The 72,089-nt window shown below is 36.9% G+C and overlaps 2 protein-coding genes across 2 annotated transcripts; both read right to left on the bottom strand.

The window, feature by feature from the left end:
- Positions 1–22,960: 22,960 nt before the first annotated feature.
- Positions 22,961–27,777, bottom strand: LOC141821722 (uncharacterized). The gene is made up of 7 exons (XM_074709067.1): positions 26,541–27,777; positions 26,040–26,445; positions 25,024–25,562; positions 24,520–24,945; positions 24,252–24,276; positions 23,299–23,663; positions 22,961–23,241 (listed from the first exon to the last, which is right to left on the bottom strand). The coding sequence occupies exons 1-7, from the start codon at positions 27,775–27,777 to the stop codon at positions 22,961–22,963; spliced, it is 3,279 nt and encodes a 1,092-aa protein (XP_074565168.1).
- Positions 27,778–44,748: 16,971 nt separating this feature from the next.
- LOC141821721 (tRNA dimethylallyltransferase 2-like) lies at positions 44,749–70,486 on the bottom strand. Its single transcript, XM_074709066.1, has 11 exons — positions 70,082–70,486; positions 50,599–50,615; positions 50,402–50,516; positions 50,238–50,306; positions 50,068–50,140; positions 49,870–49,964; positions 47,241–47,315; positions 46,630–46,992; positions 46,439–46,514; positions 46,198–46,361; positions 44,749–45,009 (listed from the first exon to the last, which is right to left on the bottom strand). The coding sequence occupies exons 1-11, from the start codon at positions 70,484–70,486 to the stop codon at positions 44,749–44,751; spliced, it is 1,713 nt and encodes a 570-aa protein (XP_074565167.1).
- Between the last annotated feature and the right edge of the window lie 1,603 nt (positions 70,487–72,089).

Raw genomic sequence — 72,089 nt, 5'->3', positions numbered from 1 at the left:
CTAAAATTTTCTATAAATCGTAATTCACTCCCATCCATATGAAATCAAGTCTTAAAAATATCACCAAATACGCACAAGACACAATTTCATATAACAAAGTATAAGCATATCATAGAAGATAGCAAATACAAATCCATCGAATACAATCATCCGTTACATCTCAATTTCTCCTACATCCTAGAATCAAAGAGATCTACTCCATAATGGAGGGAATACAATTCAAGAAGGAAGAAGAAGAATTCATCATTATTCCAAAATCCAAGAAAGAAAAGGAAAAGGACTTATCAATATGTGCGGTCTTCCTTGAATTGTGATCTCCTCGTCGGTGGTGGATGGAAGCGACGGAGTAGCCTCGGGAAGATGGATGTGATGGCAAATTTTCCCTCGGAACGTGATTATGGCTCCTCCTTGTTGTCCTCTGACGGCTCCCCCCCCCCAAAAAGGTTCCAAAAAGTTATTTAAATAGGCTTCTGGCACGACATGACTATGTTTCATGAAACGACACAACCATGTTTCACAGAATGGCCAAAAAACTCAGCTCCAACTCCCTGCTGGCATGGCCATGCCAAGTAGGCACGGCTCGAAGAAGCTGTTGACCTAGAAGAGAGGCACGACCTCGCACAGCTGTGGCTCTGTTTCTGGGGCATGGTTGTGCCTTGTAGGCACGACCTGAAGATGTTGTTCTGTTTCTAAGGCACGGCCTGGAGAAGGAGCTCTTTTGAGAGCATGGCATGGTCGTGCCTTGTAGGCACGGCCTAGTCTTGGCTTGTGCTGTTCCTTCTTCATTCCTCCTTGTTTCACGTTGATTTCCATGTTGCAAGTGCAAAAGTACGAGAGCAGACCTCTGAACTAAAAAATAGATAAAATGTGCCTAGTGCATGAATAAATGATGCGATAAACATAGAGTATCAAAATGAAAATACATAAAGATATCCAATAAAAGCAGTAAAAATATATGCATACCCTACACACATCAGTAATCGATCAATGGAATCAATATTACCTGCAGGATAATCGCTATCCTGCCTGAGGTCAGTTGATATCAAATCTCTCTTATATCCCATTGATGGTCGTTGTGGTCATGATCGAGGTCGTGATAGGCATGTTCCTGTTGAGGAAGCCTCGCATTGTGATCGTAGCACCCAAGATGAGATTCTTAATCTACATAGAAAAGTCATGAAATTAACTCAACGTCTGGCGGTGTGAGATATTGAGGTCACAAGTTCCCTTATCCAAATTCTAATTCCACTTTTCAAAACCCCTATCATACTTGCAAAAGGCATAGTTGAGAGGAATGATACGAAGATATTGGATTTCTAGTTGATCTTCTTAAGGTTTTTGTATGTTTCAAGATGAAGGATTTGTTGATTGACATAACAAAGTGAAGAGAATTTTCTATTACGAGGAAGTGCCCAATCATGTGAAAGTCAAATTGGTCGCCATCAAACTCAAAGGTCCAGTATCAATGTAATGGGAGCAGTTGCGACGATCATGTTAAAGACAAGGCAAAGCCAAGATCTCTGATTGGGAGAAGATGAAAAAAAGATGAAAAAAAGATGAAGAATCACTTTCTTCACTTCAGCTATACTCAGTCTTCATTTCAATGGCTTCCTGTGTGGCGGCAGAGTGCAAGATTAGTTGATGATTTGATGTGAACCCATGAAAGAAAAATCTCAAGAACTCACAACTAATTGAAGAAAGAAAGAAGAAAAGTCTAAATCTATAAGAAGGATGAATAGAACATTGACCCAATACTTAAGAAAGCCAAACCTTGGTATAGAGGAAGAGGGAAGACGCAACAACCTTGGGATGGAAGTTGATAAGTCTTTGAACGCCACAAGGGGATGCCTTGATAAGTTCTAGTTCAATGAAGAACCAACAAGTGAGAGTCTCACCATCCTTTAGATTGAAACTGTGCCAAAAAAATACATGTGTGGCCGTCATCCCCTTTATTTATAGCTATAGGGTGACCTAAAACCCCTAAAAGGCCAAAAGAAAACCAATTTAGTAAAGGTTTATGTAGACTACTTAGTCATTATAAGCTTATAACATCATTACAACTCAAATAAAGTTAGAAATTGAGCCTACATATCCCTACTACATAAACATGAGACTTAGGTGGCTACTTAAGCCAATCCAAAGCTTGAATTAGGTTGACTAAACTGTATGACTTGCTCTTGGTCAAACCTACTTTAATTATAACTTTGCCCTTCACATCTTCAATTAGCACATTAAGTGCTTTCTTCATTTTCTTAGCCATAGCTTTTGTAATTGGGTCTCCATTGATGCATAATGGTCATCAACAACATCAAAAGTGGGTTGAGCATGATCCATATTAGCTTGTTGAGCAACTTATTCACTTGGTTTGACTCCATCATTCCTCCTCTCATCAAAAGGATTTGTCCTTTAATCTTGATCACCTACATTAGAGAGGGAAGATCAGAAACATTAAAAGTAGCAGTCACATTATACTCACCTAGTAAGTCAAGCTTATAGGTATTATCATTGATTCGAGCAATGACTTAAAATGGTCCATCGCATCTTGGATGCAATTTAGTAAGACGTTTAGCAGGAAATCTTTTCTTTCTCATATGAACCCAAACCCAATCTCCTAGTTCAAAGATCACTTTCTTTCGTCCCTTGTTGGCTTGCATAACATATTGTTCGGTCCTTTTTTCAATTTGTAACCTAACTTTCTCATGCATTTACCTCACAAACACAGCTTTTCTTGTACCATCTAAACTAGCATGCTTATAGATAAGCAAAGGTGACAAATCCAATGGAGTTAAGGGATTGAACCCATATACCACTTCAAAAGATGGAAATTAGTAGTAGAATGGACTGATCTATTATAAGCAAATTCAACATGTGGTAAACAATCTTCTCAGCCTTTTAAATTCTTTTGAATGATAGCTCATAATAAAGTATTCAAAGTTTGATTTACTACCTCAGTTTGCTCATCTGTTTGTGGATGACATGTTGTAGAAAACAAAAGCTTTGTTCCTCTAAGTAGTGGCAATCCATCAGGAACCTCATCAGAAAATACTCAAACTCCTACAAAAGAGCTTTAACAACATTAGGCAAAGACGAGTTAAGATTGTTAGTGTTGAAATAAGCTTCCTTGTACAAAAGCAAAATTATCGGCTGTTGAGAATAAAAAACTCACTTAATCGCTATTTCTTTTACATAAAAACTCACTTTTTTACTCTCTTGCTCTTGAATATTTTTTCTTTTTCATTCTTTTTTGCACTCCTCTCATCCACACTTTTTATTTTTGTCACACTCTTTTTCTTTTTCATTCATTCTTTTTTTACACTCTTTTCTTTTTTTCACTCTCTATTTTGAGCATGATCCATATTAGCCTGTTGGGCAATTTGTTCACTTGGTTTGACTCTATCACTTGCTTAGGAGTTAATGGTACAAGAGTTACAAGTTTAACATGCATAATAAAAGAATACTACAAGTTTAACATGCATAATAAAAGAATACTTATTTTTTAACATATTATGCATGACGTTATTATCAAATTGCCATGGTCTACCTTAATGCAATTGAATTGGATGCATTGACACTACATCACAAAGAACCTCATCATGATACCTACCAATGGATAATGAAATCAATACTTGCTTAGTGACCTTAACTTCCCCACAATAATTCAACCATTGTAGTTTATAAGGTCTAGGATGTTTAGTGGTAGGTAAGCATAATTTCTCAACCAAGTGATGTGAACCCGTGAGAGAAAAACCTCAAGAACCGATAACGAATTGAAGAAAGACAGAAGGAAAGACTAAATCGATAAGAAGGATGAATAAAACCTCGACCCGATACTTAAGAAAGTCGAACTTTGGTATAGAGGAAGAGAGACCTTGGGATAGAGGTTGATAAGTCTTTGAATGCCAAAAGGGGATGCCTTGATAAGTTTTAGTTCAATGAAAAACCAACAAGTGAGAGCCTCAGTATGCTTTAGATTGAAAATATGTCAAAGATATATGTGTAGCGGTTACCTCCTTTATTTATAGCTATTAGGTGACCTAAAAATCTTTAAAGGCCAAAAGAAAGCCCATTTAGTAAAGACCTATGTAGACTAAGCCATTTTAAGCTTATGACATCATTACAACTCAAATAAAGCTAGAAATTAAGCCTACATATCTCAATTGTAACTTTGACCTTCACATCTTCAATTAGCACATTAAGTGCTTCCTTCATCTTCTTAGCCACTTAGTCTCATGTTTATATAGTTGAGATATATAGGCTCAATTTCTAGCTTTATTTGGGTTGTAATGATGCCATAAGCTTAAAATGGCTAAGTAGTCTACATAGACCTTTACTAAATGGGCTTCATTTTGGCCTTTTAGGGTTTTTAGGTCACCCTATAGCTATAAATAAAGGGGGTGACGGCCACACATGTATCTTTTGACATATTTTCAATCTAAAGCATGGTGAGGTTCTCACTTGTTGGTTCTTCATTGAACTAGAACTTATCAAGGCATCCCCTTGTGGCGTTCAAAGACTTATCAACCTCTATCCCAAGGTTGTGGCATCTTCCCTCTTCATCCATACCAAGGTTCGACTTTCTTAAGTATCGGGTCGAGGTTCTATTCATCTTTCTTATCGATTTAGACTTTCCTTCTTTCTTTCTTCAATTCGTTATGGGTTCTTGAGATTTTTCTCTTTGGGTTCACATCAACGAGATACTCTTCTACATCACTTTCCAATATTGGTGGCATGACACTATCATCTTCAGACTCACTCTCAGTTTCAATTTCACCATTTTCTTTCAAAATCATAATTCTTTTGTTTGGATATTGTGATGCAATATATCATCTTCCCAAACACTTAAAGCATTTAATATCTCTGTTTCTTCACATCCAAATTTTAGGTCCTAAACTGATTAGACCTAGGTGTATTGTCAAACATCAAAACTTTGGGGACAAACTAGTGCTCCTTGCACCAATAATCTCCCGCTTTTGATGTTTGATAATTTCTTAAGTTAAATTTTGATCAGGGTTTACAATCTAAGAAAACTCTAGATTTTTAACTTAAGTTTGTCTTCTCCCCCTTTTCATACATCAACAAGTTTCATTCACCAATAATGTAGGTAATCTTATGGTCATAACTTAGTCTAGACATTCTTGAGAGACCATTGTAGATGTCAAAATGATTTTAAAATAATTTTTCAATGATTTTTTCAACACAAGTTTTGAAAGGATTTTCAAAATAGATTTTCAAAGAATTTTAAACCTAATTTTTCAAAGGATTTTCAAAAGATTTAAAGATGATTTTTAAAAAATTATGTATCATCCTTTCAATCAGGATCTCCCCCTAAATCTGACACATCCTTAGGGCTCTTTATTAACTACAAAGCAACCTCCCTATGTGTCTTAGGATTTGATCCAAATCAAAAAGAATAATTTAAGATAATTTTGAATATATTTTTAAAATGGGGTTTCCAAAGATTTTTTAAATATTTTATAAAAACTAATTTTGAATATATTTTTCTCTATTGATTTAGACCTCCCCCTCAATCTGACACTTCCTTTGGGTTTCTTGTTACCCACAAGGCAAGCTCCCTATATATCTAAGAGGATCATCCAAATCAACAAAATAAATAACTTATAATTTTTAAAATATTTTTCTAATATAAATTTTAATTAAACTTTCAATTTGAACTTCTTTCTAAATCTGATACTCCCTTAGGGTTCCTTGTTGACCACAAGACAATATTCTTATGTATCTTAGGGGTTGTTAAAAGTCAAATGATCAATTTTCAAAATATTTTCCAACATGTGAGTTTTCAAAAGATATTTTCAAAAAGTTTATCAAATAAGTTTTAAAAAATCTTTTGAAAATTAGGTCTTTCAACAATAACCTCCCCCTCAACTAGATAATCTTTTAGGACATCCTTGTTAACCAAAAGATTTTCTGTCTATGTGTTTTATGATTCTAGACCTAGTGTTAACCTAAAGATTTTGAAACCAATTAGACCAAGGTGTTATAATTAAGTTTGTTTGAATAGTTGATTTTTTTTATTGGCTTTGTCTAGACATGTGATTGTATAAAGTTTTGTGTCTCGCCACAACCTAAAAGATGATTTAAGAAACACTCATTTGACTAACCCAAAGTAAACCTTAATCTAACCTAGGGTCAAATTTGCATTTGTGAGTAGTGGTCAAACTCTAATTACAAATCTACAATAATTCTAATCAAGCCTACCTTGAACTAAATCATATTCCTAATCTTAACCAAGCCTAACCCAAACCTACCCAAACCGTGACTTATTAAATACAAACACTTGTTTGCAATTTTTATTATGCTACTTACCCAAGATTTGTAAAAATCTTGGAGAATTTTTCTATCTTATTAATTTTAACAGAAGGCTACAGCATAAATCACCCTCCCTCTTTCTGCTGCCAACAATTTTGCCCATTGAAAGGGAATAATGGAATACTACCTCATGAATGAAATAGATAATTGGATAATCATCAAAGTAGGTTTCAACCTACTATGAGACTCCAATGGCAAGTTAGTCGGCTTCGGTTTATGGATGAGTGACATCAAAAAGAAAGCCCAAGTCAATGCAAGGGCTACTATAATATTGCAATATGGTCTAACTCAGGAACAACTAAATAAGGTTGGACCATTTAGCAGTGAAAAAGAGCTTTAGGAGAACCTCATTGAACTCCATGAAGGTTTAATAGACTCAAGAACTACTAAGGACCTGTTGCTAGGTTAACTCCAGGTAGGACCAGTGCGTGTGTGCTAGAGGGGGTGAATAGTGCTCATTCGTTTGTTCATTTTGTCAAATACACTTGCAGCGGAATTAAAATGCAACACAAAAGACTTGGGGATTTTCTTAGTTCCTAACCCCCCATGTTAGTACGTCCAAGGCCAATGTATGGTAGGTGCTCACCCACTAAAGGTCTCCTTTCCAGAACTTTTTCGGAGGCGGAGAAACCTATCTTACAATTAAACAATAATAGAAAGATAAAGTACAAGATAATAATATTTAAAACTAGCAAACTCTTGTGTAAGCCATTCTGGAAGTCCTAAGAGCAGCTGATCACACTCATGGGAGAAAAATCTAAAGAACCCACAACGAATTGAAGAAAGAAAGAAGGAAACTCTAAATCGATAAGAAGGATGAATAGAACCTCAACCAAATACTTAGGAAAACCAAACCTTGGTATAAAGGAAGAGGGAAGATGCCACAACCTTGGGATAGAGGTTGATAAGTCCTTGAACACTACAAGGGGATGTTTTGATAAGTTCTAGTTCAATGAAGAACCAACAAATGAGAGCTTCACCATGCTTTAGATTGATAATATGCCAAAAGATACATGTGTGGTCATCATCCCCTTTATTTATAGCTATAGGGTGGCCTAAAAATCCTAAAAGGCCAAAAGAAAACCCATTTAGTAAAGGCCTATGTAGACTACCTATCCATTTTAAACTTATGACATCATTACAATTCAAATAAAGTTAGAAAGTGAACCTATATATCCCTACTACATAAATATAAGACTTAAGTGCTACTTAAGCCCATCCAAGGCTTGAATTGTTTTTCCAAGCCACCTCTTCTTTTTCTCCCTATTGCAACGATCATCACTGGAGGAGGAGAGAAAATCCCCAGTTAGCTTCTCCTTGAGACGCTTCTCCCATTGCCGATCGAGAGAAGAGGGGAAATACTAAACGACTTCTTCTCCTGGCTTCCTTCTTGGTGGTTGCTCTCCCGATAGTTGCCTCCTTAGGTTTTGGTCGGGTGGCAAACATGTGCGCCACTGACCTTCCACGCTTGATCGTGTTTTTCCGAGCCACCTCTTCTTCTTCTCCCTACTGTAGCGATCATCGCTGGAGGAGGATAGAAAATCCCTAGTTGGCTTCTCCCCTGAGCCGCTTCTCCCATTGCCAACTGAGAGAAGAGTGGAAATACTAGACGACTTCTTCTCCCTGACCAACTTCTCCCCAAGTTGCTTCTCCCTACATTAACAGCCTAGCTTTCCATGGACTGTAGCTGCCGGTGAAGTGTTCACCGTGTTCAACCACCGAAGAAGAAGACCTATCACTGATCGCCAACCGGAGCTCTTATGAAGGGCTATCCAGCTATTGAAGCTCTTGTGAAGAGCTGCTCAGCCACTGTCGATCAACCTCGATCATCCGACAACCTTCTGCCATTTCATCGAAAGATGGTGAAGCTGCTAGAGATCATCCATCTTTGCCGGAAATATGATCGTCAGCGATAGTTAGAAAGCCTCGAAAAATTTATCATAATGTGTGTTGGTACATGTTTTACGATATTAGGTTTTCTCTCTGATCAACCGTAGCCGATCGTCAGTTAGTACCGAGGACTGTAACGCGACTCATGACTTTAGAAGCCATCCAAACGAGAGCTTAACGTAGATCATTGATACAAGCAGAGCTTTGATAGATCCCCTCGATTAATGTCAATCTTGTTCCACATCATCCATCAAGTATACCTAGAATAAATGTTATTTCTAAAATTTTAATTTTCAGTTATGTCTTATATCTATTATATCCTGTATGCATGTGTTGCGAGTGTTGTAATAATTAGTTGTAATTTTTTATTTTTTTCGCTACGCATGTTTATGAATCATGTAAACACGTGGAATGCACCGGGCTCAACCTAACACAGGGAGCATGTGGCAACTACCACGACATGCAAACCACTCAGAGTCCAACACGATCTCGCTGTGCCATATGGCATGGATGTGATAGCCGCTGGTTGAACTGTAGCACCACTTTAGAGGCAGACACGATTGAGACCACTTTAGAGGCAGACACGATTGAGTCGTGCCAATCCACATGGCCGTGCCCCTCCCCTTACAAGCGCGATAAGGTCATTCTCTTTCCCTTTTTCCTCCGTAGTAGATTTATATATTTTCTTTCTCTTTTCATTGAGAACAATGCTTAATTTAATTCTAGGAGGATTTAATCATTTTTCTTTAGTTAGCATGCATCGTGACATTGTATTTCATTCCTTATTTCTATCATGCATCTTATTTCCCTTTTGCAATTTGAATTTTTAGCACTCATGCATTTTGCTTGTTTCTTATAGCTAACCATAGCATGTTGAAACTTAATGCCATTGTGATAGCATGCTCATATCTTTAGTGATTCATATTTTTCTATCTTGTAGTAAATGGACATGAGCAATGTTGAGTTTGAGAAATTTCATAGTAGGCCTACATGAGTATTTCCTTTCACTTACATAAAAAAACTTGATTTAGAAAGTTTAAGTATCCAAAACATGTTATGATTCATCTCATTGGACTAGTACCTTGTTATCCTTGTTAGTCAAGGATAAAAAAATCTTTTTCATGTTGATATGCAAAGAATAAATAATGATTAAGTGCTTATTCATTAACTTTAATATCGAGTGCTCCTTTGAGACCTTATGTGAACAATGCAAAGCATTGTTGGGGGTATGATCCTTACATGAGGTAAGTGTCTCTTGCGTGGTAACTTTGAGAATGCGATGGAATGATGAATTAACTTAGATTAGGAAATTGATACTTGAGGATCAAGTTACATTACATCACACATGAAGAACTTTCTAGTTTGGCCTCAATAAAACTATTTGCATGCCTTTGCTCATAACTGATACTACTCGATAGGACTAGATGAACCCGCTAGGGATGATGATCATAGGTTTTAACTATAGATTTTGCTTGAGGAAAGTAAAGGTTTAAGTGTGGGGGTATTTAATGTGTATGATTCATACCTATATTTTTAGGTTTGTTTTGCATCTATTTAGATACTTCATTAGCATTTGCATATACTGCTATCATTTTCATACATTTTTGTCATTATAGTTCAGGAGACTACTCTTATATTTATTATTGACAGGGCATAAAGATCTCATAGCTTTTGGAATGAAAAACCTCTATCTAGCATCTACCATGTCCATGCACTAACTTGGAGGCAAGATGTGCAAATGGAATGAAATTAGAGCGTCAAGGGTTGATGCAGGCAGGTTGTGCCACCCATCATGACCGTGCCGGCCACTAGCTTTTAGGAGTTAGGGTCACGAGCCAACATGACCAGGCCATGTTGTCCAACATAGATGTGGTGAGCTAACTCAATTTTGCCCTAAAAATTCATATTTCATTCCACGTCTACAGGTCTCGACGGGTTAGCAAGGACTAAACATTTAGTTAGAAGAACACTCTAGCATGTCAAGTGATTGGATGCTGAGCAGAGGAAGCTCAAATAGGCCTGTAGGACTAGATATTTGACAAATTGTAAGTTGAGTTAAGCTCCTACAGTGGGGTGGTTTTTCTAAAAAGAATAACAGGTAGGACGAGTCTTCGTTATGGGGACAACCTTAGGTGATGATTTACTAAGAGTTCAACTTAGATTCTGAAGTTGAGATCGGACAGCTAAGTAATTGTCAAACTTTATTTTGCTTAAATGTTAGTCTATGCTAATCATATTTTGTAGGGATCGATAGATAGATTGGGTTGATCAGTAGACCGAATTGTTCGATAGATCAAAAAACAAGGTTTTGTCGACCCTATGTTGAGGTGTCAATCGAGTCTATGTGCTAACGTGACATCCGAGGTTGCTGTGTGTGATTCATGCATATGTTTTCGGTGTTATTTTGCATACATTTACATCATTTCATTAGCATGTTTTGCATGTGTTTATTATTTTTGTACTACTTTTATCTTTTTCTTATTCAAAGATTTGCTCTTTGCACTTTTTGTTGATAAGACGCAAATTCGAAGCTTAATTGGAGTTTAAAAAGCCTTGGAATGAGAGTCCATAATAAGGACCACGAGTGGGTTGTATCCCATGACATGCATGTGTTCCTCTAGACAAAGTTAGACTCAAAATGGCATAGCTACGGAGTCCACCACAAGAGCTGATACAGGCTCGTCGTTCCCTTGGGCATGATCGTGTTTGACGACACAACCTCTGACACACTTGGGCCATGCCAATTGGCACGATCATTTTGCTTGCTACCCCATGATGGGCCATTATGCAAAACAACATAGTAAAATTATGAAGGCCATAATTTTGACTCAATAAACAATATATCAAATCGAAGATAATTTAGAGATCTACAAGATGGCTATAGAGTGGAGCCCATAACATCCCAGTTTCTAGTCCAAAGATGTGATTTTGTGACATGGTGGACAATTTAGAAAAGCTTCAATGAATTCATGGAGTAGTACTCTTAATTCTAGGATGATAGATATTTGCTTTGTTTATCGCATGATTTGATTAGGCTTTATTGTGCATACATGATTATGACACTAACTGTGCACCTTCATATCCCATGATATGTGGGGATGGACCAAAAAGTGAGCCCAACTCTCTTACCCATAAAGACCGAGACATGAGGAATTGTTTATGAAATTATTTCAAAACCCCATGAGTATACCTCAATTTGATGTCACAAAGTAGGAGGAGATATACCTAAAGGATAGTGGAGCATCGTGACAAGATCCTCCCTGAGAAAATGATCACTTTAGTAAGATTACCATGAAAGTAGGTGTCACATTTGGGTAGTGTGATGAGCGAAAATTATAAGTGCACAATTGTTGTCAAGTAATATCAATCTCATAGGGATTGTAAAATTAAGTACCAATCAGAATCGCGAAGCAGGTTATTAAACAAGAAAAATTATGAGAGTTGAGAAAGAATGAAATTGAATTGAGAAAATATGAGTCTTAAGAGAAAATCAAATTTGAGAAATGCCTCTAGGATTTCAATTTCATCATGATGACTATTGACACCCTAAATACATTTACTTTCTTACCAAATGTCTATCCTGAGATACCGATATACCTAAATGCAAGTGGTCTATCCCGAGATACCGATATAGAATTTTGGAATTATACTGGCGTGCTTAACCAAACGTGACACCTATTTTCAAGGTGACTTTACTAGAGCGATCACTTTCTAAGGGAGGCTACTGTCACAATACCCACAGTCCTCTAGGTGCCATCTCCTACTTCGTAACATTAAATTGGGGTTGACTATTAAGCTTTGTAATAGCCAATGGTGCCTTTGTGAGATTTTGGACTACTTTCATGAACAAACCCTTATGTCTCGATCTTTATGGGTCAAAGATTTGGGTTTACCTTTTGGTCCTTTTTTGCATCCCATGGGATATGAAGATGCATGGTTAGTGTCAAAAATATGAATGTACAATATAGTCGGATCATGGATAAACATATCATAGAATAAGAAAGATAAATGTTAACAACACATCAGATTACTTACTCATTCAAGAATCTAAAATACTACTCCATGGAGATGGAGTTACAACCAAAAGACAAAAAAGAAGACAGTTTAGTCATATTTGAATTAAAGTTAAAAAGAAGAGGAAGCATAGTCATGTTCTTGTTAGTGTTATACAGAAGAATCTCCAATCAATAAAAATGAAATAGGGAGGACGGGTAAAAATGCAATTGGTCTCAAGTGGTTATTTAAAATAAAATATCATGTTCTCCTATGAAATGACTCAAAAGGGTATTTACAATAAGGTATTGATTTTGAAGAAATTTCTTCTCTAGTTGCTAGATTTAAAACTGTGATAATTATCATAGCATTAGTTGCACAATTGCAATGGTATGTTTATCAATTTGATATTAGATTTGTATTTTTGAATGGAGACTTGCAAAAAGGAACGTATGCAGTTCAACCAAAAGGTTTTATAATTGAAGGTAAAGAGGCGAAGGTGTACAAGTTGAGAAATACACTCTATGAGTTAAAACAAACTCCAAGAGGATGGTATAACAAGATTGATGACTACTTTCAACAAAGTGATTTTATAAAAAGTGAAAATGAATTTACTCTTTATGTGAATAAACAAGATAGCAATGATTATATTATTATTTATTTTTATATTGATGACATAATATATATGAGGTCGTTTGATTCTCTTATGGTTGAATTTTAGTCTAATATGCTTAAGAAATTTGAAATGTTAGATATTAGATTATTGTATTATTTTCTTGATCTTAAAGTGAAGTAAGAAGTTGATGGGATTTTTTTTCACAAAGAAAATATATAATAAATCTTTTTAAAAAATTCAGCTTACTTAATTGCAATCCAGCTACTACACTTATGAATATAAATGAGAAGTTACAACTAAAAAATGGTTCAGAGAAAGCTAATGCAAAGTATTTCAGAAGCTTAGTTACAGGTTTAATTTATTTAACTCATATTAGACCAGATATTACTTTCTCTGTTGGTATAATTTTCTAATTCATGCAAAATCCTACAAAGCATCATGTTTGAGCAATTAAAAAGATTTTATATTATATTGCTGGAACCATGGATTATGAGATTTGGTATACTAAAGTTTCAAAAATATTTGATCTTTGCGGGTTCACAGATAGAGATTGGGCAAGTTCTATGGATGATTGAAAGAGCACCTTAACTAGTATTTTTAATCTTGGGTCAGGATTAATTTTATTAAGTTCAAAGAAGTAAGCTACTACAACACTATCTTTCAGAAGTAGAATATATTAAAGCAACTTCAATGGTGTGTCAAATAGTTTAAATTAGAAGAATGCTCGCTAATCTTCACTAACAATAAAAGGATGCAATTACTATTTTTTGTGATAATAAGATAGCAATTGTAATGATAAAAAATTCAACTTTCCATACAACAGATTATACAACATGAAGGTAACCTTCGAGATCCCTGAGGTTGTTCCATTCTCAGTTAATGCTATACTTGATATAGGAGCATCAACATGCTGCATAGATAAAAAAATCAATACCCGACAAGGCACTGGAAAAGAGTGCTAATACAGTGATGATCAGTGGGGTGAATTCTAAGCAATCAGCAAACTTAAAATTGAAAGGAGGTTACATGAAGATTGGTGAAAGTAAGTTCCGAATACCATTTACTTATTCATTTGATATGACCTTGGGTGAAGGTATACAAATGGTATTAGGATGTAATTTCATTAGAAGTGTAAAAGGAGGAGTCCGCATTGAGGGAAATAATGTTACCTTTTATAATAACATTACCTCAATAGTGACTAATCAAGCTGCAGCCTATTCCATTGAGGAACTCCAACTGAATGAATATGAGTACATGGAAATTCAAGAGCAGGTATGTTTTGTCTCTAATCCTTATAATTCAAAGGTGTTGCAGAGACATGGTAATTTGATAGAATGACTGAAGCAATAGGGATTCATTGGAGAAGACCCATTACGGCACTGGGCTAAGAATAAGGTTGTGTGCAAACTGGACTTGATCAATCCAGATATTACCATACAAGATAAGCCTCTTTCGCACGTAACTCCTGCATTGAAATATATTTTTGAAAAACATGTTAATCAGCTGTTAAAACTAAAGGTGATTAGACCCAGTAAAAGCAGGCACCGAACTATGGCTATGATTGTTCAATCGGGTACATCCATAGATCCTGAAACAGGCAAAGAAGTCAAAGGCAAGGAGAGAATGGTATTCAATTACAGGACACTCAATGATAATACCTACAAAGATCAGTACAGCCATCCAGGAATTAATACAATTATCAAGAAGGTCAGTAATTCCAGAATCTACTCTAAGTTGGATTTAAAATCGGGTTTTCATCAGATTGCAATGGACCCGGATTCTGTGGAATGGACAGCATTCATTTGCCCGCAAGGATTATATGAATGGTTGGTGATGCCCTTCGGATTAAAGAATGCACCTGCTATATTTCAGAGAAAGATGGATCATGTATTTAAAGGTACTGAGAAATTTATTGCTGTATATATTGATGATATACTAGTTTTCTCCAAAACTGAATCAGAGCACATTAAGCATTTAGAAACTATGCTTAGTTTATGTCAGGAGCATGGACTAGTATTATCCCCTACCAAGTGTAAGTTAGCAGTACCAAGGATTGAATTCCTAGGAGCCGAAATTGGGGAAGGAAAGCTTAGGCTTCAACCCCATATAATCAAAAAGATTACTGAGGTAAAAGATGATCAGTTCAAAGAAAAGAAGGGTCTCAGGTCATGGTTAGGAGTATTGAATTATGCCAGAACTTATATACCTAACCTGAGTTCTAAACTAGGTCCTCTTTATGAGAAAACCTCAGTGCATGGTGATAAAAGAATGAAGGCATCAGATTGGGAATTAATCAGACAGATTAAGGAGCAAGTAAAAAACCTGCCTGATCTGGAAATACCACCAGAGGGAGCATATATTATACTGGAAACAGACGGATCAATGACAGGTTGGGGAGGAATTTGTAAATGGAAGAAAAATAAGTGTGATCCCAGAAGTTCAGAAAAAATATGTGCATACACGCATGGAAAATTTCCAACAGTAAAATCAGTGATAGATGCTGAAATATTTGCAGCAATGGAAACAATGACAACCTTAAAAATTTATTTTCTTGACAAAGAGGAAATTACGCTCAGGACAGATTGTCAGACAATAATTTCCTTTCATAATAAAACTGCAAGAAATAAACCCTCAAGAGTTAGATGGCTAGCTTTTACTGATTTCATTATAGGAACTGGGGTAAAAGTACATTTTGAACATATAGATGGCAAATTAAATTTATTTGCAGATACTTTATCCAGGCTAGTGATGGAGCCTAAAGTTGTCGCAGTTCTTACTGAGGAAGGAGTCTCATCAATTGCCCAGCAAGAAGAAGCTTCGGCGTCTACTAAATATCTGCTACTAACAAGGTATGAAGATCTGATTTGTGAAACCTCTAAGCAGATATTGTACAAGGTGGACCGCGACAAACGAGATGAGATGGCAAGCACCTGGCCTACTCAATATTCTGACCAGTATGCATGAGATGGAGTTGATCCTCCAAATGAAGAAAGTGGATTTCAGACACCGAGCAAATGCTGAAGGAGGAAGGCGGGACCTATACCCTCAAAGTGTGCAAAGACCTCAACCCAGTGATCAAAACTACTGGAAGAAAAATTTACCAGGATTAAAGCAAAACAGACGAGATCTCTGGAATTTGGTCGAAAGGATGAAGAGGATAAGCTCGAAGATAAAGCAGATTCGCCCGTGAAGTGTGATGGAGCCCGTGGATGCTTGAGGAATAACATCTGACGAGGCAAGGAATCAAATCGTCCTCTGTTATCTTACTTTATGTGAATTATTGTACTTTATTCGATGTTTTATGAATTATTGTTTACTTTATTCGCTGGCACTAAGAGTTGAGCCCCGGGGAGCCGCTCAAAGTGTATACAGCTGTTATTCCTTAGGAGTGAAGGAATGTAATTGGCAGACAGAGAGTGACTAATATGAAAGATGATGGGGCCCAAAGAGCACCCGCTTCATACATATCACAATCTCTTCTAGCCTATGTAAGTGTGCTTGTATAATCAGTTTAGACACACTTGAGCACTACCAAGTGATCTATTCTGTGGTTTGAGTCTTTGAAAATGTGTTGCACAATTACTCTGGATAATGCACACATTAACGGATTATAACTTGAAGTATAAAAATGTTAAAGTTTTAATAGACAACATAAGTTCAATTAATTTAACTAAGAACCTGATGCACCACTCAAGAACAAAATATATAGAAGTGAAGCATCACTTTATACACGATCATGTAGCTAAGGGAGAGATTGTACTTGACTATGTTGAGTCAAAATCAAATTTAGCAGACATATTCACTAAACCACTACCAGAGTCCGAGTTTAGTACATTTAGAAAACAACTAGGACTATGTTTAGTAGACTAGGAAAAATGCAAGTTTTCAAAATTCACATGTTGTTTTTGAAATCTATTATAAAATAGCTTTTCAAATATTTCAAAAAGTTTATCTTTTATTTTGAAAAATCTATTTTCAAATTTTCCTTTTTGATTTCAAAAGTAAGAAAATAATGATTTAGTCTTTGACTAGAATCAATCCCCCAGAAAGCATGTACCTATAGATCTAGATGGAGCATCTCACAAAGCACACTAGTTACCTTGCTTGTGTTTGTAGAACATAGAATGGTGTGAGATGCATAAGATTCTTGCCCAAGTATCAGATGCTTATGTCATTGCATTGAACTTTACTTGGGCTTTAAAATACATTGAATCAAGTTAACTCAATGGAATGAGACACTTATATTTGGCTAACTGGGTCAAACTACTACTTTCTAGTAGTTAGCTAAAATCTAAGTTGGACACTCGCCCCTCGGATAAAATTTTTTTTCTATATATTTTATCAATTATTAACATGCTTACTCAAACTCTTTAGGTATTTTTTTGATTATGTCAAAGGGGGAGAGATTATGAGTTTCAAGTATTCAAAAAAAATTTTAAGGCTAAATTGTTTTTCAAGTATTCAAAAAACATTTTTAAGGCTAAATTGTTTTTCAAGTATTCAAAAAAAAATTTAAAGGCTAAATTGCTTTTCAAGTATTCAAAAAATATTTTTAAGGCTAAATTGTTTTTCAAGTATTACAAATTTTTTTAAGGCTAAATTGTTTTTCAAGTATTCAAAATTTAAATTTTTTTTAAGGCTTAAATTTTTTTAACATCTTTCAAGTTTTAAATTTGACTTAAAATTTTCAAAGGTTTGAATACATTTGAACTTAAGTTTTAAAATTCAATAATGTTTGAAGTAGTTCAAAAATTTTCAAAATTCTCAAAAACTTAAGGTTTTATTTTTAAAGAACTTGAATAATTTTTGCTTAAGTTTGATCAAAACTAAGCAATATCAAGTTCAGGGGGAGAGAACTAAAATATAGGCCTTTTCAAAATACTGCTTGTTTTAAACTAAGTACAAGTTCAAGAGGAACCCTGGAAACAAGGAGAGTTATGGTTAACATTTTTTTTTGCACATCATGCATGACATTTTTATAAACTCTATTTCTTTAAAAGTTAGTTTTTTTTCTTAACTTGAAACTCGAGTTGCCATAATAAAAAAGGGAGAGATTGTTGGTACAGGAAGCACCAGATGATTCAACTTGGTTTTGATAATAGCATGAGGTTCAAGTTAAGTGTGTTGTTGGGCTAACAAGTTGATCTAATGTGCAAGGAGCACAAGTAAAGTCCTAGTTGAGGCTAAGGCTAAAAGCAAAAGTCCTAGTTGTAGGTTAGGCAAGGACAAGTCCTGGTCTGGAGGATCAGGTAGAAGACTTGGCAGGTCAAGTGCACCAGGTGCAAGTCCATGCAGTGTCGGAGGACCGGGAGGCATGGCTAAATTCCAAGCAAGTACAGTCAGGAGGACTAGAGGTTTGGTGAAGTCTAGGCGGTCAGGAGGACTGGGGGATCCTAGCAGCAAATTCCTAGGAGCCAAGGACCAAAGCTGACCAGAAAGTCCAACAAGTCTGGAGGATTTGGTTGGCAAAGTAAGGTAAATTATTTCGAGAGGAGTGGGTCAGGGCGCATTCCCGAAGTGGAACTATAGGTGTCGATCTAATCCGAGATTTCATTGGAAATCTAAAGTTAAGACCAAGAAACAGTTCATAGAACTGATTCTTCAATCTGTTTATTTATGTTTTTAGAGCTAACTTGTATTGTAGAGTGGAGAAGTGAAGTCTTTAACTCCAGGTGACCTTATCCGAGGTTCGAGTCGACCGGACGGTCAAGTCGATTGGAGTGTGGATTTTAGGTGACTTGGGATCAAATAAATGCAATGGAAGTCTAAGTCTATCAAGACCCTCCACGTCAGCATGGAGTCGACCTGAAGGCCGAGTCAACCACAGAGATAGTGGATCGGCAGTCTACGTGGGATCGACTTGAACGAGGTTCCAGTCGACCGGAAGGTCTTATAAAAAGACTTCAAACAGAGGCTTCTCAATAACTCATTCAGTGCATTCACGATCAAGTTACGTCGAGCTGACGGTGCCCTGAGCAAACAGCAACATGTGTCCAGTCGTCGTAACATCGAAATCGCGCCAGAAAGACTATCTTCAAAGCTCCAGTGTTGGTAACGATTTATTTATATTATAATTATTAATATGATAAAGTTGTGGATTTATCGTTGGCTTTTGTAATCGTTATAACTTGTTTTCTCAAGGAAATAAGTTTCTTAGTGGATTGCTCGTATGTAAACGATCACAGATTGTGGGCCTTGGAGTAGCAGCCTTCGGCTGTGAACCAAGTAAAAACGAACGTGTCACTTGTGTTGTTGTTGTGTTGTTTTACTTTACTTTAATTCCTCTGCAATCTGATTTATGAGTTATTACGATCGAGATTTCGAAATCGTAGAAAAACTGCCTTAAGCGCTATTCACCCCCCTCTAGCGCTTATCTGATCCTACAGTACTCGTATGTATCGGGATCTGAAACGCTCGTATTGGTGGAACGACATGAAGAGGGATATCGCAAATTTTGTTGCAAGATGTTTAGTGTGTCAGCAGGTGAAGGCTGAGCATAGTGACCAGCCGGGTTACTTCAGGAGATATCGGTACCCAAGTAGAAGTGGGAATATATTACGATGGATTTCGTTACAGGCCTGCCCAGGACCCGAAAGGGGCATGATGCTATTTGGGTAATCATAGATCGGCTAACCAAATCTGCTCATTTTCTTCCGATATGTCGGACGAATTCGCTGGATTGTTTGGCAGATTTGTACTGTAGAGAGATCGTTAGATTTCATGGAGTACCTGTGAGTATCATTTCAGATAGAGATTCATATTTTACCTCACGATTCTAGCAGAGTTTGCAGCAAGCACTCGGTACATAGCTTCATTTTAGTACAACATTTCATCCATTGATAGACGATCAATCGGAGTGTACTATTCAGACTCTAGAAGATTTACTGAGAGCTTGTGTTATGGATTTCGGTGGCAGTTGAGAGGATCACTTGCATCTGGTTGAGTTCGCATATAACAACAGCTATCATTCTACTATTCAGATGGCTCCATATGAGACTTTGTATGGTAGATCTTGTCGATCTCCGGTGTTATAAGATGAGGTTGGTGAGAGACAACTGCAGGGTATTCAGCAGGATGCCGAGCTTGTACGCATTATCAGATGACGTATGTCAGAGACTCAGGATCGACAGAAGAGTTATGCAGATTAGAGACGGAGGCCTTTGGAGTTTTCTGTGGGCGACCATGTGTTCTTACGCGTATCACCCACGAAAGGGGTGAAGAGGTTCGTATTGAGGGGGAATTTGACTCTGCACTATATTGGACCATTTGAAATATTGGAGCGGATTGGTGAGGTGGCATACCGCCGACACTTGCTGGTGTTTATAACGTATTTCATGTCTCCATGCTGCGAAAATACGTGTTTCATCCTACTAATATTCTGAAGGAAGTACCTATTCCTCTTTAGCCGGATGTGTCTTATGAGGAAAATCTAGTGCGAATCTTTGACCATAAGGAGCAGCAGTTGCAGAACAAAACCATTTGACTTGTAAAAGTCAGGTGGTAGCACCATACAGATGAGAAGGATACTTGGGAGTTCAAGGATACTATCCGAACTCAATACCCACATCTATTTACTTAAGGTATGATTCTGATTACTTTGGTATTTCTGCACTATAGTATGAAGATAGTAAATTTGGGGATCAAAATTTTGTTTTACGAGGAATTTTTGGGGGTTAACTAAGGTATATAAACATTACCTCTAATAATCGCCATTAAGGGCTAAATCATTTATGGGTTTGGGTTCAAACTTGGGTTTAATGAAGCCAATTAAATCAGCCTCATTTAATCCAATTAATAGCCAATTAAACGAGCCCATTAACCTAAATAAAAAAGCCTAATAGATATAAGTTAATGGTTCAAGTCGGATTAAACCCATTAACCCGTTAGGGATTTCTTTTAAAAACCCGTGGTTCTCTCTTTACCCTAACTCACGATTCCTCCTCGTCTTCTTTTTCCCCTGATGGCGTGATCGCGCGAGCATTTTCTCGTCCATATCTGGTGTCGACGCCAAGGAAATCGCTGGCGATTAGGAGTTCGACCGTCGAACTTGTCTCTCATCAGGATAGCTGAGGAATCGGTCAGGTGCGGTGAGCAACACGACGCGATTGAGGGAGGATTCGCTCGGTGAGTTTGATTCATTCTTGAGTTCGTGTGGTTTTCTCATGAGGATTTCAATTTTTGTTTGAGTTTCTGAATCAGGTTGAACTCACAGATTGGTGGGATTTCTTGAGTTCGGCCGAGTGAAGGAGAATCAAAATCTGATCAGAGCTAAGTTGAATTCTAGGGCATGGATCTGAGATAAGTTTTCCTTGTTGATCCGGTTAGATTCCTGCATTATAGTTAGAGATCGATTTGGATGTCTAATTCTTGCAAGCCAATAGATTTCTTGGATTTCAATTTTGTTCTGTTTAGTGTGGATGGTTGGCGAATGTTTTCTCCTTTTTCTAATGTGTTTTTCTGTTGGGATTGATTGTAGCTAGGGTTATGTTTCTGTTAAAATTCGATGGAACCAAGGCTTGTTGAATTTGATCGATTTATGTTGGGATTGTTTGTTGTTCTGTTAGGGTTTCAATGGAATTGAATTGATCTATTGTGATTGATTAATTCCGGTGGAATTTCTGTTGAGATCAGATTAGTTTTATGTTGGATCTATTCTAGGGTTGTATTGGGTTCTAGCTGTACCAGTTGTTGAAGGATTCAAGGTTGATTAATTGTGGAATTAGATTGGGTTGTTGTTCCATGGGAGTTATTATTGTTTTGTTGATTAGGATTTTATTTCAGAAGGTTAGCTATGACATGTTTCAAACTATTGAAGGCCTCACCATTGATTCGATTTGGTCTTAATGTGGGATCCAGTGGAGTTAGAGTTAATTCGATTGGTTGAATTGGGTTTGGGTTAAATCCAGTTGAGGCTAGATGTGGAATTGTGTAGGGGATTTATTTGTTGTAAAATTAAATATAATATTATATTTAGTAGATGTTGTTATTATAATTGCAGGACCATCCTTGATTATTGATCCTGTTACATATGAGGATTTTATTTTCTGGGAGTTCTTGTATCGATATTCGTCATACTAGGTGGGTACTCCTGTACTTAGTCAGTATAGTTTCTAGTTGTAGTGCATAAATTATTATAACTCAGTTGTTCGACATCTTGACTTTGTTCTTATCATTACACTCGTTGCTTGATACTTGATTGATCTTTGATATGATCTTCTGGTTGCATCCATACTGTCTCATGTTATTGTTGATCTGTGAGCGATGACTTGTGCTAATTAATGTTGAATATGCCTGAGTAGATGTAGGCCTCACTTGTTGAATTGAGCATCATGACATATGCATGATAGAAGAAGGTGTGGTTGACTGTTGTTGTTGTTATTGACACTCACTTGACACTGTGTGATAGTGGTATAAGAGTGAAAGCAATTGTTGCATTATGTTGAGTGCAACCAGGACTAGCTAGATAGCTCTCTTGCGATATCCTGCGACTCCCCACTTGATTAGTAGTAGTTTGTTGTTGGAGCGTGTGTAATTGTCCTGTTTAGCATCCTAGTTCACTAGTTGGGTGTCTGGGGCTGGCGAGTGTAGACAATGACCATGCATAACACATGTACATGAATCTGTTGGTAGTTGTTTACTGCATTTATGGTTGTTTGATGTGAACCCAAAGAGAAAAATCTCAAGAACCCACAACTAATTGAAGAAAGAAAGAAGGAGAGTCTAAATCGATAAGAAAGATGAATAGAACCTTGACCCGATACTTAAGAAAGTCGAACCTTGGTATAGATGAAGAGGGAAGACGCCACAACCTTGGGATGGAGGTTGATAAGTCTTTGAACGCCACAAGGGGATGCCTTGATAAGTTCTAGTTCAATGAAGAACCAACAAGTGAGAGCCTCACCATGCTTTAGATTGAAAATATGCCAAAAGATACATGTGTGGCCGTCACCCACTTTATTTATAGCTATAGGGTGACCTAAAAACCCTAAAAGGCCAAAAGGAAGCCCATTTAGTAAAGGCCTATGTAGACTACTTAGCCATTTTAAGCTTATGGCATCATTACAACCCAAATAAAGCTAGAAATTGAGCCTAAATTGATACATATCTCTACTACATAAACATGAGACTAAGTGACTACTTAAGCCCATCCAAGGCTTGAATTAAGTTGACTAAGCCGCATGACTTGCTCTTGGTCAAACCTTCTTCAATTGTAACTTTGGCCTTCACATCTTCAATTAGCACATTAAGTGCTTCCTTCATCTTCTTAGCCTTAGCTCTTGTAATTGGGCCTCCATTGATGCATAATGGATCATCAACAACATCAAGAGTATGCTTGTTGTTGGCAACTTGTTCACTTGGGTTGACTCCATCATTCCCCCTCTCCTCAAAAGGATTCGTCCTCGAATCTTGATCACCTACATCAAAGGGAGAAAGATCAGAAACATTAAAAGTAGCACTCACATTATACTCACCTGGTAAGTCAAGCTTGTAGGCATTATCATTGATTCGAGCAATGACTTGAAATGGTCCATCGCCTCGTGGATGCAACTTAGAAAGACGTTTAGCAGGAAATCTTTCCTTTCTCATATGAACCCAAACCCAATCTCCTGGTTCAAAGATCACTTTCTTTCGTCCCTTGTTGGCTTGTGTAGCATATTGTTCGGTCCTCTTTTCAATTTGCAACCTCACTTTCTCATGCATTTGCTTCACAAACTCAGCTTTTCTTGTACCATCTAAACTAGCATGCTCAGAAATAGGCAAAGGTGACAAATCCAATGGAGTTAAGGGATTGAACCCATATACCACTTCAAAAGGTGAAAAATTAGTAGCAGAATGCACAGATCTATTATAAGCAAATTCAACATGTGGTAAACAATCTTCCCAACTTTTTAAATTCTTTTGAATGATAGCTCGTAATAAAGTAGACAAAGTTCGATTTACTACCTCAGTTTGTCCATCTGTTTGTGGATGACATGTTGTAGAAAACAAAAGCTTTGTTCCCAACTTTCCCCATAAAGTTTTCCAAAAGTAGCTTAGGAACTTTGTATCACGATCTGAAACTATGCTTCTCGACACTCCATGAAGTCGCACGATCTCCCTAAAGAATAGATCAGCAATATGGTTAGCATCATCTGTTTTCCTACAAGGAATAAAATGAGCCATTTTAGAAAATCTGTCCACAACAACAAAAATAGAATCCATACCTCGTTTTGATCTAGGTAAGCCTACAACAAAGTCCATGGAAATATCCACCCAAGGTTCACTAGGAATTGGTAAAGGTGTATACAATCCATGAGGTAAAGATCTAGATTTTGCTTGCCTACATGTGATACACTTCTCACAAAACTTGACTACATCTCGTTTCATGTGAGGCCAAAAGAAATGCTCAACCAAAACATCTAGAGTTTTTCTTACACCAAAATGTCCCATTAGTCCCCCACCATGAGCCTCTTGGATTAATAATTCCCTCAATGAACAATTAGGCACACACAACCTATTGACCCTGAAAAGAAACCCCTCATGCCTATAAAACTTCCCAAATGCAGCATGTTCACAAACTTCAAATACATTTCCAAAGTCAGGATCATTAGAATATAGATCTTTAATGTATTCAAAACCTAACAATTTAGTGTTCAAAGTAGAGATCAAGGTATACCTTCGAGACAAAGCATCTGCAACAATGTTTTCCATACCTCGTTTATACTTGATGACATAAGGAAATGACTCAATGAACTCCACCCATTTTGCATGACGTTTATTCAACTTACTTTGGCTCTTCAAATGCTTCAACGATTCATGATCAGTGTGAATGACAAACTCTTTGGGCCACAAGTAATGCTGCCAAGTCTCTAAAGCCCTCACCAATGCATACATCTCCTTGTCGTAAGTTGGATAGTTCAAAGTTGCTCCACTGAGTTTCTCACTAAAATAAGCAAGGGGCCGACCTTCTTGTATTAGCACAGCTCCAATACCTATTCCTGATGCATCACACTCAATTTCAAAAGTTTTAGCAAAGTTAGGTAATGCAAGTATTGGTGCAGAAGTTAGCTTCTCCTTAAGTAAGTTGAAAGCTGAATTTTGTTCACTATCCCAATGAAAACCAACATTCTTTTTAACAACTTCAGTCAAGGGTGCAGCTAAAGTACTGAAATTTTTAACAAACCTCCTATAGAAACTAGCCAACCCATGAAAGCTACGTACCTCAGTTATGGTTTTTGGTGTTGGCCATTCACGAATAGCCTTAACCTTCTCTTCATCCACTGCTATTCCCTTAGCACTAACAATATAACCAAGAAACTCAATCTGACTAGTGCAAAAAGAACATTTTTGAAGGTTAGCATACAACTTTTCATTTCGCAAAACAAGTAGAACTTTTTGTAAATGATTTAGATGCTCATCTAAATTTTTGCTATAAATCAAGATGTCATCAAAATATACTACAACAAAGTCCCCAATAAAAGCACGCAAAATATGGTTCATTAATCTCATGAAAGTACTAGGAGCATTAGTTAGCCCAAATGGCATGACTAACCATTCATATAAACCATACCTAGTCTTAAAAGCAGTTTTCCATTCATCTCCCTCACGCATTCGAATTTGATGATAGCCAGACTTCAAATCAATTTTAGAGAAAATGCAAGAACCATGTAGTTCATCTAACATATCATCTAATCTAGGAATGGGATGACGATACTTTACCGTAATCTTGTTGATAGCCCTGCAATCAACGCACATTCTCCAAGTTCCATCCTTCTTTGGCACAAGCAAAACAGGAACAGCACAAGGGCTCAAGCTTTCTCGGACGTACCCTTTCCTCATCAACTCTTCAACTTGCTTTTGCAGCTCCTTTATCTCCGCCGGATTACTCCTATAGGCCGGTCGATTAGGAATTGTTGCTCCTGGGATGAAATCAATTTGGTGCTCTATTCCCCTAAGTGGTGGCAATCCATCAGGAACCTCATCAGGAAATACATCATCAAACTCCTGCAAAAGAGATTTAACAACACTAGGCAAAGAAGAGTTAAGATTGTTAGTGTTGAAATAAGCCTCCTTGTACAAAAGTAAAATCATCGGCTGTTGAGAATAAAAAACTCTCTTAACCTCTCTTTCTTTTGCATAAAAGCTCACTTTTTTACTCTCTTGCTCTTGAAGTTTTTTTTCTTTTTCATTCTTTTTTTCACTCCTCTCATCCACACTTTTTATTTTCTCACACTCTTTTTCTTTTCCATTCTTTCTTTTCTCACACTCTTTTTCTTTTTCATTCTTTCTTTTCTCACACTCTTTTCTTTTTTCACTCTCATTTTTGATCCTCAATTGATCTTCATATACTTGCTTAGGAGTTAATGGTACAAGAGTTACAAGTTTACCATGCATCATAAAAGAATACTTATTTTTGAACCCATCATGCATGGCCTTCCTATCAAATTGCCATGGTCTACCTAAAAGCAAATGACTTGCATGCATTGGCACTACATCACAAAGAACCTCATCATGATACCTACCAATGGATAATGAAACCAATACTTGCTTAGTGACCTTAACTTCCCCGCAATCATTCAACCATTGTAGTTTATAAGGTCTAGGATGTTTAGTGGTAGGTAAGCATAATTTCTCAACAAAAGAGTACTAGCTACATTAGTGCAACTTCCCCCATCAATAATCATACTACATACCTTCTCTTTGATGTGGCAACGGGTATGAAATATGTTCTCTCGTTGTTCTTCATCTTCTTCCTTCATTTGCACATTTAAAGCACGCCTAGTGACGAGGGCTTCACCTTCAACGGGATACTCTTCTTCATCACTTTCCAATATTGGTGGCAAGGCACTATCATCTTCGGACTCACTCTCAGTTTCAATATCACCATTTTCTTTCAAAATCATAATTCTTTTGTTTGGACATTGTGATGCAATATGTCCCCTTCCCAAACACTTAAAGCATTTAATATCTCTGTTTCTTGAAGACTGGATAGGTTCTTTACCTTTGACCAATGGAGAACTAGCATCTTTATTCTTGGAAAACTCGGTCTTACTTTTTGATGCAACTTTATCATCTTTTTTATTCCAGCTAGATTTCCAAGTGGATGAATTATGACTTTGCCCATGCTTGATTGAACCCTTCCTTTTGAGTTGTCTTTCAACTTTCATGGACATATGCACCATATCTTCAAGCTCCACATAATGTTGCAACTCCACTACATTTGCAATTTCTGGATTCAAACCTTGTAAAAATCGTGCCATGGTTGCTTCTCGGTCCTCCTCCACATTGGCTCGAATCATGGCAATCTCCATCTCTTTGTGGTATTCCTCCACAGTCTTGGACCCTTGTGTTAGACTTTGTAATCTTTGGTACAAATCTCGATAGTAATGTGAGGGAATGAACCTCTTTCTCATTATAGATTTCATCTCCTCCCATGTGTCAATAGGTCTTTCTTTGTTTCTTCTCCTGCTTAGAATAATTTGATCCCACCAAATAATAGCATAATCAATAAACTCAACAGCAGCAAGTTTTACCTTCTTTTCTTCAGAGTAGTTGTGACAATCAAACACTAATTCCACTTTCTTTTCCCACTCTAAATATACATCTGGATCACTTTTGCCTTGAAATGAAGGAATCTTCATCTTGATATTGCCCAAGTTTCTATCAACATATTCATTTGCCCTTCCTCTTCTTCCACCAATTCTAACATGACCAGATCTGCCACTAGAAGCTCTATCATCAATGTCCTCAGAAATGTCATCATCATCATTGTCATCACGGTTATGCTGCCTTGCACTTCGTGTAGGAACTCTACCAATTTGAGTATTTTGTAGTCCAGTAATTAGAGCATCTTGCCTCTCTAGTCTGTCAAGGATTTGACTGAATCTGATTTCCATACGTTCCAAGTGTTGTCTCAAAGCACGTTGTTCAAGGGTTTCTCTAGCTCTTGCTTCATCTTCACTTGTCGCCATTAAAGTAAGCTGTTGTCACTCAATCACTCAACTCACTAATGTTAGCTCTTTAAAGAACTTAGAATTGAGGCAATTCCCTGTAAGCGTTCTTTGACTAATTGAAAAACTCCAAGGAAATTAGGATAAAAGATAGGAATTGAAGAAGAATGCAAATAGCAGAATTGAAAACTTGAATTAAGTGCCGAAAGGAAATTTGCCAGAATTGAATCTAGGCAAAACTTATTAGAATGCAGAATTGAAAGATAAAGATACTGGAAATAAAAGCTGAAAGGAAATTTGCCAGAACTTAATCTAGGCAAAACTTTGAAAGAAATGCAGAATTGAAAGATACTTGAAATAAGTGCTGAAAGAAAATTTGCCAGAACTTAATCTAGGCAAGTGCCAGAATTAAATCTAGGCAAAACTTGAAAGAAATGCGGAATTGAAAGATAAAGATAGCTGAAAAAATTTGGAAATTTGCCAGAACTTAATCTAGGCAAGTGCCAGAATTAAATCTAGGCAAAACTTGAAAGAAATGCGGAATTGAAAGATAAAGATGGTAAAAAAATGCAAGTATAGAAATAACAAGCTCTCTACACCCACTTTTTGTTGCTTCTTTTTTTTACCTTTTTTTTCTTTTTTTTTTTCAAATTTCAGCCTTCCTTTCTTTTTTGGCCGAAAATATTTTTTTTTCTTTTTTTGCCAAAATAAATTTTTTTCTTTTTTTTTTTGCCGAAAATAAATTTTTTTCTTCCTTTTTTTTATAGCAACAAGCAAATAAGACTTACAAAGATTGAAAGAAATGCAAATAATAAGTATCAAATGATGAACAAGATAGATAAAGTTTCAAGCACAAAAGAAAAGGATAACCAAATCGATTTAGAAAAACCTAAGCTCTGATACCAACTGATGTGAACCCAAAGAGAAATATCTCAAGAACCCACAACTAATTGAAGAAAGAAAGAAGGAGAGTCTAAATCGATAAGAAAGATGAATAAAACCTTGACCCGATACTTAAGAAAGTCGAACCTTGGTATAGAAGAAGAGGGAAGACGCCACAACCTTGGGATGGAGGTTGATAAGTCTTTGAACGCCACAAGGGGATGCCTTGATAAGTTCTAGTTCAATGAAGAACCAACAAGTGAGAGCCTCACCATGCTTTAGATTGAAAATATGCCAAAAGTTACATGTGTGGCCGTCACCCACTTTATTTATAGCTATAGGGTGACCTAAAAACCCTAAAAGGCCAAAAGGAAGCCCATTTAGTAAAGGCCTATGTAGACTACTTAGCCATTTTAAGCTTATGGCATCATTACAACCCAAATAAAGCTAGAAATTGAGCCTAAATTGAGCCTACATATCTCTACTACATAAACATGAGACTAAGTGACTACTTAAGCCCATCCAAGGCTTGAATTAAGTTGACTAAGCCGCATGACTTGCTCTTGGTCAAACCTTCTTCAATTGTAATTTTGGCCTTCACATCTTCAATTAGCATATTAAGTGCTTCCTTCATCTTCTTAGCCTTAGCTCTTGTAATTGGGCCTCCATTGATGCATAATGGATCATCAACAACATCAAGAGTAGCTTGTTGGGCAACTTGTTCACTTGGGTTGACTCCATCACCCGCTATTCTGTTTGGGCAAGTGTTGCTGACACTCTAAAGCTCTCCGAAAACCAACACCATACAATTCTACATCTTCATGTTGTAGATATTGTTACTATTGTTGCACTTTATTTAATATAGGCTTAGTAGAGTTGTTTCTATCCTCTTATTTGTAATGAGTTTTCCTCCTTGGAAAGTTTTTCAAAGAGGAGAGCATTAGTAAATTGCCTATCTAAAATGATCCACACGATCATAGGTCTGGGAGTAGCAATCGTTAGACTGTGAACCAAGTAACAGCTCTAGTGTTTTTCTTCTTTCTGTTGCATTTTAATTGAGCTTTTGAAAAAAAAAGAAAAGTTTTAAGCACGATATTCACCCCCTTTATCGCCATTTTGGTTCTATAATTATGTGGACGCTCTGAATTAGTTTTGCCACCTTCGAGCTTTCTCAAAATTTTATTCTTCTCTTTAAAATTATTTCTAATATTTTATTTCTATTGCATCACTTACCCAGTATCTTAGGTACATACCAATGTCATCAAAGTATCAATAAGGTATCTGCAGATAATAAACATCTAACATGGATCTCATGTAATGCAACATATGAATGACATGTCAAACATAGTGCAACAATCAAGAGTCAAACAGGTAGACAATCAAAATGCAGGATCAGTGCGGTCCAATACATATATATCATGCACATGATGCACATATGCATGATGCAACTGCCCCACTCACTACAGCACTCGTGCAAGCATCTGAGGCTGGGATGGCCGGCATCGGGGATCAGTACTCCGCGCCCTACAATCAAGTAGTCCGGTGATCCAAATCAGAGATCAGAGTCCCGCGTCCGGGTGATCTCGTAGCTATGATAAGCTACAAATCCTATGGCCGATATCTGTACTCTAGTACTCGTCACGGACTGCGTACTGCCATACAGTCTATGAGTACTCGGCTGCGTACTGCCATACAGCCGTTGAGGTAGATCATCGACTCGGCTGCGTACTGCCATACAGCCGTCGACTGCGTACTGCCATACAGTCGCCATCATCAAGATGGAAAATAGGGTATGATAACCACCTATGTAGATATACAACTAAGTCATCTACCATCACGATAAACCCACTCCAATGGGATTTACAATCGTTATCATGCATCATGATGAGATGCTCAATCATATCAATCAGCACCTACTATACTACTCAATATACGTAGGTATAAGTCATGATGATCTCAGGTATCATAAAGAAAGGATCATACCAATAATGATCACAAAGGTCATATCAAGAAAGGAAATAACAATCATGAATAATAATCCAGGGTCAATCGACATAAGGTCAAGCATGATATAACCAGAATAGTAATCAAAGTATCGAATCATCATGAGCATAAATGGAATCAATAAGCAGATCAACAGATACAGGAAACAAGGTACATGCACTGAAATAAGATACGAAACTGTATTGACCAAATACAGTAAAATCACCCACCTGATAAATCGCAGGTAAAACTAGAACCCCCAGAACCCTCGTATATATCAAACTCCAAGAATCACTCAGGGTCCTGCAAATACAATGACAATATCCTAAATACCAGAATGTATCAAATAAACCCTAAGTTATTATTTTAAGGGTTATCTTAACTCAATCTCGTTAACGTAACTTGGGTTAAATTAATCTAACCTTTAGATCTATATTAACAAAGGTTTAACTAATCAATCAATTAGTTGTATTAATCGAATCGATCAATACAACTAACCTCATATATAATCAAACCCATGCTAACCAACCAACCTTAGGTTAGACTAATTCAATCTTTAGGTTGATACTAATAGGGATTAACTACTTAATTAATTAATATCCTTAATCAATTAATATAATTAATCTCCATTTCATCAACCCTAGAATCCAGTTCAAATCAAGCTTCAGTTCAACCCTTTCTGCCTTCACAACTTACTGCCCAAAAACTCCCTAATCTCCGATCAGAATCAGTGAGCTGTAGATACAAAACAGATCCATCAAGATCTGAAACTCTCGGTCAATTCACCACAAAATTCCTATTGAATAGGAATAAACCAAAGGTAAGGTAAGCATCTTACCTCAGAATCTGAAGCCCTAGCCTTCCTTTGCAACCGAATCCCTAACCAAGGCTCGGTTCTTCCTTGGCTGCCGGATCTCCCTCAAACCCCGATTGGATCACATCACAATCTGTGGGAAAGAGGAAATCAAGCTAGATCTAAGAACCTTGAAGTCGTCCAAGATTCAACTCAAGAACCGTAGCTAAATTTCCTTACCTCTCGGCTTCGACTTCCTCTTCTTCTTCTTCAACAGCCGAAGCCAAAAACTGATCCCAACTCAAGATCCGAACTCGAAATACCTAAGAAATCCAGGATTAAGCTCACAAACCAAGTAATAACCTAAATCACGCTTCGATTCTTACCGATCGGCTTCCTAAACCTCGATCCGTTGCCGTAAGATCTGCCCCTTACGCCGCTGCCACCACCGATCCGAGCCTTCGTCGGCGAAAATCCATGCTCCAACGCCTCCAGCAGCTGACCGCCGACCTCCTCCTTCACTGTGGCACCGCTGACACCCGCGTCGAAGAGGATCAAAGCCAGCAGCGTCGCGATCGGGAGACGGTGAACCGAGAGGCGCGATCGGGATTTGACGCGATTTGTGATGCTACTGTAGCTTCCCAACCGGTTCTTATCTCCTCTCCTAACGGGTCAAGATCCAAACCCATTAACCCAATTACCCATTAAGAGTTGAGTTTAGACCGGTTTCGGTTCAGGCTATTACTGTAGCAAACCGGACTAACCTTGGTTTGCTTGGTTCGCTAACCAATCGAACCCCGATTTGACTCAAACCAATTTTGTTTGATCCGTCTCCACAAAACGAATCTTTTCATCCTTTTTATTTTATCAAAACCTCTTCTATTACGAACCAAATCAAATTGGTTTAATTTGGTTCAATCTTGGTTCATTTGGTTCACCAACCAAATGACCTCTGATTTGAATGAAACCACTTTCGTTCATTTTGTCTTCATAAGACGAATTCATTCCCTTCCACTAATAAAATTTCTAATCATACCCAATTAGGATTAAATCATTTACAATTTAACCCCTAAAAGTTTCGGTATTTTATACAATATCTCATATTGACTCATTTGAGTATGGTCATGCATTTCGTGATTCTACTCTATCAAGAGGTAGTAAATATCACTCCCGTTATATGGGAGGGATAGATCCCATCTATATCACTCACATCCCTCTGCATAATTTGTTACATACCTAGTGATTGCCTTTATAGTCCACTCTATTATGAGTAGCGTTTGACGATACCAAAGTATATACCTCCTTATGTAGAGAACCGTAGTGAGTCTAAGGACTATTCATACCAATAGTCACATGAGAAAGTTTATGACACTCATATAACGATCCATGAAACTTTTTCATGACTAGTTTATTCAGTATACATTCTCTAATGTATACCCTTGTATCAACTCGATATCCCATATCCATGACTTGTATGATCAAGTCATCCAGTTGACCTACATGATAATCTCAAAAATTAACATTGTTCTTGAATGTTAATGCTTGACTAGGAATAATTAACAGTAGTGTTCTCTATATCATTTCACTATCGATTCAAACAATCAATATGATATAGATTAGAACTAGCAACCCAAGGACACTATTGTACTTAGTTATTTGGCATAAATACAATGTAAGTATAATAACCAAAAACCATGTCTCTATTAAATGCCACTCTAGTGATCAATCCTCCCAAAATAATAGGGCTTGATAAATGTTGGTGTGGCATGTTTATCAAGTGATTTAAGAAATGATATCCAGTGTCAATATTATAATCTTCTAAACATGACCCACAAACAAAGAAGTTCATTCTGACACACTACTTTATTATTTTCTCCTCTTCCAAATATAGTGTGTTTCATTAACAAAAAATATATCTAAACACGGGATTAGCTATACAAGAAATTCTAGATGAAGAAGGATGGAACATGCTTATACCCCCCCCCCCCTAACTCACGGCATACATGATGTGGCTCAAAAGCGTTGGGTATTTCCCGAGTGCCACCACATGGTAAATCGAATGTAGCATTAAAATCATTGAAAGTTCATGTGTAGTTTTCATTAAACAACCTAAAGCTAATTTTTTCATCCCCATTTTTGCTTTCAATCACAATGGTACTAAGGAATTCCAACACTAATCTAGGGTATGTGGGGTAATCCATGTTCATGAAGTTCATCCATCCTACTCTTTCTAACAATAAATGAAGATCATTATCCTAAACCAAGTATTTTAAAGGTGTCCCAATTTAGGTATTTAGTGCAAGAGATTTAACGACAAACCAAAGCATTAAATCTTAGTTTATATTCTGATTCATCGAAAGTAATACCATATTGCGATTCAGTACCTTTGTGTGAAGTCTCCCCTTTTTTTATGGTGTTTCCTTCCTTGTTTCTTTCTTTTTTCCAATCTTTTTCAACATTTTTCAACTGCAAGGAGAACCCAAGTAACCTTTGTGAATGGGGGAGAAAGAAAAAGGGAATGGATTGGGAAGAGGTGAGGAAGAGAAGTTTGAAGGCAAAAAGGCACGGCCGTGTATTGTTAGGGCACGCCGTGTGAAGTTAGGGCACACCCGTGTGCATTTTATAACCCTCGTGGGACACGGCCATGTCTAAAGACACGACCTCAAGAAGTTGCTAATCTATAAATAGGGACATGACCGTGTCTGAGAGACACAGCTTCAAACAAGTGGTTTGTTGAGGAATAAGCATGCCCATGTGATTTTCATGGAGAATGAGGCACAATCGTGTCTAAAGACATGACTTGTAGATGGTGGTATTCTGTTGCGGAGACACGCCTGTGCCAAAGTGACACATCCTCAAGAAGTCGCGGCTATGTGAAAGGAACACAGTCGTGCCAAGAGGCACGACCATGACCTGGTGTTGTTCTGTGGAAAAGGCATGGCCTAACCTTATTTGAGGTGCGGCTCCAGAATTCCCTGTCAACAAAAGAAATTTTCATTACTATCTTACAGAAACAATCAAAAATATAGAAAAATAATAATAAAAACCCTTGAGTTGCTTCCCAAGAAGCGTTTGCTTAAGGTCTTTAGCTCGATCCCTTTTTGCACAAATCCGATGGCCTTGGCTTGGTTAGGAGATAATCCTCTTTTTCTTGGAAAGGCTGATAGGCTCCACAAGAGTACGGTTGTCGTTAAGTAATAAAAAGTTATCAAACCACAGAGACCATGGAATTATTCACTAGATTAGCACAAAAACAGTTGTGAATGAATGAGTTTTGGTGCTGGGATGAGAAAGAAGGAGAACTGAAGGACCTAATCCTCGAACGAAAGGGAATCAATTATATGGCAGGTATGGGAAACAATCCTAGGATTTCAGATTCCTTGAGATTATGGCTGATAGTATCATGAACGTTTTGCTATTCCTCAATGTTTATATCAATATAGGAATTTTAACCAAGCTACCTAATTAGACCTCGTCAGGCTTTATTGGGATTAAATCATGATCTTCTAATGTTATGATCACTAGTTCGAGATGATACCTGAATAGCCCGGTTCTATCGCTCTTCCGTTGTCACCAAGCACTCCAGTAATACTATTGGCATCCTACCCTCTATCACCGAGTACCCAATTAAAGATCTCTTCCTAGTAATCAATAACCGTTAGTTATCTCTCATGAAAATTTGTTACAGTTTAAGAATCTCCTCGGAAAATCCGATTAAAAAGGTTCACCTCCTGTCACAAGGCACCCCCCGGTCATACGATCCTAAGATTTCCTATAAATCATAATTCACTCCTATCCATATGAATCAAGCCTTTAAAATATCACCAAATATGCACGAGAGATGATTCCATATAACAAAGTATAACCATATCATAGAAGATAGCAAATAATAAATCCATCAAATATAATCATTCGTTACATCTCAATTCCATCTAAGAGATCTACTCCATGACGGAGAAAATACAATTCGAGAAGGAAGAGGAAGAATTCTTTGTTTCAAAATCCAAGAAAGAAATGGGAAAAGGACTTATCAATATATGTGGATCTTCCTTAAATTGTGATCTCCTCGTCGGCGGTGGATGGAAGCGACGGAGTAGCCTTGGGAAGATGGATGTGATGGCAAATTCTCCTCCGAAACGTGGTTACGGCGCCTCCATGTGATCCTCTCACCACCCCCCCGAAAAAGGGTTCCAAAAAGATGTTTAAATAGGCCTCCAAGTGCGACATGGATGTGCCTCGTGGCACGGTCGAAAAATTCAGCGCGATGTGGTCGTGCCTCATGGCACGACTGAAAAGCTCGGCCTGATCTTTCCGTTGGCACGACCGTGCTTGGTAGGCACGACCACAAGAAGGTGTTGACTTGGAAGAGAGGCACGATTGTGCCTGATAGGCACGACCTCCAGCAGCTATGGTTCTATTTCTGGGGCATGGTCAAGCCTTGTAGGCACAGACTGAGGCAGTTGTAGTTTTGTTTCTGGGGTATGGTCATGCCTTGTAGGCACGGCCCGGAGCTTGCTTGCTTTTGAGTTGAGAGCACAGCCGTGCTTGGTGGCATGTCCTAGAGCAGCTACTCTTCTGAGAGCATGGCACGGTCGTGCCTTGTAGGCATGACCCAGTCTTGGCTTTTGTTGTTCTTCCTTCATTTCACCTTGTTTCATACCGATTTCCATCCTGTAAATGCAAAAGTATGAGAGCATACCTCTAAACTAGAAAATAGAGAAAATATGCCTAATGCATGAATAAAGGATGCGATAAATATAGAGTATCAACAAGAAAATGCATAATGATGTGCAATCAAAGTAGTAAAAATATATGCATACCCTACACACATCGCACCCCCAGACTTAAACTTTTGCTTGTCCTCAAGTAAAACATACCTCTAGATTCAAGTAGAAATACATAGCAGCATTATAATTCTTAGCACATCAATCCAATCCTATCAAAACCTAACACTGATGAGCTTGATAATCGAAATCATTAAGATAATTCCTAAGAATAAATTATGCTCAGTGCAAAAAGTGGTCTTGGTCCATTTGATATCAAAACTTTACTTAAAGTCAAGTCATCATGCTATCGTCTTTCTAAATATTACCTGCCACAACCTAGGGTCATCCCTTCTATTGCAAAAGGTCTCAAAGCATTGCTTCAAAAGCCAGAGAAACATAGTCATTATTTCCCCAGTAACCTTTACCGGTCTCAAACGGGTAATTGATAAGTTTCCACTCATGACACTATTTTTAATCCCCTTTATTCTGCTTTTTTTTTTGGAGAAGCATCTGAATTTCAAGCTTTGCATGACTTGGGGTTTAAGATTTTTCCAAATGAGTTTACATAACTTGAGTTGGTCCAGTAACCAAAATGCAATGGAAGGTCACCTTGGAAACACTAGTACTAGTCCAGTGTCATGAATCATGACTAATTTCAAAATTAATCTACCTCCTAGATTAGCCATAAGTGTAAGAGATCCTTAGACTAGGTCATGTCTCAAGCCTTTCAAGATATGCTAGCTCACTTCTTGTTATGGTAGATAGGAAAAGACATAGCACTTGGAATACTAGCCACAAGCATCAAAACAATCATCTAGAAAAGATGTGCTAGCATTTTTATAAAAGGACAAACTTCTAAGATGTTGTTGGTGATTATTGACATGATAACTATCATGAACTACTAAAACAAATTTCAAAGTAAAATTCAAAGCAAATTTCAAAAATAATTACAAAAATTAAAATTCAAAGCAAAATGCTATTTATTTATGTACACTACCTACAATGTATGCTCCCCCAGACTTAGCTCGTTCATTGTCTTCCCCATTTTTCCGGTGGAGGAGGCATGTCTAAAGGTAATGGAGGGAATTCCCCGTTCAATTCAGGTGCCTCCTCCCACAATTTTAATTCTTTTGGGAACACAGAGGATAATGGAGGGAATTCCGAAAGATTAGGCAATTCTGGAAATGGGAAGTTATTAAATCATTCTCTAGTTTTCCTTAAATATGCATGAAATTGGTAAATGTTATCAATTTGCTCCCCAATCCCTCTCATCATGTCTCTAAAATCTTCTCTCCTTTCCCATTCCTCCTTTTGTTTTACCATGAATTCCTTGGCCATACTAAATAGTTTTTCATCCTTAATGAACAATTGCCTTAATTGTTCATTAATATCGCTAATATCGCTTTGTTGGTCTAAAAGATTTTTAATAGAAGTATGATCGGTATGTAAAGTGTCAAGGATTGAATGAAAAGTTGTAAAATCATATTGTGATTTGGTACCTTTGTGTGAAGTCTCCCTTCCTTGTTTCCTTCTTCTTTCCAATCTTTTTCAATATTTTTCAATTGCAAAGAGAACTGATGTGGACCAAGGAGGGGATACAAGCTTAGAAGACAAAAACCAAGGAGGAAGAGGCATTGAAGGGAATTGGAGGACCCATGACAAGATCCAAGACTAAGAGAATGAAGCAAGCTTTGGAAGGCTTAATAATAGAGCTCAAGGAAAAGGAGGATCAATGCACAATGGAGGCAACAACTAAATGGATCACATTCCTTCAACTTGAAAGTGAAATTGGGCCAACATACAGACAAAACTTGAAGGCCCAAATCTACATGATCCAAGATGCATTCAAGGGCTAAGTGTCTAATTTTCGTTGGTATTTTTGGGAGAATTTTCTGAAATAATTTTTGATATCTTTTGGTGGGGTTTTAATGCTTTTTGGGAGTTCCTAAGCTAGTATTATGGGAAATAAATGTCATGCATGCATGCATGCATGATAATGGTGCATAATTAGTGCCTAGTGGGTCTTAGTGGATATTAAAAGCTTAGTGGGAAGTTAATGTTTCAACCTCCACTAAGTCTATATATAGGAGAACTCTTGTATGGCTAAGGCATGTTGAGTTTGAATGAAATTAGAGTTTTCTCTATTGTGAGAGCTTCCTTTGGTTCTTAGGCAAAGAACTAATCTTGATCTTATCAAGGCAACTTGTGGCGATCAAAAACCCCCATGACTTATCACTCACCTTCTCATCTTTCTTGAGTGTGGCGTCAATATCCTTCCCTACATCTGAATATCAAGGCGATCTGTTCCAAGGTGCTTATCATTTGGTATCAGAGCCTTGGCTCCTTGATTTTCAGGTTTGCATTTTGTTCTTGTTCATTTTTCGTTCTTGTTTATCTTTGTTGATCTCTCATCCTTAGTATTCCATTAGTGTTTTCATTCTCCATCTCTATTTATCGGTTCTCTATTTGGGTCCTAAACTCACAAAAAAAAAAGGTGTTACTAGAGTCATTGTGTTTTGACAGAAAAAAAAAGAAGGAAAATTCGAAAAAAAGGAAAAAAAGGAAAATTTGAAAAAAAAATCTGGGCAGAATCAAAAACAAAAAAAGGATTTGTGAAGTAAAAGGACCCAATATTCCTCTCATTGCTTTTGATCGTTGCTAAATTTCTTGTTCTATCCATTTATTTCTCTTGTTATACTCATATTTTCTTGTTGGTTTCTTCCTCATTTGATTGTCTATTTGTTGTCTTGAGAAAAATCATTGATAAGGTTCTCTTCTTAAGAGCGTATAAAGGAAGCTGAGTGGATAAATTTGAGTGCAACCACGTGAGGTGAGTGGTGAGGTCTTTCTAACATTTCTTTTGTAGTTTTCCTTGTCATCTTTTTTGTTGCAAGCATGAATGAGGAAAATTCCTCTAGGCAAGATCCTAATAGGCTTCAAATGGAGGCACTTACTCAACACTTTGAGAGGATGCTTCAAAGACAACTTGAAGGCTTACACGAAAGGATGGACCAACTTGAAGAAGGAAGAGTTTCTAACCATGGGGGCAATTCTAATCATGGAGAATCTCATCAAGAAAGTGACCTATTCTATGGCTCTCCAAGAGAGAAGGAGGCGTGAAGGGGGAAGAAGACATGAAAGAGGAGGTAGAAACTATCGACATGAAGATGATCTAAGAGGTATGAAAGTCAAGGTACCTTCCTTCCAAGGGAGGAATGACCCCGACACATATCTTGAGTGGGAAATGAAAATAGAGCAAATCTTCTCATGCCACAACTACAATGATGCAAAAAAAGTGAAGGTGGCTGCCCTTGAGTTCACTGATTATGCTTTAATTTGGTGGGATCAAATGCAAAAGGAGAGAAGAAGGTATGGAGAGCATCCTATCAACACTTGGGATGAAATGAAGACTTTGATGAGAAGGAGATTTGTGCCTTCCCACTACCACAGGGAATTGAACAACAAATTGCAAAGACTCATCCAAGGGAGTAGGAGTGTGGATGAGTATTACAAGGAGATGGAGGTGGCTTTGATTAGAGCCAATATTGTGGAGGATAGGGAAGCAACCATGGCTCAATTTCTCCATGGCCTAAATCGAGATATTGGAGACATTGTGGAGTTACAACATTATGTGGAGCTTGAAGACTTAGTTCATCAAGCAATGAAAGTAGAGCAACAATTAAAGAGAAAGGGCATTATGAAGAAATCATCTTCTTCAAACTACTCTTCAAGTTGGAAGGACAAGCCAAAGAAGGAGGGTTCTTCTTCTAATTTAAAAGTGGTAACAAGCACTAAGAAGCCTTTTCATACTACTTCTTCTTCTACTTCTAAGAGCAGGGATATCAAGTGCTTTAAGTGTTTGGGAAAAGGACATATTGCATCCGAATGCCCGAATAAGAAGACTATGGTGGTTAGGGATAATGGGAGTATCTCTAGTAAAGAAATTTTTTCTCATTCCCCTTCCAAAATCAACTCTAGAAATAAAAAAAAACCCTAGATCTGAACCTAGAAACCAAACACAAACCGAGATCAAGCTTCGATTCTTACCTATTGACTTCCTCTTTTCTGATTCATTGCTGCCGATCCACCCGAACACCACGATTCAACCTCTTCCGACGAGATCCAGCCCCCCTTTCGATTCCCCTCCAATCGTCGGCACTTCCTCAGCTCCGATTTGGCCCCGGCGTCGAAGGTTCCAGGCTGCGGTTGCGTCGGAGACGAGCGAACAGGAGCTGATGCGCGTGATCGGGAGAAGGCAGAAAGAAGGAATCGCGAGAAGAGATGCTATTGTAGCATTCTTATAGGATGGCTTTGGTTAACGGGTTGAACCAAATAAGCCTGTATCCATTACCGATTTACCCATTTACTCATTTTAGGTATGGTATTTTACATTGTCTAAACATGCATCAAAATCAGACCCTTATATAGAGAAATCATCTATAAAAACCTCCATGATATTTTCAATGAAATCTGAAAATATTGCTATCATACACCTTTGAAATATTGTCGGGGCATTGCAAAGACCGAAAGACATCCTTCTATATGCAAAAGTTCCATAGAGACAAGTGAATGTCGTTTTCTCTTGGTCATTTGGATGAATGTAAATTTGGAAAAAACCTAAAAATCCATCCAGACAACAGAAGTATTTATGTTCTGCTAATCTCTTAAGCAACTGATCAATGAAAGGGAGGGGGTAATGATCTTTCTTTGTTTCTTTGTTAAGTTTCCTTTAGTCAATACACATCCTCCAATCTGTTGCAGTTCTAGTGGATATTATCTCACCATTTTCATTCTTTACCGCTGTTATACAGCTCTTCTTTGGAACAACATGAACTAGGCTCACCTATTTACTGTCGGAGACTGAATATATTATCCCTGCATTCAATAATTTGGTTATCTCTTTCAGTACCACCTCTGCCATGTTTGGATTTAGCTTTCTTTGATGCTCAATTGAACATTTGTGATTGTCTCCCAGGATAATTCTGTGCATAAATAGAGAGGGACTAATTACTTTCAAATCCTCAACTAAGTAACCTATTGCCTTCCTGTGTCTTCTCAATACTTCCAATAATTTTTGAGTAGAGATATCATCTAAATTAGCATTAACAATTACAGGAAACGTCGAGTGTGCCCCAAGAAATTCATACCTTAGGTTAGAAGGAAACGGTTTCAATTCAACTGTGAGTGGAATTTCTTTTTACTTTATTTCTTTCGTGTCGACCTTAAGGAGTTGATAGCATACTCTTTCATACAATGGATCTTTAAGTTCATGATCAAACTCATCATAAGTTTCTATCGGATCTTCCATTTCCTGCACTACTATATCATCTAGGAGGATGATGTCTTCTGAAGTAATATCACTGAGCACTACTGAATCCTTTTATTCTCTTTCCTTTTCGATATCAAAAGGTTTTGTTTCAAAAATATTTTCTGAAAATTTCTTCTTATCATCAAAAACCCAATCCAAAATATTCGACATAACTCGATCGATTATCTCATACACCTCTGATTCACTTCGATTCAATAGTGATTCACCAGCAGCTGAGTCTAGCGTGCTTTTATCTTCAAAAGAAAGTCCAATATAAAATGTGTACAATATCAACCACTCTTCTATTCCATGATGTGGACACTGCTGAAGCATGTTTCTATGTCTGTCCCAAGTATCACATAGAGACTCTCCTTTTATTTGCTAGAAATTTAGAATCTGATTTCTTAAAGTCATGACTTTCCTTAGTGGGAAGAACTTATTTATGAATTTTTATTCTAATTGATTCCATGACCTGATGCTTTGGGGAGGCAGGGAGTGCATCCAATCTTTAGTTGAGTTGCAGAGACTGAATGGAAACAATAATAACCAAATAAACTCAGCTTGAACTCCTTCGTATCTCACTGTATTGTAGTATCTATGGAAGTCTATGAGATGAGTGTAAGGATTTTCGACTTCAATTCTCTCAAATTGAATCTCTTGAATTTTTGCTCTAAGGCTCGGATTAATCTCGAAACTTGAAGCAAAAATCTATGGTAACACAATGGGATCTAGTGTCCTTCCTGAGATTGGCGAGGAGTAACTCTTTAGCGGTTTATAATCCATCCTAGCAATTTCCTACATAGAGTAAAGAAAAAATATTTAGGTCTCTCATTATGCAATTCCATATGAAGAGTAAAAAGAAATAAAAAGAATTCACATTTGATATGTAACACTAAATGCAAAAGTCCAATGAAAAATAGCCCACAGTCTCCGGCAACGACGTCGAAAAACTTGATAGGCTCCCGCAAGAGTACGGTTGCTGTCAAGTAATAAAAAATTATTGAACCACAGAGACCATGGAATTATTCACTAGACTAGCACAAAAAGAGTTGTGAATGAATGAGTTTTGGTGTTGGGCGAGAAAGAAGGAGAACTGAAGGACCTAATCCTCGAATGAAAAGGAATCAACTATATGGCAGGTACAGGAAACGATCCAAGGATTTCGGATTCCTTGAGATTATGGCCGATAGTATCATGGACGTTTTGCAATTCCTCAATGTTTATATCAATTAGGAATTCTTACCAAACTACCTAATTGGACCTCGTTAGACTTCATTGGGATTAAATCATGATCCTCTAATATTATGATCACTAGTTCAAGATCATACCTAGATAGTCCGGTTCTATAACTCTCCCGTTGTCACTGGGTACTCCAACAATACCACTAGCATCCTACCCTCTGTCACCGAGTACCCAATTAAGGATCTCTTCCTAGTAATCAATAACTGTTAGTTATCTATCATGAGAATTTGTTATAGTTTAAGAATCTCCTCAGAGAGTTCGATTAAAAAAGTACACCTCCTATCACAAGGCACCCTGGTCATACGATCCTAAGATTTCCTATAAACCGTAATTCACTCCCATCCATATGAAATCAACCCTTCAAAATATCACCAAATATGAATGAGATACAATTCCATATAACAAAGTATAAGCATGTCATAGAAGATAGCAAATAACAAATCCATCAAATACAATCATCCGTTACATTTCAATTCCTCCTAAATCCTAGAATCTAAGAGATCTACTTCTTGACAAAGGGAATACAATTCGAGAAGGAAGAGGAAGAATTCATCTTTGTTCCAAAATCTAAGAAAGAAAAGGAAAAAGGACTTATCAATATCTGCGGATCTTTCTTGAATTGTGATTTCCTTATCGACGGTGGATGAAAGTGGTGGAGTAGCCTCAAGAAGATGGATGTGATGACGAATTCTCCTTTGGAATGTGGTTACAGTGCCTCCTTGTCATCCTCTCACCACCCCCTCAAAAAGGGTTCCAAAAAGATGTTTAAATAGACCTCCAAATGCGACATGGCTGTGCCTCATGGCACGGCCAAAAAATTTGGCGCGACGTGGCTGTGCCTCATGTCACGGCCGATGTAACACCGGCAAAATCCTTTCAATATTTCCTTAATATTGAACATGTCTACATGAATGATAGCTTAAATTATGAAAATTTTAGTGTAAGTACTAATGGGCCTTACATGGGCTCTTAATGGTGAAAATCCTTAATGGATCACTAGTAGCGTTTTATCCTAAAACCTAATGGGCTCCATGTGATTAAAAAGAATAGCATAACTCTTGATGGGCTTTACCTTATGTGGGCTTTACCAAAAATAAAAGAAAAAGAGTAAAAAAAATGTTGGTGCCAAGGATTGAACCTTGGACCTTAGGTAGTGATAAGCTTTAGGAATTCATGAGGTAACCATGAGCCCTAGCAAGGGTGTGCTATTAGATGGATAAGGGAAATTGTAGATAATGTGTAGGGCACATGAAGAGGCACCAAGTGAAGAGACACATAACTCTTCATTTACTATATATAAGTAATGAAGCCATTTTCTCTTCTCCACCGAAACCTCCCTCCCCTTTCTCTTCTTTCCTCACTTCCCTTCCCTTTTCTCTCCATCAACAAGGTTCACAAGGAGATCTAGTGAAGGCTTAGGGATTCTAGGGGAAGCAAAGAGGAACAAAAGGGATTCTTAAGGCAAGAGGTTTCATCTTTTTCTTCTAGGGCACATAAGTATTTTGGGAACCTTAGCACAAGTGGTAAGACTCCCCTCACCTGCAACATAATGGCTCTAACTATTGTGTTTAAGAAATTTATGTTTACTTGTGTGATACTTGGTGATCGCTAGTATGCAATCCTGAAGCAACGAGCTTAGACTATAAAGGAGCCGATGATCGCAAGTATGCAAATCCTGGAGCAACGGGCTCAGACTATAAAGGAGTCGATGATCGCTAGTATGCAATCAGGTAGAGGTGGTGCATGATACTAATGCGTATAATAACTACCAGTCTATGCCCAGTAAGAAACAGTATATCAAGACAAAGAAATTACTACACATCTATTATAAGGCAAGTAAACAAGTAGCAAGTCAAAAGGACATACAGCCTGATATACACATGAAACAAGTATTAATTTACCAAGACATATATAAAAGCATACAATTATTACTAGTTAGAGCAATACTATACATATCAAATGACATATCTAAAGAGAAGAGTCGAGATACTCGCATATGAAGGGATTCTTCGAAGAACTCAGCTTCGAAGTTGGCCCACGTCATCCGATTTAAATGTCTTCAAGTGTTCTGCATGTTCTTCCTGAGTCCTAGAATAAATGAGGATATCGTCAATAAAGACGATCACAAACTTATCCAGATAGGCTTTGCACACTCTGTTCATCAGGTCCATGAAAGTGGCTGGAGAGTTCGTCACGTCGAAGGGCATGACTATGAACTCATAATGTCCGTATCTGGTCTTGAAAGCTGTCTTGGGGATGTCACCTTCCTTAACTTTCACCTGATGATATCCCGATCTCAAGTATATTTTTTAGAACACTGTTTCTCCCTTTTACTGATCGAACAAGTCGTCAATTCTTGGTAAGGGATACTTGTTCTTAATGGTGAGACTTGGTTTAAGGCTCAGTAATCTATACACAAGCGCATAAATCCGTCTTTCTTTTTCATAAACAACATGGGAGCTCCCCAAGGTGAGTGACTAAGGCGTATGAAGCCCTTATTGAGTAGCACCTGTGTTGTTCCTGAAGTTCTTTTAATTCTGCTGGAGCCATATGGTATGGTGCTTTTGAGATAGGGCTAGTACTTGGAATGAGGTCTATCTCAAACTCTATTTCCCTGTCTGGTGCTAAGCCTGGTAACTCGTCAGGGAAGACTGCTGAGTAGTCACAAACCACTCGGACCTCTTCTAACTTTTGGTCCTTCTCTAATTCGGTATTGACTACATGTGCTATTCCATTCTTCATAGATTTTGCAACATTTGCTTGCAAAATGAACAGAAATTCCAGGGTTGTGGTTCTTAAATGATCCTGGAACACCATTTTCCACATAATTTTTATTCCCTCTAGAACTTATCTATTCTTTATATCAAACTCATAAATACTTGGAGGAATCATTATTCTATAAACCTAACTAATACTAATTCCTATTATATTCTTGTTCTATTCAAATTCATGAGAATAAATACTCTTAAGCATCAATTGATTCACATCTAATCAAAAGGTACATAAAAGAAATCAAATAACAATCAAATGGCCAATTGCGAACTTCAATCGACTAACAAATGGTGAATCCTAACTATCTGAGATGGACTACACAGAACTTGTCTCATCATTAGATTCTTAATACATTATCACCAGTAATATGCAAACATTTAAACTAATCTAAATAATTTTAAGTATAGATGCATTGAGTTCACATTGTCACACCTGATTGATTGAATTGGTCTAATTATAAAATTTATTGACCATCATTGGGAACTCCAAATTAGTATCTTAAAATATATAATTAGCAATTAGAAAAAGCATTAACATTCTTTAGATAGTTTCAGGAAAATGAAATACTTCCTGAACCTAGAAATGGAGAAAGACCATAATAGAGCTCATATTGGCTCCTCAAGCAAGTCCACTAACACTTGACATCCTAGTATCAGAAAGATTAACCATATAATTGAAGAGCCAGGTAGACTGACCTCACATATATATTGGGTCCACAAGTCCCTTGAAACTGGATTCTTTTGCTGGAAATGACCTAGCTTTTTATCATTGGTCAAAGAACTTGGTTCCTCCAAAAAGTTTCTCACAATCTTTACACAAGGTTCAACTACTGTTGTCTGCCATAGATCACCTGAGTTGCCTGTAGGTGCACACATGTTACATATAAGCAAAGATGTTTGAGTTCATTAAATGAGCAAGTGGGATCACGGTGCAGACAGGTAAAAGCTTCTGTTGCATCAACATAGTGAAAGTTCCATCCAAAAACTGACTTCAATTGATTAAGCCGTCGTTTCTGAGATAAAAGAATTGCAGCTTAAGTATGTATGATGATCAATTTCTATGTTCTTTTTGAAAATATATAACCATGAGTTTCACCATTACGAGATGGTACAAGAAAACAAGTTTACTTGGCGGTGAACAAGTTTGCGTGTATTGGATTTTAGCTTCTCTATGGCTTCAGCTAACATGTTTTTCAGCCTGGCACCATTCGTATCCACAATCTCTGAGAAATATGGCCATTGGACCTCAGTTGACTCTTTAATGGAGAAGTAGCTCTTAAAAAACATCTCAAATTCACGGACACCAATAGCCTGATATAAGCCTTTGGTATAATCTGTGTTTTGATTGTAGATACCACAGACTTCATTCAGCAGTCCAGAATCAAGCATGGAGTCAACTCTTTGTTCCACATATCTATCCAGTATAGGCAGGGAAACATCCACCCATACAAAACAACAATTATATCTAAAATTATCAGAGCGTCCCCACTTCTGCAATGCCACAAGAAAAATTCAAAGTTCAACCATTAACGATCCACTGTTCCATTGCAACTTAGTTTATTTTCAAATATTTGCAATAATAAAGATGCTTTGCTAAAATTAATAAAAATAAAATAAAATTAATAGCAGAAGATGCAACCAGACACAGTACACTGCATATGCATCAAAGTGCAGAATGTCACAGAAGCAATGGAGCAAAAACAACAGTGGGAATTTGTGTTTCCCAATTTGTTGTATACCTCCGCATTCTCTCCCTGAAAAAGATTACTAGGTAGGACACCTAAGCTTTCATACAAGTCCAAATAACGTTTTATCTGCACAAATCATAAAAACATTAATAAGAGACAAATTTAGAAATTAAAACTAACATATAAATACATGAGAAAAACTAATAGTCATGAAAAATGGGTACTTTGATATTTTCACATCAAGGATGATTTATACAGACAAACACAAGGAAAATCATGCCCCATGCGCAAGATGGGCAATTTCAACACTCATTAAAGAACACATACAAGTTTTGTTCAACAAAAAATGGGGAAAAACACAAACATAGAAAGGAAGATAAACATCATAGTCGGTTATTTTTATTATATACAGAAAGAATAACATCTAGATGTTAATTAACACAAAACAGCAAAAAAAGGTTGAAGCCAACAAACAAAAACAGCATTACAGGATAACAATTAAGGATTTAAGATGCATGAGTGGACTGCATCTGATTAAATGTATTGCCAAACCATAAAGGGAAAGTAGTAGTTGTTCTATGAATTATTACTCAGTTTTCGAATGCAATCTGACATGAACTATGTTGACGGTTAGACAGTTTGTGGACAATCTACACCACACAGCTGCCCTACAATAAATGCAGCTACCCAATAGAGAAGCCCTTCAAGTCATAACAGTCCATACTGAATGTGCTCACATTCAGAAGCAAACGATATAATTATCTTATGTACAAAGGAAGAGATTTCCAATAAAACATAAGCATCTGTCTCAAACCTCTCTTGCAACATGGTAGTAGAACCATGATAAGCAATTCCTTGCAAGGGTCTGTCTGCTTCCTACACCAATTCTGCTACTTCTAATTGGTTCTAGCTCTGTTTATTTCAAGGGATGAAAAAAATGAAGGGATGGATAAGTATGGTTAGATGGATAAATAGATGGACAGATATTGTTCAATTTATTCTTTCACTTGTTTCCTCTAAGGATGTAAAATAGTGGGATGAATGATCATTTGGGCCGAATGGCATGTCTGAATTAGCTAACTTGGCCAGCATACCCGACCCAACCAATCACAAGACCTTGCTCTGCAGGACCAACCTGCCTAACCCATCTGGCATATCTAGCCCGCACAGTAAGTTTAACACGTATGAACAGTTCTACCCACTCAGGCTATCCAACCTACCTAGCCCGCCCCTAGCCTGCCCACCTACTCAACCCCTAGCTTGCCTAGCCTAATTAGACCGTTAAACAAATCAACCCACCTAGCCTATTGGGCATACTCATTCTATCAAAATTGTCTGGCCTGTTGAGTTTGTTCAAATTGTCTGACCCGCTCAATCCTCCTAAACTATCTAGCTCATTCAACCCACTCAAGTCGTTCAACCCACATGGTCTACCCAAACTGTCCAATCAACTTAGTCAATTCAAACCGTTTAGGTGACTTGAAACATATCACTTGTAAGTCTAGCATTTGCAAAGGCACTAGGGCTTCATAGTCATTGGAGATATTATTTTGTAATGAGTCATGGATGGGTGTTATTTGGTAAGGAGTCAAAGGCATGAGTATTTTGTTAAGTGATTTGGTTTTCACCAGATTTGGTCAAAACCAAATGGTGGATGAAAGGGATCCTCTCATACCTTTCTAAGGTTTCCGTGCGAATAAATAGAAACAAGGATAGAACATATTAAAAAGTTATCTTCTCTATTATCCATCCTCTTAGTTTTCCATCTGTGTAACCTAGCCCTAACACTGGCTACACCTCACTTCATCCACATAACATGCCTCTAGTTCACTCTATGAGATGCTTCAAAGCCCTACCAAATTCAACCTCTCTGGTCTAGTGCTTCAACTACGAGCCAAATGCAAACACAATAATTGCCTCAAATGCCCCCAACATGCACCAATTATTATCACTACAGCTCTAGGTGCAAGCTCTGATCCAAGCTTTGAATACTCGAGATAACCATTCCCATCACTTTGTAGGTGTTCCATAGCTCGAAGCAAATTAATGCTAAGTAACTTCCCAACTCAACTTCTTTTGATATAGCAACATAAGAGACTCACCTTCACCAACAAAAAGTTTCTTAGTTTTTTTCCTCCTCCCTCTACTTCTTGACCAATCCCATTACCAAAGAAGGCAACTAACTTTTCATCTTCAGCCTGAAGCCTTCCTTCGTTCTAAAGCCATCTTTTGCTTCCATCATTTAGGTTTTCTCTCTCTAAATGTGCCTTAGTCACAAAGGAGATACATTTTTTATCTGAAAGAGGCTTCTACATCATGTTGTTCCACCGTGCCACAATCCGTTGTCACTTCCACAGAATCCACATTGAGCTGCTGAACTAAAAATTTCACAAGTTGCTAAGTAGTGAGAAATTTTCTCTCAGCATTTTCAGCGAGTCCTCTCTCAATTTTTCTGGATAAGATTTGGAAGTTTATAATATTTTTGGTTCTAATAAATTTTTCTTTAAAATTTGTTATATTGCAAGTATCTCAGAAAACACCAAAGGCGTAAATGATCATCAACATTGTTTTCAAGTATATGTATCTGAATGAACTATCAAACGATCAACATGGGAAAGCAATACTTAGAAAAAAAAGTGAATGGAGGCGAAAAAAAGAAAATTGCTAATCAGGGATTTACTTTTCTGATGTCATTTGGATGGATCCGGTTTGCAGCAACTGGATCAACCTCCTTCAGCCGCTCAAAGCTAGCAATTTCATCAACTCCACAGTTTTCTGAACCGCAAAAGTTAAAACAGCAAAAAAGGGCAGTAAACATGGCAAATACGGCTTCTAAAAGGATTCGCAACACAGAACAAATGAAGCTATCTCATAGCACCTCGAAGTTCATCCAGTGAGCATGCAGCCACATCTTCCACTAGATCATCCACAAGGAATGGACTCACAAGAGCCTATCAAACAGAAACAATATTTAGAAGAAACTAGACTTAGAATATTTTGTATCCCCAATCGAATGCTAAGATGAACAATTTTCTAAAATTAACGTACCTGGATGTAGTAATTCGTACCCCCAACGACAACCGGGAGGCCCTCACGTGACAGAACGTCATCTATTATCTTTGTACCAAAAAACAAGCTAATAAAAGACAAGAATCTACGTAATATGTTGCATAAAGCGCATATAAAAAGACTATAAATATCTCAGGACTTACTGGAATCGCGAGATCACGGAAATCTCTGGAAGTGAACCCAACAGATGGATCAATACAATTAGTGCTAAGGGAATAGCAGTGGATAAAGAGAAGGTTAAGGCTATTCGTGGATGGCCTACACCAAAAACCATAACAGAGGTACGTAGCTTTCATGGGTTGGCTAGTTTCTATAGGAGGTTTGTTAAAAATTTCAGTACTTTAGCTGCACCCTTGACTAAAATTGTTAAAAAGAATGTTGGTGTTTCTAAGTTGCATCCACGAGGCGATGGTCCATTTCAAGTCATAAACTCATTTACTGAATGTCCACAATACGATTTATAGCATGAGAGAATTTGTGATTCGATCATAACTAGTGAGCATCTCTATATGTACAATTATGAATATATTGAAATTATCCCTAGTCTAGGAATTGATGAGCACAGACGCCATTGATTCTGTTGAGACTAGCACGTTTTGAACTCCTTGGTTAACCAAACAGCTGATCTCGTTGGTTGGAGACATTAAAGGTAACCAATTCATTGGAGTGACCTGCCTTACGACTCATATGATTTTAAATATATGTCAATGAAGATGTCAGTGTAGCTTAAGTGCGAGTTTCCTTTGACTTACAGTATTCATGTCACCTTGGTCATGGAGGATTATACTTTGATATCTTGAGCAAACATCTCCGAGAAGGTGTGGACCCAGATGATTGAGTATAAGTCGAAGTGCCCAAAAGTATTTGAATAGTCCACATAGGATTTATCGTTCCTTAAAAATGAGACATATAACCCTATGACCACTTGTTAGGATTATTACTGAAAGTCTTTGGCTAAAGCATTACATATCAAGAGTATGACACTCTTGGACACATGTACAAGTAATTTCAATCCACAGAACAAGAAAGCTAGCTTGGGCTAGGTGTGACGTACTCAGCCTAGTGAGAACTAACACACATAGACCATGTCCTGAACCAAGTCGGTATAAGATGGTGAAAGGAATGAGGCACGTCTCATTGTAGCTACTGAAGGTAGGAATATTCTGGAACCAATCATTGATTTTTCGATCAATTGAGGATTATGATGTACTACTAGGTGCCACTTATGATCATTCTGTAATTAATGGTTAATTATGGACGATCAACATAACCGAGAACCTATTGGGTCACACACACTACAAGTTCTCCGAATGATTTAAAATGAATTTGAGAATTGGATTCTCAAAATGAGAAATAAAGTCTAGTTGGACTGGACAAAGGAGAAAATGATGAAATTCATCTCATGAAGATAAAATGAATGAAACCGATTTCGTTCAAATTGAAGGTCGTTTGGTTATTGAATCAAATAATTTAGTTTTGAACTAAATTGAACCAACTTAGTTTGATGATGGAAGATATCTTGGCAAAATGAAAGAGATGAGGAGTTTCGTTTTGTGAAGATAAAATGAACAAAACTAATTTGGATCAAATTAGAGGTCATTTGGTTAGTGAACCAAACTTAGAGTCTCTAAAAAGCTCACAAGAAGGAACCAATCTCAATACTGAAGAAATTGAGGAGAGTCTAGAACAAGGGGGAGAAAATGAACTTCCGTCTCAATTAACCAACAATAGTGGATCAAGAGAAACTGAACATCTACCCTCCTCTTCTGTACCACTAAGGAGGTCAACAAAAATAAGGTATCCTCCATCTGAATGGATTAATCGTAGAACATACTATCATTCTAGCATGTTATGTCATCCTATCTCTGATTATTATACCACTAATAATATCTTGTCAAGTCACCAAGCATTCTTGAGTGGCATAGATAAAGCACAGGAATCTAGAACATATGAGAAAACAAAAGAACAGCAATCTTGGAAAAAGGAAATGGAAGAAGAAATCAATGCCTTAGAAAAGAATGACACCTGGGAGATCACCAATTTACCTAAAGGGAAGAAACCTGTAGGGTGCAAATGGGTATACAAGATCAAACACAAAAGTGATGGTACCATTGAACGACACAAAGCGAGACTAGTAGCCAAAGGATACACTCAAACCTATGGAATTGATTATAAAGAGACATTTGCACCCGTAGCCAAGATGAACACCATCCAAGTCTTACTTGCCCTTGCAATAAATATGGATTGGCCACTTTATCAAATGGATGTTGCTAATGCTTTTCTGCAGGGATAACTAGAAGAAGAAGTCTATATGGAAATTTCATAAGGAATTCAAAAAAGATATGAAGGGAAGGTATGCAAACTGAACAAGGCCATATATGGCCTCAAACAATCTCCAAGGGCATTGGTATGCTAAACTTAGCTCAGCTCTTTTAAGCTATAAGTTCAAAAAATGCAGTAGTAATTCCTCATTATTTGTTAAAATAGAAAATGATAAAATTGTCATCATTCTTATTTATGTAGATGATCTCATTATTATAGGAAATGATATAAATCTAATAAATGAAGTTAAATCATTTCTCAATTCTAAATTCGAGATCAAGGGATTTAGGAAAACTAAAGTACTTCCTAGGTATAGAACTAGCCTACTCTCCTAATGGGCTAGTTCTATCCCAACGAAAGTATACACTTGACCTCTTACAGGAAATTGAAAAACTTGGAGCAAAACCAGTAGATAGCCCCTACTTCACATCTAAGAAAGAAAATGATAATGACAATCCTTGGAAGAACATTCAGCAATACCAAAGGTTAGTAGGTAAATTGATTTACCTAACCATTACTCGTCCAGATATTTCATTTGCAGTAAAACAACTTAGCCAAAACATGCACGCACCAAAGAAAAGTCATTGGAAAGTAGCAGAATGAATCCTTCACTATCTGAAAAGGACACTAGGAAAAGGAATCTGGATGAGAAATAACCATAATATAGAAATTATAGGATAGTGCGATGCAGATTGGGTAGGAGATCATCAAGATAGAAGATCAACAACTGGATATTGTATGTTCGTAGGTGGAAATTTGGTATCTTGGAAAACCAAAAAATAATCTATTGTGTCAAGATCCAGTGCTGAGGTAGAATACAGAGCAATGGCAGCAGCCACAAGTGAACTCATATGGCTGAAGGCCTTAGTTGAAGAATTGGGTTTTCCAGTTAATTCCCCAATCGGCTTATATTGTGACAATCAGTCAGCCATTCATATTGCAACAAATCCAGTGTTCCATGAAAGGACTAAGCACATTGAAGTAGATTGTCACTTCATCAGAGAAAAAATTGAAGAAAAGATCATCATAGCTCATCTTATCAATGGACAAGATTAACTAGCTGATATCTTTACCAAAGTAACCACTGCTCAACATATGAAGGACATCCTTAACAAGCTATGATGTGGACCAAGGAGGGGATACAAGCTTACAAGACAAAGCCAAGGAGGAAGAGGCATTGAAGGGAATGGGAGGACCCATGACAAGATCCAAGACTAAGAGAATGAAGCAAGCTTTGGAAGGCTTAATAATGGAGCTCAAGGAAAAGGAGGATCAATGCACAATGGAGGCAACAATTAAATGGATCACATTCCTTCAACTTAAAAGTGAAATTGAGCCAACATGAAGACAAAACTTGAAGGCCCAAATCTACATGATCCAAGATGCATTCAAGGGCTACAAGTGTCCAATTTTCGTAGATATTTTTGGGAGAATTTTATGAAGTGACTTTTGATGTCTTTTGGTGGATTTTTAATGCTTTTTGGGAGTTCCTAAGCTAGTATTAGGGAATTGTGGGAAATAAATGTCATGCATGCATGCATGATAATGATGCTTAATTAGTGCCTAGTGGGTCTTACTGGATATTAAAAGCTTAGTCGGAAGTGTGGTAGAGGTTAATGTTTCAACCTCCACTAAGTCTATATATAGGAGAACTCTTGTATGACTAAGGCATGTTGAGTTTGAATGAAATCAGAGTTTTCTCTATTGTGAGAGCTTCCTTTGGTTCTTAGGCAAATAACTAATCTTGATCTTATCAAGGCAACTTGTGGCGATCAAAACCCCCATGACTTATCACTCACCTTCTCATCTTTCTTGAGTGTGGCGTCAATGCCCCCACGGGCGGGGTTAGCTGGTCAGGGCATGGGTGCTTGCAGCATGAGGTGGGCGGTTCGAGGGCTCATGGTTGCATTTGCGATAACATCAATCTGTGCCATGTTTCCAAATCCCTCGGCCACCACGCCCTGGTCAGTCCCGCATTCACCGTGATTTACCTCTCCACAGATGGTCGGGGGGCCGATCATGTGGGGCCGCTAGGTTGGCGGATTCCAACCTTTTGCAGCTTGAGTGTTGCGTCAATATCCTTCCCTACATCTGAATATCAAGGCGATCCATTCCAAGGTGCTTATCAAGCTAGGTGCCATTGACATGTATGCACCTAACTTGAGGGGGAGTGTTAAAGTTCAAGGTGTCAAATAATTAAATATGAAGTCAAATCTAGTTTATCATGCAAGAAGATAAAGCAATAAGGAGGATCCTTTAATTCATCATGAAGTGCATTAAATGCATTAAATGCTAGAATATTCAAAAAGATTAAATGCATTAATGTATTAATGCATTAAATGCTCCAAACCATGAACGTTGGAGCCACAACATTCAAGAGGCTCATGTAACACATTATAAAATCACTTTGTATATTTACTTTCAAAATAATGAAAAAAGGCTTCATGTTTTCTCCTCTTTCTTGCAACAAGCTTTTTATAGGTTCTCCTCCATTTTGTAATAAGCTTTGAAGTTAATACCAAAGCTAAATTTCAACACTTTGAACCGGGAGATTGAGTTTGGGTTCATATGAGAAAGGAAAAATTTTCTGCTAAACATCTTTCTAAGTTGCATCCACGAGGCGATGGACCATTTGAAGTCATTGCTCAAATCAATGATAATGCCTACAAGATTGACTTACCAGGTGACTATAATGTGAGTACTACTTTTAATGTTTCTGATCTTTCTCCCTTTGATGTAGGTGATCAAGATTTGTGGATGAATCCTTTTGAGGAGAGGGGGAATGATGGAGTCAAACCAAGTGAACAAGTTGTCCAACAAGCTAATATGAATCATATTTAACTCACTCTAGATGTTGTTGATGATCATGATCCATTATACATCAATGGAGGCCCAATTACAAGAGCTAAGGCTAAGAAGATGAAGGAAGCACTTAATGTGCTAATTAAAGATGCGAAAGCCAAAGTTACAATTGAAGAAGGTTTGACCAAGAGCAAGTCATGTGGCTTAGTCAACTTAATTCAAGCCTTGGATGGGCTTAAGTAGTCACTTAGTCTCATATTTATATAGTAGAGATATGTAGGCTCAATTTCTTGCTTTATTTGGATTGTAATGATGCCATAAGCTTAAAATGGCTAAGTAGTCTACATAGGCCTTTACTAAATAGGCTTTCTTTTGGCCTTTTAGGATTTTTAGGTTACCCTATAGCTATAAATAAAGGGGGTGACGACCACACATGTATCTTTGGCATATTTTCAATCTAAAGCATGGTGAGGCTCTCACTTGTTGGTTCTTCATTGAACTAGAACTTATCAAGGCATTTCCTCGTGGCGTTCAAAGACTTATCAACATCCATCTCAAGGTTGTGGCGTCTTTCATCTTCCTCTATATCAAGGTTGACTGTCTTAAGTATCGGGTCGAGGTTCTATTCATCTTTCTTATCGATTTAGACTTTCCTTCTTTCTTTCTTCAATTCATTGTGGGTTCTTGAGATTTTTCTCTTTGGATTCACATCAGTCACACATGTATCGTTTGGCATATTTTCAATCTAAAGCATGGTGAAGCTCTCACTTGTTGGTTCTTTATTGAACTAGACCTTATCAAGGCATCCTTTTATGACATTCAAAGACTTATCAACCTCTATACCAAGACTGTGGCGTCTTCCCTCTTCCTCTATACTAAGGTTCAGTGTTCCTAATCATTGGGTCGGTTCTTTTCATTTTTCTTATCAATTTAAACTTTCCTTCTTGCTTTCTTCAATTCATTGTGGGTTCTTGAGATTTTTCTCTCATGGGTTCACATCAATTTTAGATCGTGATACAAAGTTCCTAAGCTACTTTTGAAAAACCTTATAGGGAAAGTTGGGAACAAAGCTTTTATTTTCTACAACGTGCCATCTACAAATAGATGGACAAACTGAGGTAGTAAATCAAACTTTATTTACTTTATTACAAGCTATCATTCAAAATTATTTAAAAGGTTGGAAAGATTGTTTACCACATGTTGAATTTGCTCTATGCATTCTACTACTAATTTTTTACCTTTTGAAGTGGTATATGGGTTCAATCCCTTAACTTCGTTGGACACCTTTGCCTATCTCTGACCAAGCTAGTTTAAATTGTACAAGAAAAGTTGAGTTTGTAAGGCAACAAGGCCAAAGTTACAATTGAAGAAGATTTGATCAAAAGCAAGTCTTGTGACTTAGTCAACATAATTCAAGCGTTGGATGGGCTTATGTTTATGTAGTAGGGATATGTAGGCTCAATATATGTTTCTAGTTTTATTTTGATTGTAATGATGCTATAAGTTTAAAATGACTAAGTAGTCTACATAGGCCTTTAGTAAATGGGCTTTCTTTTGGCCTTTTAGGATTTTTTGGTCACCCTATAGCTATAAATAAAGGGGATGATGGCCACACATGTATCTTTTGGCATATTTTCAATCTAAAGCATGGTGAGGCTCTCACTTGTTGATTCATCATTGACCTAGAACTTATTAAAGCATCCCCTTGTGGCGTTCAAGGACTTATCAACTTCCATCCCAAGGTTGTGCGTCTTCCCTCTTCCTCTATACTATAGTTCAGTTTTCCTTAATATTGGATCGAGGTTCTATTCATCCTTCTTATCAATTGAGATTTTCTTTTTTTCTTTTTTCAATTCATTATGACTTCTTGAGATTTTTCTCTCATTGGTTCACATCATCAGCCCAAAGGACGTATGGGAGAAGTTGATCAAACTACACGAAGGGATATCTGACACTAAGGTATGTAAAAGAGATTTGTTACTAAATAAATTAAATAATATAATAATATAGGATGGAGAAATGGCTAGCCAACTACACACAAGGATCCACAACGTTCTACATGCTATTGGACAATACGTGAAAAATAGGGATATCATAAGGTATGCTCTAAAAGCATTCCCGAGAAACTTTTTGTGGAGATCGATGATTGATGCTTGCAAGGTTTCATGGGACCTCTCTAAAATCAAACTCGATGAATTACTTTTAGAACTTGAATTATATGAACAGACTAATACAAGCTAGATCGAGAAGGATATACCCTTGTTTGTAGGTAAACTAAGAAAGAGACAAAATTCCAAGCTTAACCACAATCAAACGAATTGGAGTTAGAAGACAACGACGAAACTACCATTGATTGGTCAACCTAGTTCGAAAATTATTCAAGAAGAAGAAGGAACTAATCAATGAGGAAATCAAGAAAATGGTCTGATTCAAGAAATCTAAATTAAGTAGAGCCATGAAATGAAGCGACCTGCTACGAGTGCAACCAGAAAGGTTATTTCAAAGATGAATGTCCAAGGTTAACAAAGGGCAAGAAACAAAGGACAAAGAAAGCTCTGAAGGCAACATGGGATGAATCTTCATCTTCGGAAGAAGAAGATGAACAAGTGACTCACCTAGCAATGATGGTATGAATCGCGTCTGAAACTCAGTTCGAGCAAGAGTCCGGATTCGAATATGAAGATGAGTCCAAGATAAGCCACACATTTGTATCCATTTCAGACGAACCCAATAATGAGGTAAACTCTCCCCTAGTTAATAAACTGTATTCTTTGATTTATGATTTAACTTGAGAACTAGCAAAATCAAATGTCCGGATCAAGTCTCTCCAAAGGGAGGTTAAAGTCCTTAAGGTGAAGACTAACCAAAGTGTTGTAGCTGAGCAAGTTCAACTTAAAACTTCAACTCAAGTCCAACAACTCAAAGGAAGAAAATTCTAATATGAAAACTCAAGTTGAAACCTTAAAGGATCATTGCATCTTGAGTTCTAAGTATACGATACTTGGGACTCAAAGGACCGTATATAATCGATGCGGACTCGAATATAAAGATAAAACATGGTTCAAATCATACCTTTTAGTAAACCAAACCAATATACAATGAGTCCAAGCATGGGAACCCAAGTCTAGCTTAACTAATCAAGTTGGTTGAGTCAATATTAGGTCCCCAAGGATCAAGCCCATTATCTGACTAAACCTTATCAGGGTGGTCATCTAAAGTGAGCCAATAGAAAATCCATCGTAATTAGATGAATTGCATGATATTACTTGATTCACTATTTTTAATGTATGCTTAGTTTATTTTTATGCTAAAGTTAGAATGGTTAGGTAGAAAAGGTTTAACCTAACTTTGATAACATAGCATCAGAAGAGATTGGAATGATAGTAGGCCAGGATAACTTGGTTGAAAGCATGTCTAGGCTGAATAATTCTACCTAGTGCAATCAGCCTAATGAAACTAATTGAAGCTACCCTAGTTCAACATGAACTAGTTAGACAAAAGTTGCCAAGAAGAATAAATATATAATTTCTTTAAAAGACTTTGTCTAAGAAGTGATCGTTGCTCGATAACCAAGAAGACCCTTATTTCGCCATGACCTGGAAGTCAATTTTAGAAATGTATATTTAACGAACTGATGAGTAAACCTGAATCTAACATAAAGTCAGGTAAACCTCTAGATTCACAATTAATATTAAATAAGATAAAATTAACAAACTATCTCATAATTAAACTTATAGGACTAACATGTTTAACAATCTAGAATTGGGTGAGATGGAACTAGGAGTTAACAAATTAATCTTTGAATCCAAAACTGAATCAACTAATTTGATCAAATAAAGGTGAATTAATCTTTTAACATTTATCCCAATTTAACTTAAACCTTAATTAATTTAAAATATATCTAATTAACCTTTTACCTTAAAACCCTTTAACCATTAATTAATTTTCTAAGTATGGTTTTATCTTTAATCTTAACTTAAAAAAATTAAATTCATCCTAACTATACTTAATATAAATTAAACCTTAACCAAACTTTAATTAATCTAAACTAAATCAAATCAATAATTTCAAATCCTAAATATTAGTTAAAATTATCTTAACTTAATCAAATCCAATTCTAATGACTCACAAAATGAAATTATGATTTAAAATTCAAAAACCCTACCGAAACAAGAGCCTAGAACGAATCCTAACACCCCGCCAAAAACCCTCGAGGCGCCCAGAAGTGCTTGGTCCACTTCTGGGTGCCCCACGCCCTGGTGGGAGTTCAGCCTAAAAATCTCACCTTTTCCAAGGTTGAGGCTCCCGAACCACCCTCGAGTGCCCAGCCTCACCATTTCTCACCACCACACAGCAGTCCTAAATGAACGATCAAGCGCCCAGATCACATCTTGGTGCCCCAAATGAGTTTTTTATAAGATTCCCAAAGCTCTCATATCCAATCCCCTCCAAACTAAATTTTTGAGCTATTTTTCCATGATTTTTTACTCTGGTCAATGTCTGAGCTGTCTAGGATCATATGTTTATATAAATAAATCAAATTCTTTATGTTAATAGATTAAAAGAAAGACCACTGAAGTTGGTACTCTTAGTACTGATCTTAGGCTTCTAATAGAGGAACTTAGGATTATGTTTGTGATTGCATCATATACATCTCTGCATTCTAGATATCTCTTTAAGTCATTTTGTTTGAGATCATGCATACCCACCATAGAGGTTATTGATTACTATTATTTAGGTAACCTATTTATTGTACTAGCTTGGTTAACATAGGTTTGTGTGCTAAGCTGTATAATAACTTAGTTAAGGTCGATGACCTTGCCTATACCACTAGAGTTGGAGATATGAACTATACACTTTCTCAAGCGATCATTACGGAGAATTTAGGGCTTAGGCATTTATCATCCACATTCTTATGCTACCCTCCTAGGGACTTATCATTTGGTGATCTCTACTCCCATATCACACTTGATAAGATGCACTCGTATTTTTTTGGGAGGAGAAGGCCCCTACAATGACCCAGTTTCATTCTTATTTCTTGTAAAGAGTCTTAGTAACATGCATTTTACCTTTGACTACTAGGGATGTTGTTGTGATGTGACCATTTCATTCATTTTTACTATATACACTTTGTCATTAGTTAGATATAGACATCAATTTACATCTATTTCATACCATTTATTTACTTAGCATCAACAGTAGTAGGAGGGTATATATATCATATTATCATATCCTGACCTCACTGCTAGCCTCTCTTGAATTTGATGTTTTCATGTTAGGTGTTAGAAACTTCTCTTTAACTGGAATACATATAGATATTGATGTAATTTAGCTTTGGTATTAACTTTAAAGCTTGTTACAAAATGGAGGAGAACCAATGAAAAGCTTGTTGCAAGAAAGAGGAGAAAACATGAAGCCTTTTATTCATTATCTTGAAAGTAACCATACAAGGTGGTTTTATAGTGTTACATGAGAGCCTCTTGAACGTTGTGGACACATGAACGTTGGAGCATGCTCCAACATTCATGTTTTTGAATGTTGGAGCATTTAATGCATCTAATGCATTAAATGCACTTAATCTTTTTGGATATAGAAGGAGCATTTCATCATGATGAATTGAAGGATCCTCCTTGTTGCTTTGTCTTCTTGCATGATAAACTAGATTTGACTTAATCTTTAATTATTTGACTCCTTGAACTTTAACAAATATGGGATCATGTCTTGGAGAGGAGGAACCAGCCTCAGCCTGACCAAGCACCAGCAGAGGAAAAGGAGATGCCTAATCTTGACCTTGTAGATCTCCTTCAGCTTCCTGCAACTCCTACTCATCTCACTTTAGAGCAGAGGGTGATTAAACTTGAGGAGATAGCTATCAGTATTCAAGTCTCAGTCACTAGTCTTTAGGAGTTAGTCACCATTTATCAGTAGACTATGACTAGTGAGCACCAGAGAATGGAGGAGCAACATTAGGCTTGACATCTTTAGATGATGGAGATGCTCAAATCTTGGAGCATGAGTCATCCTCTTCCACCCCCAGTAGATCAATAACTCTTAGCATTCGAGAGACACTCATTTAGTACAAGTTTTGTACTTGACTATGGTGGACTTCTTGCACTAGACTATAGTTGACCTAATATTACTAATATTGATCTTTTGTATTAATTTAGCACTAATCTAATTGAGTTTTCTAAACTTAAGAAGACAACTAGGAATGTGTTCAACCGAGTACGATATTTTTAAATCATTGCACTTATGGTTTTCAAAAACTTATGTTTTTCAGAACTTATATTTTTCAAAACCTATATTGTTTAATGGACTTAGCTAGGTCTTTCTATAGAAAGCATGAACCTATAGTCTTAGAGAATCAACATCTCACAAGTATATTAGAGTTACCTTGTCTGTTGAGACACTTAGAAAGGTGTGAGATATTTAGAGTCAAACTTGGATTTCAGATGCTTATGTCAGTACATCATCAAAAATCTAAGCTAAAAATATAACTTAATATTGATCAAATTAAGTAATCATTCATAGTACATGACTGGTTTGAAACCTAGACTTAATTGACTACCTTTGAAAATTCTTATCTTCTAATAATCAACTAATAACAAAAATTAGATATTTTAGCAAGGATAATTTTATAGATGATTTATTTTTAAATAATTTATTTTCAAAGTTAGTCATTTTTTATTTCAAATTATGCATGCTTGGACTCTACGATCCTTTTAAGCATTCAAGTTCTTCATTATCCAAATCATTTTGTCTAAATTGTGTTATCAATTATATTGTTCTTTTTTTAACACATTCTTGAAAGGTTATGTGTAGTATTTCAAACTTTTGGCTTGTTTCCCTTTCAAAACCTTAGAAAAAAATTTATCTCACAATTTCCTTTCCACCTTAACACTTTCTCCCTACTAAATTCAATTGTTTTAATTTTGTCAATGGGGAAGAGTTTAGGAAAAAATTAAGTGTTTTTCTAAGTGTTTTTAAAGTTAAGCATTTTTAAAGCTAAAAGTTTTTAATGCCAAGTATTTTTCAAAAGTCAAGTGAAAAGTCTCGTTAAGTTTAGGGGGAGAGATTAAGAGTATTTTTGATAACTTATAATTGAACCCCTTAAATTAACTCCAGGGAGAGAGATTAAGTTAAGTGCAAGCATTATTTTTAAAAACCAGTTGTTGAAAAAGTTTTTGAAGATAGACTTTATTGCAAATGTATTATGATGCTAAGTGCTTTTGAAATGGTTTCAATATGTTTTATATTTAAATTTGAACTAAGTTGTCATAGTCAAAAGGGGGAGACTGTTGGTGTAGAAAGCACCAGATAATCGAACCTACATTTTGATAATGGTAAAGGGTTCAAAGTTAAGATTATGTTGTGACCTAATGAGCTTAATTAGGCGTGTAGGGAGCATAACCAGAAAAGTCCTAGCTGGAGACTAGGCAAAGAAGTCTTGGTTGCAAGGACTAGGCAAACATCTTAACAGATCAAGGACATTAGGTGGAGGGACTTGATGGGGTCTGGAGGACCAAGATCGTGTTGGACTAGAGATTGGGGGTCAAGGATCATTGGCTAAGCAGGAAGCCTAAATAAGGTCTGGAGGACCAAGATTTGGCACGAAATAAACTCTCTTGAGATTAGTGGGTGAGGACACGTTTCCTTTGAAAGGAACAGTAGATGTCGATTTGACTCAGAGTTTCATTAAAAATCTAAAAGTAGACTAGATAGTTGTAAGACTATCACCACTTAAACTTATATACAATGTTTATTGTGTTCACTATATAATGCAGGAACCTAAATTAGAAGTTGACTGGAATCATCGATTATGAGCACCCAAATCAAGCTTTAGGCCTCCAGATTATTCCAAGCATCCAGACCAACTCTAGGTGCTTAGAAAGGCTAAGTTTCAACGTTGAAGATGAGGTGACGCACTTCCATTTGTCATGCACGTAATCATCCAGGAGCCCAAAAGGGATCTAGACGCTCGGGCAAAGATAAGTCGCATCCAGCGAAGTCTAATCCAATAGTTGCCATGTTGGTATTCCAAGCACTTGAAAGTGATCTAGGACTAGGAGCCTAGGAGTGGCTAACTCATTGAGGTGTCGGGCTAAGGTGGAAACGACTTGAAGGCACTCCAAGCACTCGGATTACCTTATAAAAGAAGGGTTGGACTAGTGCAGTAAAGAAGTTCAATGATTGATCAGGTACATGCTACTCTCCTGCTTCGAGTTTCAAGATGCCTTATTCAAACTCCAACAATACCACAATTCTGCGACACCACTTCGAGCTCCCACAAGCCTAGGCTTAGGTAACACTGAGTTGTTGTTAGTTATATCATTATCTCATTTCTTTGCGCTTAATGTCTAAGGGTCAATAAGGTTGTTGTCGAACCCTTCACTTGTAAAAAAAACAAACCTCCTTTTCTTTCGAAAGAGAAGTGATTAGTGATTGCCCACCGAAGCAGTCAAACTAACTGAGGGCCTTGGAGTAGTAGCCAAGTAGCTATGAATGAAGTTAAAAAAATTGTGTACTTGTGTGTTATTTATATTTCTACTGCTTTACTCTATGTTTCAAATGATTTTCAACTCACACGATGTGAAAATTAATGCCGGATTTAGCTTAAAATTTTTAGCATCTATCGGAAGCCTCACGATGTTAGGCCCATGTTTTGGAAATTAGGGTGGTAAAGTCTCCCAAGAGTCTATTATCATTGTCAACGTTCATTGTGTCCTACAAAAAATCAATGGATATTAGTGAAATAAAGGAAATTACTAGTAAAGAAAAATTCAGATTAACCAAATTGCAATAGAATCAATATTGATCTTGACACAGTCGTTCGCAACGACGTCAAAAATTAGATGTATGAAAATCACAAGTGCATGGCTGTGGTCAAGTAATACAAAGATCAATCTCACAGGGATTGTAAAGTCGAGTACCAGTCGAACATGAAGTATGTTATCAGACGACTCTAGGATTTCAGTTTCGCTACAATAACTGCTCACATCCTAAATACTATTTACTTTCTTACCTCAATATTTATAAGCATGCAGGTGGTCTATCCTGAGATACCGATATAGACTTTTAGAATAATACTAGTGTGGCTATCCAAACACAACGTCTACTTTCAAGGCAACCTTACTAGAGCTACTGCTTTCTCATGGAGGCTTCTATCACGATGCCCCATGCTCCTTTAGATGTCATCCCCTACTTTGTGATGCCAATCAGGATAAACCTATTAAGCTCTGTGATAGCCAATAGTGTCCTCATGAGGTTTTGGCCTATTTTTTGAACAACCCCTCATATCTCGATTTTTATGGGTCGGAGATTTGAGTTCATCTTTCAGTGTTTCTCCATATCCTATAGGATATCAAGATGCATGATTAGTGTCAAAATCATGTTTGTGCAATAAAGCTGGTTTCATGGATAAATATATAAATAAGCATAAAAGATGAAAGCCAAACATACATCGAGCTACTATCTCATCCTAGAATCTAGAGAACTACTTCATGGAGATGGAGTTACAACCAAACGACAAAGAGGAAAATATCCTACAACTCAAATCAAAGAGAAAAGAGAAGAGGAAGCTTAGTTGTGTTGTTGCCGATGTATCTGAAAGAATCTCCAAGCTCTAAGGAGGATGAAACATTGACAACTCCTTGGAAATGACCCTCCTATGGTTCCTTATCACAGGAAAACATCTCCTCCCATGATCATGAGGCTTCTAGTGATTTTTATAGCCCTCCAAACTGACCAATCTTGATAAAGCTTAAAAAAATAGTAGGGTGTCGCCTGCGGGTCAATGGGCACATGTGCCTGGTGGCAAGGTCGTGGCATGTTAGGTCATAACCAAGGCGGCCTTCGAGTGAATGGGGCATGAGGCATGCTAAGCTGTACAATTTCCTCGGCTATTTAGTTTTATGTATAACTCCAATTGGAGGAACATGCTCGTGTCATGGGATACGGCCAGAGCATGTTCCTCGCTGTTTTGCTCCAATGAAGCTCTGATTTCATGTCCTATCAATCAAAAAGCATAAAGAGTAGTTCTCCGAGCTAAAAGAATATAATCAATGCAAAAGAGAAAAGAATATGCAAAGTATGCTCGTGTAACGAAATAAAATACATGCAAAATAATGGTAAATATTCTATATAAAACAGGCACATCATCAGCTGGGAGCTGAACATCTAATTAAGGTACACATGAGTAAATTTATATCTTATATCATGCTCATTACATATAACAAATGCAGGGAAGCTAATATTGACGGATTTAGGCAAACAGAAGGGAGTTCAGGTGACTAGCTGGGGATAATGCCTGGCTGATAGAGTTGAGGTTGAGCAAGTGACTGGAGCAAGGAGTGGGTGATCGCATCCTCTGAGCAACCGAGAATGCTCCTAGGTTACTGGTAGAAGACTAGATCCAATGATTTGAGTGAAACAGTCAAGATAAGATTTGACCAAGCTCCAAGCAATTGGAGGTGTTCCAATTGATTGGAGACCACTGATGACGTTATCTATCAGATAAGAATTGCAGCCATGTAAGTAGCTTCTAGGCAACCAAGGAGGTTTTAGTCACAAGAGCTTGTCACATCAGCAACTGAAGGAGTGCTATATAAAAAGCCTTGAGGCAAAGCTTTCAAAAAAGCTTTCATCTTAGTGCTTGTGCTCCTGTGCTTGCTACGATGATGACACGTTGCAATCCTGAGCTCTAACTATGATCGACAACTCTATAGCGTACATTTATTTTATTCTTTCAGTTATCGTACAATTCTTATGTTTTGTGCTTAAGTTTTAGATTCTTTTTAAGGTTTCTCTACCTAAGAGGCTTTTTAGAAAGGAGAGAAAATAAATAAGAATCATATTATTTTTATTACTGTGCATGTTAATTTCTGCTCAAGTCTTGCATGCTTTATTTGATTGAATTGCTAACTAAGTCTTGCATGCTTTTTTATAATCAATATCTAACTATGTTTTGCATGCTTACATCATCTTACTAGTGAAATTGATGCTCATAGTTTACTTGATCAATTTTGTGCTAAGCTAGTTTCTATTTATTTTGGCTGTGCTTCTCTATTTGCTTTAAATTTTCTAATTAAGTTTCATTAATCAGCTCATAAACTTCAATTCACCCTCTCTAGCATCAAGTTCGATCCTACAAATTAGTATCAGAGGGGTTGAGCTAATAAAGCTAGAAAGGTTGGTTAGGTGCATGTCTAGGAAGGATAAGGAGTACCCTATCTGGTGCATCTAGTCAAGTGGAACTAGTCGAAGCTAACTCACCTCGTTCTAGACCAGTTAGACTAAGGGATTGTACTAAAGTTAGTCAAGTTCGAGTGCCTTATTTTGTCCTTATATTAAGAAGTAGTTGTTGTTCCAATATCAAAGAAGAGTCTCTGTGCCTCATCACGACGTTAAAGCCAAGTAAGGAACCTCTTACTTAACTTGCCCAAAGAAAAACCTAAATCTAACTTAGGATGAATTTTGCATTTTGAGTCAGATCTAATCAACTTAAAACAATCAATTAAATTTGAGCCTAGTTTGAGCCAAATCCAACCCTAACAATAACCCAACCAAGCCCTAATCTACTAAAATAATTTGTTTGCAACTTACCCAAGGTTTGTAAAAATCTTGGAGATATTTTCAAATATGTCCATGTAAGAAAGACTCAACATGACTCATACTCCTTTTTTGATGGCAATAATTTTTCTGATTGAAAGACAAGATGAAGTGCATTCTTACAAGTGACTCAAATTATTGGAAAGTCATTCAAGAAAGAGTCGACATGCCCAAAGTCTCGAAAGGTGAGTTATGCAACTTCAACTAATGGGCAAACAACACCAAGCAAGTAGCCCAATCAAATGCAAAAGCAACCACTGTCATCCTTTGTGGTCTAACTCAAGCTCAACTCGAGAAAATCAGACCATTTAAGGATGAAAAAGAGCTTTGGGGGAAGTTAAGTGTTGAAAATGAAGAGGTTGAGTTAGAACAAACCTACTAGACCGCTCTCATGGCTAAATCAGATTCATACAACTTGATAAGTCAAGTCAAACAGGAATGAATGTTGGATAGTTGATGCTCCAAATACATGATCGAATCCTGAGAAATGTTCACCTCTCTCAAGCTCAAGGAAATGGAAACTATTCGCTTCGGGAATAATAGAAAGTAAAGGTACTTGGGTCAAATAACATAGAATTAAATTCAAATTTATTTATTAAGAAAGTTCTATTTGTTGACAATTTAATTTTTAATTTAGCATTAGTCAACTATGTGACATTGGCTATAGAGTAGTGTTTCATTCTAATGAATGCATTATTAAATCCACTGAAGAACCAAAACTGACCTTACTAGGAGCTAGGAGAAACAAAGTTTATACTATTAGTTTACCATCTTCCTCACACACATGCTTCACTGTAACAAGAAAAAACTAGGCTATGTCATACTCACATTAGACAGTGACAATGGTCTAGTTAGAGGTTTACCAAAGTTAACCCAATCCAATAATCTAACTTGTGATGCATGTAAAAGGGAAAACAAACTAGATCAACTCGTAAACTAACTAACTCAAATAAAACCACTTGTATATTAGAAAGAATGTTTGAAAGCAACAAAGTCAAATAGTTAAATGATAGTCAATATTGTTTGGTAATAATAGATGAATTCTCAAAATTTACTTAGACTTATTTTTTAAAAAATAAAAAAGAAACATTAGAAAAAATAACTTAATTTATTAAATAAATAAAAAAATAAGAAGTAGTCATGGAGGAGAATTTGACAATCACACGAATGAAAATTTTTGTTTAACTAATGAGTATAAACATGAATTCTCATGTCCAATTGTTAATAGTATCCCTAGGACCAATTATGTGATGATTGATTAAGGACTCTTGTATCATATTCTATTGTTAATAAAAGCAAAGTTTGGTTATTATATTTACTTCATGTTTGTGCCAAATGACTAAATATAATAATGTTCTTGAGTAGTTGATGTGGACCAAGGAGGGGATACAAGCTTACAAGATAAAACCAAGGAGGAAGAGGCATTGAAGGGAATTGGAGGACCCATGACAAGATCCAAGACTAAGAGAATGAAGCAAGCTTTGGAAGGCTTAATAATAGAGCTCAAGGAAAATTAACAAAATGGTATTAAACTGATCTAGTTTGAAACATTGATCCTCAAATCTGGTTAAGTGATTTAGATTATGGATGGCAATATAAGTAAGATCATAACTATTAAGTACACCTATGTTTGATCTAATATAATCTCCTCCAATCAATTTGTGATTCCAAGATCTGCTGCTTCAGAAGGAAAGAAAGGAATTTCTTTTCTAACTTCAGCATGCTCATTTTAAAGGCATAGAAGAAAATCAAGGAGATGCCTCTCCTTTCCCCTACATAGTGAACTTTGCACTTAATTTCTCAAAATTAAGGAAGCCTTCCCACTCTTCTTCCCCTATTTCTTCCACTCTTATGAACAAGTTCTAAGACAATCAAGCTCTTTAGACTTACAGAAAATCTGTAAACAATTAAACATATTTTTGGTACTTTATAATAGTTACTTGTATAAATGTTAAATTTAACTGGTGGTTAACTTACTAAAAGCTTAAACTGTAAGGAAAGAAATAAATCTATAAATCTATACCATAATACATAATACTCCTTGTGTGTGGGAGGTTAGAGTGAAATAGACTGATATAAAACTAACACACGAACAAACTCAACTTAAAAAGGGATATGTATAGAATGTTAAAAGTAAAACTAGTAGGATACAAATTCCTAAACTTTGCATTATTAGGAATGGGATCGTTCATATATTTAATTTTTAACAAATGAGGTTGAGTTAAGTGGACTATAGCGAGCCCAACAAATGAGTTGGCTTAACCTAACTAAGGGTATGTTATTGACACTGTCAGGATAAAGTTGATTGGCTAACTTAGTCTAAGACATCTTTAATATAGCATTGAAGCATGAAGTCTCGTGTTTGAAACCTGCTAGGCGATAATACATCTCCATGTTAGTTAAGTTAGTCCAAGCGTTAATCTTGAGCTAATCAATAAACATAAATTCTTAAGTCTGTCAATGGGTGAGCAAACAGGGTTGCACTGGCATAAGTCACAATGTCAACTGGCTCAACTTAATGGGGATAGATTATTGAGGTAGCAATCAAATGCAAGACCTCTTGTTCAGATAGAATTTTAGAGTTGATTCATTAAGCTATTGTTGCAAAGGCTCAAGTTATGAGGAAATTTACGCCTTGAAAAATAGATATTCATAAACATTAACAACTCCAAGAGATAGAAAATGGTAGGTACATTGTGCCCATAAGAAAACTATGAGCTTTGTATTATCATCCAACTAAGAAAATACTAAAGGGCAGCGATTTCAGAATGTAGAGGATTAAATATTGGACATCGTGATTAAAGCAATGGGCTTTCAATTATTTCTTCTTTCAAAGTTCTTCAAACTTAACTAAGTTCTAGCCAAATTTGAAGACTTGGAGGTACATAACCATCAACATATGTCACCAAATGGACCAAATAAGAAATTACAAGGAATTAAATTTTTCCAGTGTTTGTCGAGTAGATATTTCTGTTAATCATGTATTGACGTCTTGGTTTTAGGAGTTGTTATTTTTCAACTGATCAAGAACCCAGCAAGACAAATATATGTAGCACCGATAAATTAAAACTTCGATACGATCAGACAAATACCTGTAGGGCGAGTTGCCACTCGTTCTGTCGCTGGAGCTCGTCGAGAACAGCCAATTGGTCCGCCTTGAGAAGCCTCCCAAATCGAGCATCGATCACGTTGTCTACCCGATGAGGCGAGAAGGAGGAGGAGGAGGAGGCCTTGGCGAACTTAAGGGCCTGGACCACCTGGATCGCTTCCGTGGACATCACCCTGTCTCTCCAGAGTGGTTTCCTCGCGCCGGCTCGTCGAATGCCGCATTGGATCCTCAGAGGAGCATGGAAGCTCCAAGCTCTTGGTCTTGCCAAGCTCAGAGGCGGAAGCCGACCTTGGAGTCGAGGGCATGGACCCACGGAGAAGGACAACATTGATAACGCCGTAGAGCGACGAGTGTTCGACCGAATGCCGCAATCCCGTTTGCGCTTCATGCGTTTATAAGATGTCCATTTCAGCAATTTTACTTTATTATAATCAATTCAATTATAATTAAGACTATAAGATATCTCCTTGAAGATTTGAAATAAGAGCGAATTAAAGTAAAATCCCTTTGCTCTTATTTATATTTAGATTCAGTCTTTATATATTTTTTTTAGGATTTGATACCTGATAACTACCTCATCTTAGTTTTAACTCTCTATAAGACTGAATTTCCATTTTTACCCTTGTTATTTACTTAGTTTTAATTAATTTTTTTCACCTATCTTCTCCCACCGATTCATCTTCCAACAACTCATCTTCTTCCTTCCCCCAACAGAAACTCTCGATTGATCTCGACCAAATCATTTGCTTGCGCCCTGAAAAACCATCGGCTCTCCTACCTTGACCACTAGCGACCTGCGGTAGCAAATGTGATAGCAGCGATTTTCTTCCCAACAAGTTGTCGTCTTCCCTTCTCCCAACGATAATCCTAGACACTTGATGCATCTCCACTTGACCAAACTGTTTGCTCGCCCTCTTAAACTATTTTGTCTCCCTTATTTCAACCACTAACAACCCACGTCAGCAAGTAAATGCGATAAGAGCAGCAAGGAGAGCAACGAGCAAGTGCGCAAAAAAAATAAACAAAGTAGATATGTTTGATTACATACAATTTTAGGTAAATTTTTTATGATAATTACTTATTGATACAAAGAATATCTAATTTGAGTCAATAGGTATTTGATTTTGTGCTTGAAAAATTCTGATTTGATTTTTGAGATATAAAGAAATTATATTTTAAAGTTAATAATAGTGACTTTTGTTTGAAGTTCATGAAATAAAAATATGATACCTAAATTGTTACAAAAGATTTTGTACCTAAAGTGAGTCAATAGATACTTATTTTAGCTCATTAAATACCCTGATTCGATTATTGGTTGTGTTATTCGTGAAATAAAATAATGATACCTAAATTGGTAGAAAAAGTGTTTAATGATAGTCAATCGATACTTGTTTTGGCCATTTAAATACAAAAATTTGATTATTTGGGGATGTTAAAAAATTTATTTAAAAGTTAAACTTAAGTGACTTATGTTTGTGACTTTCATCAATCGGTTCTTGTTGTGGTACTGATTTTACATACAATTTTAGGTAAAATTTTTATGATAATTACATAATTTTTTTTATTGGTACAAAGAGCATCTAATTTGAGTCCATAGGTATTTGATTTTGTGTCTGAAATATTTTGAATTGATTTTTGATGTTGTAAAGAAATTATACTTTGAAGTTAATAATAATGGCTTTTGTTTAGCGTTCATGATGTAAAAATATGATACCTAAATTGCTACAAAAGATTTTATATCTAATATGAGTTAATAGGTACTTATTTTGGCTCATTAAATACCCTGATTCAATTATTATTTGTGTTATTCATGAAATAAAATAATGATACCTATATTAGTGGAAAAGGTACTTAATGTTAGTCAATAGATACTTATTTTAGCCATCTAAATACCAAAGTTTGATGTTCATGATGTAAAAATATGATACCTAAATTGCTAGAAAGATTTTATATCTAATGTGAGTCAATAAGTACTCTGATTTGATTATTGT

Source organism: Curcuma longa, chromosome 2, assembly GCF_044706935.1.
Source record: "Curcuma longa cultivar G26 ecotype Majalengka, Jawa Barat chromosome 2, ITB_CL_G26_1.1, whole genome shotgun sequence".
Taxonomy (NCBI): domain Eukaryota; kingdom Viridiplantae; phylum Streptophyta; class Magnoliopsida; order Zingiberales; family Zingiberaceae; genus Curcuma; species Curcuma longa.
The sequence above is the reverse complement of the archived record's forward strand: the minus strand, read 5'-3'. Positions and strand labels throughout refer to the sequence as shown.

Coding starts and splice junctions, on each gene's coding strand:
- LOC141821722 (XM_074709067.1), bottom strand. CDS start 27,777: ATGGCGACAAGTGAAGATGAAGCAAGAGCTAGAGAAACCCTTGAACAA. Junction 24,946..25,023: donor AAAAACCATAACTGAGGTAC/GTAGCTTTCATG, acceptor CCTTGACTGAAG/TTGTTAAAAAGAATGTTGGT. Junction 23,242..23,298: donor CTACAAGCTTGACTTACCAG/GTGAGTATAATG, acceptor CCTTTGATGTAG/GTGATCAAGATTCGAGGACG.
- LOC141821721 (XM_074709066.1), bottom strand. CDS start 70,486: ATGAAGCGCAAACGGGATTGCGGCATTCGGTCGAACACTCGTCGCTCT. Junction 50,141..50,237: donor GTACGAATTACTACATCCAG/GTACGTTAATTT, acceptor TCTGTTTGATAG/GCTCTTGTGAGTCCATTCCT. Junction 46,515..46,629: donor GCAAACTTGTTCACCGCCAA/GTAAACTTGTTT, acceptor CTTTTATCTCAG/AAACGACGGCTTAATCAATT.